The sequence below is a fragment of the Eumetopias jubatus genome, unplaced genomic scaffold (assembly GCF_037043125.1).
Source record: "Eumetopias jubatus isolate StellerSeaLion01/CBP00866 unplaced genomic scaffold, mEumJub1_p1.0 scaffold_17, whole genome shotgun sequence".
Taxonomy (NCBI): Eukaryota; Metazoa; Chordata; class Mammalia; order Carnivora; family Otariidae; genus Eumetopias; species Eumetopias jubatus.
Window position 1 is genome coordinate 42,554,534 of NW_028274823.1, and position 72,089 is coordinate 42,626,622.

Sequence of the window (72,089 nt, forward strand, 5' to 3'; positions counted from 1 at the left end):
CCACAAAACTATCGGCATGTACTTTAGTCACTATTCTACCCTTTCTTTCCTTTTTTTTTTTTTTAGAAAAATATTTCACGTAGGAAATAATTTCCAAATATATTATTGGTACATGTAGCTCTATCTCATTTTTTTATCTCATTATTTTTAAGTATTTCATAGTATAGTTAATTGTATAGATAAAGACCTTTTTTCTTTAAGTAGTCCCCTGTGATGAACATTTAGATTTTTCTAGTGTTTGTTATTTATTAACAGTAATTACCCCTCTTCATATGGCTGTGCGTGTGTATGAGTATTCTTATAACAAGTTACTGGAAACACAACCAGTATTTTGTACTGTCAAATTTTTGGATCTTTGCTTACCTCTTATATGACAAATGATTCCTTGTTGATTTATATTGACACTTATTTGAGAACAAAGGAATAGCTTTCCATATGTTTTTAAGCCTTTTATATTTATTTTTGGTGAACTGTTCTGATTCTTTGCCCAATTTTCTGTTTATTCTTTTTCTTATTGATTAATAATTTTATATAATGAAGAAATTGTCTCTTTTGTATGTGCTATATATGGTAAATTTTCCCCCTTGTTTGTGCTACACAGAAGTGTGCATGCGCACATATACACATTTAGCAAGAAGAAATAGCTAATTTTTAGTGGTCAGATATGACAGTCTATTGGGACTTCAGGGTTTTCTGTATCCCGTAGGTGCCCTTTTCACTCTAGGATCATAATAATTACTTCATGTCTTTTTCTAATATTTCTGTGATTTTTTAAAATGTGTAAGTCTGTGATCCAGCTAGAATTTAAGGTATCTGGTAGGGCTCAGCATTATATAGCTGCCCTGCTGTCCCCAGATCTTCTTGAAATTGTTCTTCAGTGATGTAAAAGGCCACTCTTATTATATACTGAAGTTCTACATAAATTTTAATTTATTCTTGGACTTTTTCCATTGATTTGTTTATTCATGTACTAGTACCAAGCTCTCTTAATTAGCATAGCTTTATGTTATCTTTTACTGTTTGTTAATACTAGTCTTCCCTCAGTTCTCTTCTTTTACAAAATTGTTCTAGTTTTTCCTACAGATATTTTTCCAAATTAATTTTATAATTGGCTTGCATAAAGATAAGAAAGGTAAAAATCTGATCATATTACTCTACTGCTTAAAACCTTCACTAGCTTCTCATTTGCCATGCCAGTAGTTGCTGACACTTATTTAAAGACTGGTGGTGCCAAGTTGGCTACCCAAGAGTTACTGAAGAGCTTTTGAAAAGTACAGATTCTCGGGCTTTATCCACAAATATTCTAATAGACTAGGGCTGGATACATCTCCACTTCTTTTGTATATGAAACAAGGCCTTCCTAAGTAGTTTTAGTTTCCCTCTGGGCTAGATCACGTTCTCTCTGCTCTTGTGACCATACTATTCACTGTTTCCCCAAGAGGAGCTGTATGCCCCCATGCCTTTATTCCTGTCCTTTCCACCTGGAGTGATAACCTGCTCACCTCAGCTCTCCTTTCCTTCCACACACACACACACACTTTCATGTGACTAACTTCTGATGGCAGTCATCAGCACTACCATTGTACTAGCATCTCTGTGACATTGATTACCCCTCGGACTGCTCTGATAGCTCCTCAAGGAGAGGGCCATTTTCAGATTCATCTTTTTATTCCAATGTCTAGAAAAGTACTGAGTATGTATTAAATATTCAGTCATGTTTACTGAATTCACACTTGGTAATGAAATTTTTTTGAAAGGAAGAATTCCTTAATTGGTATCCTGGCTATAATTCATTCATGGGGCAAGGAGTAAATTGTGAGACATTTTTTCTTTTTGGTTTATATATTTATATATTTTTCTTGCTGTTATTTTATTATTTTTGTTTATAAAATGATAGATTAATGAGTAGGTCCTAAGAAGTAAATGTTCTTTATTTTTTTTAATGAAAAAAAATACTGAAGTTCAAGGGAAAAAGTATGTCCAAAGAGATTAGTATTTTCTTTTTTTTTTTAAAGATTTTATTTATTTATTTGTCAGAGAGAGAGATACAGAGAGAGAAAGAGCACAAGCCGGGGGGGGGGGAGCAGCAGGCAGAGGGAGAAGCAGGCTCCCTGCTGAGCAAGGAGCCTGATGCAGGAGCCTGATGTGGGACCTGGTCCCAGGACCCTGGCATCATGACCTGAGCTGAAGGCAGACGCTTAACCGACTGAGCCACCCAGGCATCCCGAGATTAGTATTTTCTTATCAAGCAACTTGTTGATTAACATCTCAAATTTGAGATATTTTATTATTTTTTTCTTTTTTTTAAATTTTATTTTATTATGTTATGTTAGTCACCATACAATACATCATTAGTTTTTGATCCACGATTTTGGATTTTGATCCACGTGGATGTGGTGATCCACGATTCATTGTTTTCATATAACACCCAGTGCTCCATGCAGTACGTGCCCTCCTTCATACCCATCACTGGTCTAATCCATCCCTTACCCCCCTCCCCTCTGAAACCCTCAGTATATAGTGCTTTTTAATGGGATTCTGACTTCAGTTATCATACAACACATTTAACACTAGGCATGCCATATAGAGGTTTAAGGATCATGAACACTAAGCAAGAGCAGATTTTTTTCTTTATCTTTTTATTATAGTAAATACATGACCTATATTTCTTACCTTTTAAAGACTTTAGATTATAAGAACATACCTGATGCATTCAACTCTGGGAATGAACTACGCAACAGAGAAAAAAACAGATATCGGGATATCCTTCCATGTAAGCTAAAAATGGTTTTGATTATTTTCCTGTTTGCATTTGGGAAAAGATAAAAAATGGGTTGTATGGCTTTCAGTACTAGGCATTTTGACCTGTGATCATGATGAAGAGCTCTGATAGCTAGCAGTGGGTAGCCTGGGCATATTCTTGAATATGCTGGAAAGCATGGTGAATTTCAAGTCTTACATTCCAGCAACTATCATAGGGTTATTTATAGAAGTCCCTCAACCTTGTCCTATGCACATGCTACTTCTCAGAGCATGAGCCATCTAAAATATGAAGTCTAGTAGCCTAAGACATTGTCACTTTTGGTAACCCAACCCCTGATCACCTTCCTTGGCTGTTTTGTTTAGACATACAAATGCAATGGGGCTATTTATATCCTTTCTCCTGGACAATAAAACTGCCAATCTACCCTCCCAACAGGAGGCTGCTCTTTGTCTCTAAGGGCCCTCCACGTTGCTTCCCCGCGCTGGGTGAGGCTAGTGCCCCTCTCCTCCCCAGCCACTTACTTACAGGATTTCTCTATCCCAGGCCATCCGAAGAGCAGAAACAAAATACAACACATTTTTAATCTTAGGAAATCTCATTTTATGCCTCACATTCCTTTCAAAGTAAAAAATTTTCCAAGTTACTTTACCATTTTTCCTCCTCCCTCTTGACCTCTCCTCCTTTATTCTCTGTCTTATTTAATGTAACCACCCCATTGTCCAAGCCAGAAAACTTGGAGTCACCAGTGATATTTAAAAGTGGTCATAAAGTCCTTTTGATTTTACTTCCTTAATACCTCCAGAATCCTCCCCCATCTCTCAGTTCCCACTGCTGCTAACTTAGATTGAATCTGCCTGTTTCATCTCTCAGCTGGTCTGTCTTCACTGCCTCCATGCCCATCTACTCACAGTGGCTACTGAAATGATTTTCCTAAAACACAAATCCCTTCAAAACTCTTCTTTGGCTCTCTGTAATTATCATGGTAAAGCTCTTTAGCATCATGGCATAAATTTCACATTTCTTATCTCAGCTCTTTCACAGACTTCTTTTGGTTTCTGGAATTCATTCTCTTTCTCCTGTCTCCAAGCCTTTGAACCTGCAGTTCTTGCAAGAACCATACATCCTCCCTTTTTTGCTGAGGTAATTCTTGTTGTCTTTCAGAGCTAGCTCAGCCAGACCTGTCTTGTTTTCCTCAAAGCTAGGTTTGACTGTTTCTCCAATAGCCTCATACTGTCTTGTGATTGCTCTTCCCAACTTAACAAATTATATTTTAATTATCTATTTATGTTCCTCTTTCTCCCACTAGACTTGAGGTGGTTATGATAGAAATTAGGGTAAGACAGTGACTGCCATAATTGGATCAATACCTTTATGTTTAGTTGGTTCATTCAAATCTAAGACAACTTTATGATTATAAAAGTAATGAGTACCTTCCCAGATAATTAAAATAATTTATTCTACTACCTTCTGTGGGGAGAATGTACCAAAATACATTGATGAATATTTCTGAAATCATGGTAATGAACCACTATTAGACATTTTAAGAGATAATGCCAACAATTTGGTTCTACTCTGAGAGTCAAAGTTCCCAATTATATAATTCCCATCCCTGCATGTGCAATTAGCCCTCAAGAAACTGAATACAAACAAGCCTTTAAAATGAGGCTCCGGGGGTGCACCTGGGTGGCACAGTCAGTTAAGAGTCCGATTCTTGGTTTCAGCTCAGGTCCTGATCTCACTGTTGTGAGATAGAACCCCACATCGGGCTCTACGCTCAGTGTGGAGTCTGCTTGAAATTTTATCTCCTTCTCCCTCTGCCCTTTCTGCTCGTGCTCTCTCTCTCTCTCTAAAAATAAAATAAAAATCATTTAAAAAATGAGGCTCTGGGGATTGTAAGAAGCTTGTTTTAGGATATGGGGTACATTTAACATTTGATCTGGCTTGAACTCTTTACTCTGGGTACAAGGAGAATGATAACTAAACAGAAAAGAGATGCAAAGATATGAACAATAAAGTTCAATGATTAAAACTAGGGAAAATCATGTAAAACTTTTTGCTTTTCTGTTAAGATCAACAGTTATTAAGCCAAGTTCTGTTTTAAAGTCCACTGATTCATCTACCTTATACTACAGTGTAATTTAATCTCAGTAAGCCTACTTAATCATAGAAACAATCATAGAAAGTTTCTTTGATTTCTTTACCACACATTTCTTGAATTAATAGAGAAGTTTCCTAATGAATCACATCAAGAAAGCCAGAGAAATAATTAATTTTTCCCTCTTTTTAAATGCTGAGAAGACTAACTGGAGGATTCACACATCTTAGGACATTGCAAGTAAATGCGGTCCTCACTTTCCATGCTCCGGTATGCAAAAATTTCCATTAGTGTGGTTTAAAGAACACCAGTCCCTCAACAACACAATTAAAATTTCAGTAATCACAAGATATTAACTGAGAGTAATTGCGTAAAGTACAAACGTCACATCTATCTCTTCAGTCTGCAGATTACTATGTAAATAACAGGTGCTCATCATGATCACTGACTAATCATGGCACTTCTTTTTTTCTTTTTTTTTTTACTCCTTTTAAAATATGTCTACAGTTGGTCACTCTGTGTCTGTTATTCAGCTCACGCACAGATAGCAAAGCATGTAGTTGTGTTGCCTCCTTATTTTTCAGTGATAAGCCCACATTACATTTTATAAAAATGGATTATCAAAAGTTGATTGGTCAACAAAGATGAAATTGAAGCGAAGAAAGGAAAAGTAGTAATACTAGGAGTGAGAATCTAATAGAATGTGAATAGTTATAGAATAAATAGCTGTCCTGGAAAAGATTATGGAACAATCATAATTTGTCCTATTGATTATTAAGATCTTTTGTACAGCTTCAACTTGCACGGTCATATTTATGGCCCTATATTATTATGCAAGGCAGGAATGGACCTCATTATGTAGTCCAGGGATTTTTAGATACAAAGACAACATCTTGGATTTCTATAACACTTTACAATTTGCAAAGCATTTTAAAATGCATAATCTTATATAATCTTCATAAAATATCTCTGAAGTAGACCATTGGATACCATAATTCCTACTTCACAGAAGAGGGAATAAGCTCTGGGGTTAAAAGGTGTTTTGAAGGCTAATAAAGGAGTGGGGACGTACCACAGGTCATGTTCTCTGACTTCTGGCCTAATGCTTTTTCTGTTACTTGTCCTTGGGTTAGGATCTACTCAGAACTAACTAATAATGTTAGTGACTTAGATTTCTAGTAGTTTTCCACTTCACAGAGCATGCTTACACATATCTCATTGGGTGCTGTCTACAGTCATTCAAGGAAGGCAGCGTAGATGATAATGTCTGAATTTAAGGATGTAGGCGATGAGGAAAGGAGAATTTCAACAAATGGTTCTGGACAACTGCATAGTCCTATATTAAAAAATGAACCATACCCTTACCTCACACCTTATATAAAAATTAACTCAAAATCGATCATAGGCCTAATTTGAGTTAAAACCATAAAACTTCTGAAGAATACTTGAGAAAAATTTAGTGTCCTTGAGTTTGGAAGAGTTTTTCTTAATAGGACACAAAAAACCCCAAACTATAAAAGAAAAAAACAAATTAGGCTTCTTTGATTTAAAAAATATATATATTGCCCTTCAAAGTACACTGTTAGGAAAATGAAAAGGCAAGCAACAGTCTGGGAGAAAAATACATTCAAAACACTTATCTGACAAAGGACTTGCATTTAGAATATATAAAGAATTTCTACAGCTCAATAAGAGGACAAATAACCCAAAAATAAGTGAGCAAAAGACTTGAATGGCCACTTCAAAGAAGATATATGGGTGACAAATATGTGAAAAGATGTTCAACATCATTAATCATTAGGAAGACCAAAACTATCATAAGATACACTTCACACCTGCTACGATGAAAGAGAGTTTAACAGTTTCTTACAATATTAAGCATATATCTACAACATGAGTCAGCATTTCTACTCCTGTGTATTTACCTAAGAGAAATGGAAGCAGGTATCTGCATATAGACATGTATATGAATGTTCATATCAATTTTCTTTGCAAAAGCAAAAACCTGAAAATAACCCAATATCCATCAACAGGAGAGTGGATAAACAAATTTGATATGCCCATATCATAGTAAACTAATGATATAGGCAGCAACATGGATGAATCTCAAAATAATTATGTGGAATGAAAAAAAGCAATTGAAAGAATATATACTGTCCATTATCTACTGAATTGTGTTCCCTCAAAATTCCTATGTTAAAGTCTTAACACCCAGTACCTCAGAATGTGACTGTTCTTGGAGATAGGGCCTTTAAGGAGGTAATTAAAACAAAACGAGGAGGGCGCCTGGGTGTCTCAGTCGTTAAACACCTGCCTTCAGCTCAGGTCATGATCCCAGGGTCCTGGGATCGAGCCCCATATAGGGCTCCCTGCTCCACAGGAAGCCTGCTTCTCCCTCTCCCACTCCTACTGTTTGTGTTCCCTCTCTCTCCCTCTCTTGCATCTCTCTCTCTGTCAAAAAATAAATAAAATCTTGAAAAAAAAAGATTAAAAAAAAAAATAAGACCGTTCAGATGTTCCCTAATCCAGTCTGACTGGTTTTTTGTAAGAAGAGGAGTTAGGACACTCAGAAGACACCAGGGATGTATGGACACAGAGGAATGTGGGGCCACATGAGAACATGACAAAAGGCAGGCCTGTTCAAGCCAAGGGGAGGCCTTATAAGAAACCAACCCTGCTCATGCCTGGATCTTGGACTTCTAGCCTCTGGCCTCCAGAACTATGAAAATCAATGTCTTTTGTTGAAGCTATCCAGTCTGTGCTATTTTGTTAGGGCAACCTGAGCAGACTAATACACTGTATTACTCCATTTACATAAAATTCTAGAAAATTCAAAGTAATTCATAAAGTTTATCAGTGGTTACCTTGAGGGCAGGAGTGGAGCAAGCAGGATAGATTACCAAAGAGCATGAGAAAATTTTAGCAGTGATGGAGAGGTTCAATTATTTCTCTTGTAGTATTGGTTTCATGGGTGTGCATGTATAACAGTTATACCACAATACACTTTTTTTTTTTTTAAAGATTTTATTTATTTATTTGACAGAGAGAGAGACAGTGAGAGAGGGAACACAAGCAGGGAGAGTAGAGAGGGAGAAGCAGGCTTCCCGTCAAGCAGGGAGCCCGATGCGGGGCTCGATCCCAGGACCCTGGGATCATGACCTGAGCCGAAGGCAGACGCTTAACGACTGAGCCACCCAGGCGCCCCTACCACAATACACTTTTAACAATGGTTTATGAGTGAGTATAAAAGATATATCACACTTTTAATATTTTGTATAGTTTACCATTATAATAGATAGCTGGAAAAACACAGCTCTCTAAGGGAGAGATGTAACAAGCATCCATACGCATACATTAGGTGAGGTCACTATATGTTTGTTTCTTTTTTTTTTTTTTTTAGATTTATTTATTTGAGAGAGAGAGAGCGGGGGAGGGCCAGAGGTAGAGGAAGAGAGAGAGCCTCCAGCAGACTCCCCACAGAACGCAGAGCCCAAGTGGGGCTCAATCCCACGACCCCAAGATCATGACCTGAGCCGAAATCAAGTCAGACATCCAACCGACTGAGCCACCAGGCACACCGGTATATTTGTTTCTATTATTCCCACCACCACTGCCACCAATAGTAGTAGTAGTAGTAGTGATATGTCTGTATGTACTCAGTGCTGATCTAAGTCCTTCATAGGTAGTGACTCATTTAATCCTCACCACAAACCTATGATGTTGGTACTCTTAATATCTTTGCTTTACAAAAAAGTGTAAAATAAATTAATTACCTTCCCCCCTGTCAACACTGCAAATAGGAGGCAGGTCTAGGATTCAAGCCTAGGTTTAACCACTATGCAATAGTGCTTCTCTGTGTTCTTTTTCTAGACTATTAAAAGATTTTCTTGTGCTGTATGTTATTTTCTATTTCAAGAACCATTTTTAGCACTTAATGATAGATTCTCAGTCATTCTTTATATAGATATAAAACTGTATTTTGCAAAGCTTGTTGCTCTCTACTATTTCCCTTTCTTTCCATCTTCCCTTAATTTGAGGTCTCTGTTCTGATTCATTAGTTGTTTGGTTAGAGTTAGGCTATGTAGTTGATATAGTTGCCTCAGACTCTATCTGCAGCTCGCTCTCCCTCCCCGCTCCCAATAAATGAATATCTTTGTTGATTTTAGAATTGTGGGATTCCAGTCCTTTTGTCTTAAGTTTTTCTGCATGTTACTTCATTGTCCCCCAGCTTCCAGTGTTTTAGGTGATAAATACAATGGTAATGTGACCTTATTCTATAAAAAACATATTCTTTCATTGTGAAACCTTGTAACATTTTAATTTTTTCTTGAAGTTTGGGAACATTACCATGTATGTTTCATTTCATTGGTCTTACCTAGAATCCATAGAACCTTTTAATCTGCAGACTCAGTCTTCCTTTAGCTATAGGAAAGCTTCTTCAGTTATTTAGTAATTGCTCTTCCTCTCTCTACTCTGTTTTTCTTCTTCTGGAGCTCCTATGATTTTTAGGGCAGGTCTCTTGGATCTATCTTCTAGGGCTTTCATCTTTTCCCTATTTATTTCATTACTTTTGCCTCTTGGTAGTTTTGCACATGCTTCCCCCCACCCCCGTTTTTATTGTTAACTTTCTTTCACTTGGTCTTCTAGGGAACTAATTTATGTTTCAAGAAAGCCCTTCCTCCTTCAAATCATCCACTAAAATTTTTAGCTTGTGTGATGCTTAGTCCTATGTGTCAACTTGGCTAGGCCATACTACCCAGTTACTTGGTCAAACACTGGTCTAGATGTTGTTGTAAAGGTATTTGTAGATGTAATTAGCATCTAAATCAGTGGACTTTGAGTAATTCAGATTACCCTCTATAATATGGATGAGCTTCATCCAATCAGTTGAAGGCCTTAAGAGAAAAAGATTAAGGTACCCCAAGAAAGAAGCCATTTTGCTCTCAGATTGCCTTTGGATTTAAGACTGCAGCAGTCTTTTCTGGATCTCCAGCCTGACAGCCTGCCCTGAAAATTTCAGACTGGCGAGTCCTCACAGTCATGTGAGCCAATTCCTTAAAATAAATCTCACTCACTGTGTGTGTGTGTGTGTGTGTGTGTGTGTGTGTGTGTACGTACATAGCCTATAGATTCTGTTTCTCTGAGAACACTGACTAATACAAATTTTGATACCAAGAGTGATTCTAGAGGAACAGAATCTTAAGAATGAGTTTTATGAATTGGTTTTGTACTTTGATAAAATTTAAAGGCATTAGTGACTCTATTTCAAGTAATAAAGAGAGCAGTGATAATCCATGGTGCAATAATGGCAGGAGAGATACACAGAATCTCATCACTGGGTATTCCTTCTCAAATACTTATAAGAAGCAAGGTCTGGATGACTGTGTATTCCATACCTTAGAATGTTTTTGTCAAACTAACAAGTGTAATGAGATTGGCTGGTTGCTTCTAATTGTGCTGGGCGAAATAGGGAAAGAAAAGGATGATTTCAGGATGACAGTAGATTATTATAAACATAAGCAGGTGATGACTCCAACTGCAACTGTTGTACCAGATATGATTTCGTTGCTTTAGAAAATTAACACATCCCCTAGTAGCTAGTGTATACCTATTGATCTGGCAAGTGCTTTTTCTCCATACCTCTTGGTAAAGACCACCAGAAGCAGTTTGCTTTCAGCTGGCAAGGCCAGCAGTACACCTCCACTGCCCTATCTCAGGAATAGATCCAGTTTCCTGCCCTTTATGTCATAATTCCCAGGGATCTTGATTACATTTCCCTTACTTAAGACATCACACTGGTCCATTATAGTGATGATATTATGCTGATTGAATTTAGGGAATAAGAAGTAGCAATTAACTACTACAGACTTAGCCATAAGACATTTGTGAGTCACAGTAGGGAAAATGAGTCCAACAAAAATTCTACCTCATTGAAATTTCTAGAAGTCCAGTGGTGTGGGGAATGCTAAAATAATCCCTCCTAAGGAGAAGGATAAGATGTTGCATCTGGTTCCTCCTATAGCCCAAAGAGGTACAATGCCCCCAGTCACTTCTTTGGACTTCGGAGACAACATATTCCTCATTTTGGTGTGCTACCCTGGCTCATTTTACTAAGACTCATTTTGAGTGATGCCCAGAATAAGAGAAAGCTCTACAACAAGTCCAGGCTGTGCAAGTTGCTCTGCCACTTGGGCCATATTGTCTGGTAGTTGCAGTGTCAGTGGCAGCCAGGGATACTGTTTGGAGCTTCTGACAGGCCCCTACAAGTGAATCTCAGCTCATGCCATGGGCTTTTAGAACAAAGCCCTGCCAATCTCTGTGTATAACTACTCTTGTTTTAAGGAACAATTTTTGCCCTGCTATGGGGTATTAGTAGAGACTGGACACTTAACCATAGGCCATCAAACTGGAAAGTAGAGTGTGCACGGCAGCATTCCATCATCAAATGGAAGTGGTATATACAAGGTTGGGTTTGAGCAGGCCTTGAAGGTATGAGTAAGTTAGATGAAGAAAGCAAAATGTCCGAGGTCCCCTTTCCTGCTACATTACCTATTCTCTTCCAGCCTGCATCTGTGGCCTCATAAGCAGTTCCCTATAATTAGTTGACCAAGGAAGAGAAAATTAGGATGTGGTTTACAGATGCTTCTGCACCATATGGAAGCACAACCTGGAAGTAGACCGCAGCAACATTACAGCCTTTTTGGAGGGGACATCCTTGAAGGACAGTGAATAAGGGAAATCTTCCCAGTTGGTAGAACTTCTAGCAGTATACTTGGTTGTCCATTTTGCTTAGAAGGAACAATGGCCAGAGGTATAAATCTGTACCAGTTCAGGGGCTGTGGCCAATGGCTTCACTGGATGGTCAGGGACTTGGAAGGAACATGATTGGAAAGTCGGTTACAAGGAGGTCTGAGGAAGAGGTGTGTGGGTAGACCTCTCTGAATGGGCAAAAAACACAAATGTATTTGTGTCATATGGGAATGTTCACTGAAAGATGACTTAAGGAGAGAATTTTAATAATCAGGTGGATAGAATGACCCATTCTGTGCATACCAGTCAGTCTCTTTCCCAGCCAATCCTGTCATTACCCAGTGGATTCATGAACAAAATGGACATGCTGGTGGGATTAAAAGTTATGAATAAATAAGCTCAGCAACATGAACTTTTAGTCACCAAGGCTGACCTTGTTATGGTCACTGCTGAGTGTTCAGCGTGCCTACTGCAGATCTCAACACTGAAGCCAGCCCCAACATGGCACTGCTTCCCAGGGTGTTCAGCCAATACCTGATGACAGGTTGATTATATTGAACTACTTCTATCATAGAAGAAACAGTTTTTTTTCAGCGCTTCTCCTACAGAATAGACACTATATGGATTTGCCTTCCCTGCATGCAGTACTTCTACCAAATCTGCCATTCATGGACCCATAGAATGCCTTCTCTGACATCATGGTAGTCCACACAGCATTGCTTCTGTCCAAGGAGCTCACCTTAAGGCAAGTGGTTTGTGGCAGTGGGCTCATGCTCAATGAGTTCACTGGTCTTAACATATTCCTCATCCTTCTGAAGCAGCTGGCTTGATAGAGCAGTGAAGTGGCTTTTTACAGTGCCAGCTAGGTGGCAGTACCTCAAAGGGCTGGGGCAGTGTTCTCTCGGAGGTTGTATATGCTCCAAATTAGCATCCAGTGTACGTTGCTATTTCTGCCATAGCCAGGGTTCAGGAATTGAGGACTGGAAATGGGAGTGGTACAACTCACTGAGACCTCTAGTGATCCAGTAGCAAAGTTTTGCTTCCTGTGTCTGTGACCTTATGCTCTGCTAGTCTTGAGGTCTTAGTAGCTGTCTTCAATAATTTTGTCTGGCTTTTGATGTGGTCTTTCCATCTGCAAACTTGGTCTTCCTTGAGGGGCAGCAGATCATGGACTTATTTGTGGACTGTGGCGTCTAGAAGAATTGCTACATAATACGGAACAAATTACTTAGCCACTTTGAGTAAGGGTTTCTCATCTGAAAAGAATGAATAAAGTGCTTCAGTCAAAGGATTGTTTTGAAGTTCAGATGAGGTGATGTATGCAGAGTACATACAGAGTACATACATACAGAGTACATACATTGCCTGGACCTGTGAATGTTTGCACTAAATTCTACAATTGTCTCTTCTCTCAGGGGAACATTTCTCCTGTGATCACTTGAGTTATTCCTTTCCTGCTGTGTATTCCATAGTTTGCTTCTGAAATTCCTTCTATGTATTTTCTTTACATACTCTGTACCCTTTAACATTTTAATATGATCATCATGTTTTTCATCTTTTTTCCTGAGTTCTGGGAAAATTCCTCAAGCTGGTTTTCTAAATCACTGACTTTTTTTTCCCCATTCACTTCTCACTTTAGGGGTTTTAAATGAGTAATTGTGGTTTTTATTTGAAAGCAAGCTTTTATATTTTTAATTGTTTAATTTTCACACATTTATCTCCCTTTTAAAAATAAAAAAATGCTTTTCAGCTATAAAATAGTATATGTTCACTATAAAAATTTTGATAATAAAATAGCCCCTGCTAACATTTTGGTGAATACTTGCCAGGTTTATTATTATTACATGTTTATATATGATGTATTTGTATATATGTGTGTGTATACATATATATATATATATGTACATACATGATGAAAGATCTCACTATAATGCTTTTGTTACCTCCTTTATAATTTAATAATATGTCAGTAACCATAGATGTATGTTATTCTTTTAAATAATGTTCTTTCAGATTTCATTTTAAATAAAAATAGGAGTTTCAAAGTATTCTTCCCTCTTATAGAAAGGAAAACATTTGCTGTGATTTTTAAATATTGTCTCCTTTTGTGAAGAACTGGCTATCTTTATATATCTAGTGATTGTTTTTCCAATTTATTCATATTTCCAAGGGGAAGTTTATGTTTGCTGTGTTGGAATCTGAGAATGGTTCTGTCAGAAACTGTGTAAGGCTCTGTTCAGTTATCTTGGTCATACCCTATTGGCCAGATAAATGGTCCACAGGGCTCTTGAGTAGTAGAGAGGGGCTATTGGTGAGACCGCTGCATGGCAGGGAAGGTCCATCCTTTACTGAGGGCATTTATTGTCTGTGTGGGAGCAGTGGTTCAACCAGAGGTCCAGCTGTCTATGTAAAATGAAGAAAGAGCTCCGGGGCCAGTGAAATTTATGAGTAGGCCAAGTAGCAAGCTTCCTCTTTCATATTTGTTGCAAGAGTCCGTGTTAGGTGAGTTTCATGTTACTTGGACCAAATTCCTTCATAGCATCATTTGCCACAATATCTTTGCTTTGATTAGCATGCTGTTTTACCCAGTGAATGGTGAGGATGGACATAAAAGTTGGCTGGCATGTATTTGGGGCATTGGTTGAATTCCATTAATCCTTGGGTTTGTAACTGATCAACTATCACAGTCAATTTTTTTTTTCCTGGCCCCTACTGCTCTGGGCTTGCAAGTTCTCTGGATTTGTAGGAGAATGGCATTCACTTACTCCCTCAGAGGGTTCCTCCTTTGCTGTGTTCAGTTGCAGACTAGTAGGTAACTCCCTTGGCCTAATCCTACCTGTGCCATATCTAATAGAAATCTCCCAAAGTGTCTGGACACTGATGGCATCCTTCTCTGTTTAATAGAAACAGATGAAAACAAAAAACACTCCTCATTATGTATTTTGTAGGTCATGCCAATAGGTTTGGGGGAGGGAAGAATTTAAATTCATGGACTCATGTGACTCCTCCTACACCATCCTCTCTCCTGGTCAAAGAGAAAAATAGATTTACCAGTGTGAAATACATTCATGAAGCCAGGGTATATTATATCTCCTACTTTTCCTTTATCTACCAGTTATTTCTGTTTTTGTGATAGATGATTCAACACGTGTTCCTCTTGGAGAAAACAAGGACTACATCAATGCTAGCTATATTAGAATAGTCAATTCTGGAGAAGAGTATTTTTACATTGCTTCTCAAGGACCACTGCCAAGTACCACAGATGACTTTTGGCAAATGGTTTTAGAGAATAACTCTAACGTTATTGTCATGATAACCAGAGAGATAGAAGGTGGAATTATCAAATGCCACCATTACTGGCCCATTTCTATGAAGAAACCTTTGGAATTGAAAAACTATCGTATCTTCCTGGAGAACTACCAGATACTTCAATATTTTATCATCCGAATATTTCACGTTGTGAAGAAGTCTGTAAGTTTTAAAAAATCAGTATGAGATATATATTTGCTTAGATAAGCCACATGTCAGGATGAGAAGTTAGGATTAGGATGTGTTACAGACTGGGGATACTTTTTTGAGTAACTTGTTTTTAATTCTCACTGGTACCAGAAACTAAGACACTACTGTATCTGCTTCTGCTTAACCAAACTCTGACTGAAGAGATGAAAAACCTAAACAGGGGAGGTGGGCAGGGAGTGACAGTATTGGAAGTTGCCTAATCCTGGGATGTCCTTTGGCTGCTTCTGCTGAGTGTGACAGAGATGTATTGAGTCTTTAAAGTATATTGCTAACCACTGTGCCAGGCACTATCACCACCTTACTGAGTATTGGAGATTTGGGTATGCTTACTGATACTTCCAGTTACTGTGCTCCATGGTAATATGGGATGCTTTGAGGGCCTGGAAGGGAAGTACGTAGCTTCACGTAGGGCTTAGGGGAAGGTTTGCTGGAGGTGGAAACATCTGGATTGAGAACTACCCAAATGAGAAAGATGGAAAGAAAAAGTAGGTAATCAAGATCTAAAATAGCATGGGGTATATATAGAGAATTGTAGGTAGTTAAGTGTTTCTGGAATGTAAAAGTTTAATGCCAGGGAATAATGAGAGGTGAGATGAAGCTATAGAAAGTAAGCAGGGACCAGTCAGAACATGAAATATCTTGGATGTTGGCTAAGGAGCATGAACTTCATTATGAAGGTAATTGGGAGACACTGAAGAATTTCAATAAGCAGGTGCCACGATCAACCAGGGCAGTTGGCATTGAGATGGAATGCAGAGACTTTGGTGTTTTTTCATATAAAATTGGCAGACTTATATGTGACTTATGACTTGTGACTTACAAGTGACCAGAAGGAGTGGTCAGAATTAAACTATTCAATACAATAGCCACATGTGGCTATTTAAGCTTAAATTTAAATTATTTACTTATATGAAATAACAAATTCAGTGTCTCACTTGCGGTAGCCACATTTCTGGTGTTTAGTTACATGTCACTAATGGTTATCATATTGGGCAGCACAGATGTAGAACATTTGCATCATTGTAGAAAATTCTGTTGGTAAGTGTTGATCTAGAATAACTCTTAGATTTCGTGCTTTAATAGATTCAAAAATAGAAAAGGAATGGTTTACAGGAGAAAAGTGATGAGTTACATTGCTCCAGGTGGATTTGATTAGCAAGTAGGTGATACATGTGTTCAATAGGAATGAAGGGGATGGGTGTTAAACGGGAAGCCTGATGATGAGTCATCACCAAAGAAGTTGATTGGAGTCCAAACAGTAACTAGGAAAAGGGTTGCTGGAAGTGCTGAAGTTGGAACCCATAAATTTTCAATAGTAATAAAATATGTAGCTACAGATTATTTTCTTCCCAGCAGCCTAACTATTGGATTCCTGAACACAGGTTATGGGACTGACCCAGGGTAGGATGTTGTCCACTATGTATGGTAAAATTCAAAGGATGAAAGGTGGTAACAGTTTGGTAAGAAAATGATTCAGATAGTCAGCCATGAAGTCTAAAGTTAGGGGGACAAATGGAACCAGGAACCAGTCAAGTAGGAGTAAGTGGAGGGCGTAAAGGACAGAGGGGCTCCATTTGGTCACATTGTTGTTGGAGTAGAAGTGGGGCACAAATGAGATGGTAGCATATGAACTTCTGGTCAGAAAGTGATGTTGTAATTTAAGAACTGGAAGATTTTTAATACTGGACATTATAGATAATGCTAAGTTCAAGGAGTGACCATCACTGTGAGGACTAGAAGAAACGAGGAGTCTCTTCTGCAAGAGAGAAATACAAATGCTGTGAGGTTAGAGTGTCCATTGGGCTGTTGAGACCCAGGTTTGCCCTGGATGATGTCAGAGTCTGTGGGAGAGGGAAGGTCAGGGTCTTCAGTGAATGTGGCAGATTGACTGGAGACTAAAGCCACTGGGTAGTAGCAATGAGAGGGTGAAGGTATGAAGCTAAGAGGGATGAAACTCAAAAGGGAAAGGATTTTTACACAAGAAGAAATGATGGATTGGAAACAGGAGTGGGCAACAAGGAGTACACAACCTATTCTCTATGCTCTGTGGGACCTGGAGAACAGGAGAATAGGTGGCCTCCATGGGAGGGAGGGGCTGCAGAGAGTGAAGTGCTGTAGAAGGCAAGGAAGGAAACGGAAGAAGCATTTAGGGAAATGATGAGGGTTTTGAAGAGTTTACTATGGGATGGGGCACCTGCATGCAAAGGGAGAAGTTGATGAGATAAAGGAGTAGAGTCAGAGGGAAAGCTGGAATTGAAAAGTATGAGGAGGATAGGCGCATGAGTGGTGACCAGGGAGGCCAAGAATGATGGCTGACACTTGCTAGCTGTGTGCTGGGCCTTGCACTTGGTTGTGCACTTGGTTGTGCACTTGGGGATTTGTCTCAGCCCTCACTCCCCTAATGCTTGTTGATTCCCTCCTATATTAACCAGGTGTTGTGCCAGGTGCTAGAGACAGAACGCATACACATTCTCAGCTCTTAGAGTGCTTATGGTCTAGTGGGAAAGGAAGTTCCAACTGACTTGTGATGCACATGTTATGGCAGAAGAAAGACAGCCTGCTTGGAGAGTATAGGCAGGTGGGAGGCACAGAGGAATGGTCTGTTTGCAGGGACTCAAATGCTGGGGTCCACCTGTGGAGCCTTGGCAAGGGGTTGGTGGACTTGGGGCTGAGGCCCATAAGCTTCAGAACCATGGGGTTCATGTTTGATGAATCTGCATCAGGATTTCTGTCTGAATGGTATTAGGTCAGGAAAGTGGTGAGGTCCACCTTTATGCAGATTCTTAGTGGTCACCAGTGGCAGGAGAGATTTAACCCCTAAAATACATGGTAGGGTTAGAGCTGTCCTCAACTTGGTGCCTTCACAAACTTTGCAAGGGTTGTTGGCATCATTCAATTTCATGTACCAGTGATTCAAACTTGAGTTTTCTTTTTGGGACTTAGGAAAACTTATTTCTGTTTGGATGGGTGCATTAGGGAGAAGCAGGGGAGGAGTAAGAAACCCATCCTGAGTTTTCCCACAAGCATTCCCAATGAAGTAAAATGAGGGCTTCACACTGGGAAAGGCTCCCACTTTGGAAGGGACAATGTGTAAACTCAAAGTGCTTTATCTGTCAACTCTGAGGAGAGTTTCCTGACTGTATTTTCAGGGGGCTCAGCACAAGAGTGGGGGCACAGTCCACTCACTTGGACATCACCTACCCTGTCCTCATCACCAGAAGAGGTTGGGGCCCCATTGGTCAAGCAACTTGGCAGCACCTACCTGTTTTAATTAAAATTTGTATCATAGTATTTAAGCTAAGATAGAATGCTTTTCTTAACGTGTTAACCCATCTTTCATTCTGAGTTTTTTGGGTTCTTGGTTTTTCTGCAGTACCACGGTCCAGAAGAAAGATGATAGATTTGAATTCAGGAGGCCTACATTATAATTCCAGCTCTGAACATGTGAGCCTTCTGACCTAGCATGCATCTCCCAATCACCCTAATCCTTGCTTTTTCATCTGTAAAATGGGGATGAAACAGTATCTACCTCCCAGAGTTGACGTGAGGATTAAATGAAGGAATGCATGTGAAGTTTCTAGCATAGTACCTGGCACATCACGAGGGCTTAAATCACGCTACCTCTTCGTATTGTGATTTTCATTATTGTATGACCATAGAGCCATTATTATTATTAGTAGTAGTAGTACTATATTAGAAATTCAATTTAGATCTTTAATATAAGAATTTGATAAATCTCTCTCTTCCCCTGCTTCCTCCTCCCTCCCTTCCTCTCCTTCCTCTCCTCTCCCTCCCCTTCTCTCTCCACAGACAGGAAGTAGTCACTTTGTAAAACACTTGCAGTTCACCAGCTGGCCAGACCATGGCACTCCTGCCTCGGTAGATGGCTTCATAAAGTACGTGCGTTATGTGAGGAAGAGCCACCTTACAGGACCTATGCTTGTTCACTGCAGTGCTGGCGTGGGCCGGACGGGGGTGTTCCTATGTGTGGATGTTGTGTTCTGTGCCATTGAAAAGAACTTTCCAGTAAGTGTGTGAATTAAACAGATAACTGATGCTGTTAGTAAACACTCTACTTGTAACAGCCTTCTAGGGCCTGGAGACTAAGATTTGGCCTTCAGGAGAACTCAGTAAAGAGAAAGCCCGTGAACTTTGGGGACCTGCTTCTAAATTCAGTGCCGCAGGTTCCTGGAGGTGGCCATGATGCTCACAGCACAGAAAGCACAAGAAGGATATGGGACAGTGTTGGGGACACAGTAGATGCACAGTGGATGCTACTTCATTTCCCTTTCCTTCCCTCTACCCATACATAGAGGTTTTTAAATCTGGTTAAAGAATGTTGATGAAGTATGCCTGTTTTTAATGAACAGAAATGCATGCACATGAGCACGTTGGAAAAAAATGTAGACTTTAGAGTTTTAATGAGAGGTCCCTAGCTTGGACTGCCAGTTTTGCCTCATACTTTAGATTTTGGTGACTTTGTGCGCATCGCTCATCCTCTCTGAAACCCAGTTTTCTCTTGTGTAAAATAAGGATAATAATATTGTTGGGTTTGAGTCCCTCGTTAACAATTCTTTGCTTTCCTTCTAAAATTGGAACCAGCTGAGAGATAGACCCAAGAATTAGACACATATTAATTATACCATTACCTTTACTGTTGATTAAACTGCTTAGGGAACATGACCTGAGATTTGTGGCCAGAAAGGCTGACTCACTGAACTGTTTTTCCTGTGCTGCGGAAGTGCAAAGGGGAAGACATCTGTTTATTAGCAGGCATGAGGGGGCTTGGGGGGGCTGGCTCTTACTACCATGCCATGACCACAAGGAATGCAAAAAACCACACCTCCCCATGAGAAAGCCTGCTATCAGGCATTTGCCTTGCCAGGCAAATTCTGCAGTTAGATTATCGTCACAACAACTAAATCTCTGCTCTCTTGGGCCTTCCCCAGTTAAACCCTAACAGTGGGAGGCTCTCTCCCATGGCAGCAGAATGGCTGTTTTGGTTCCAGAACTCACCATCCTCAGGCCATATTATATGAGAGGGTGGGAAAATGGCTTCTCCCCATAACTCCTTGGAGGACAGAGGAAATTTCTTTTTGTCAGAAACTTGAGCCAGTATCTCCCAGCATTTCAACTCTTTCTGAGTTGTAGCCCCTTTCCTGAACTAATCACTGTAGGAGATGCTGGTCTATTTAGGCCAGTCAGGACTACTCCAGGCCATAAGGCTGAGTGAGAGAGGAATGGTTTTCCAAAGCAAACTCAGAGAATGAATGAATATAAACTGGAGAGTGCCCCCCACCCTCCCAAAAAAGACCAATGTGCTGAAAAGTGCTGAAAATTTAAGTAGTATAAGTCTGATATTACCCATTCCCATAACTAATGTTGTTTGATCCTTTTAGCAGAAATTTGTTAGTATAATTTTCTTTTATATATTCCCCATCATAATTTCTTAACTAATTGGCTTATGTTTGTCCTTATTTTATTTTCCTTGTAGAAACTGTAAAAACTGTAAATATTATACTTCATGATCCTAAGAAGCACTGTTTTCTCCCACATTATACCTTCTTTAAACTCGGAATGTGTTTTATAATGAGTCACGTTTAATTGACAGTGTTTTTCTTAGTGGTACATAAAATAATGATGCATTTTGCAATTAAGGATGCTTAGATTTGAGAGAGTAATTCAAAAATAGAAAACACATCCGTTGTTTCCTTATTGGCTTTTCACAGAACCTTGAACTGTCTAGTGTTCTTACTGATGCCCCTTTCTACTCTTTTCAGAAATTTTGTCCACCAGAGCTACTAAATGTGGTCTTAAACCGGCCCCAATCTGTGGATGTCTGTCATCTACAGTAAGAGAAGTTCCTAGAAATTGAGAGTAAGCATTTAGAAACTTCCAAAGCAGTTTGCTGTATTGCTGTGACATCCAAGAGCATGACCAATGAGTGGGTTGGTCTTGACGAGCATGGTGCGGACCAGTTTGTGTGCTGTGGAGCTAACATGGGGGGGTTGTATGTCAGTGGGCTGCATATGCCAGCCATGTGCGGCTGGACAGTCGTCACCTGCAATGCTCTGAGATTCCTTGATCAATTCTAACTCTAAAGGATATGAAAAGCTGAGGATATGTAACCATTTATTTCTTTTTTAATTGTTATTTTTATAGTCATTTTCATTTTTAATCACTCCTGCTTAAAAACCCGTAAAATGTTGGGAGCAAACTGGCTCTTAACTTGCAGAAGCACTGAGATTGCTCTGTACTTTAGACATTCTCAATCGACCTTTCTCCTCTAACAGTCTTTGGTGCGCAAGAACAGCTGTTCATTATCAGTTAATCATATTATCACATACTAAAGTGAGTAATCCAGAATTTAGCACATTAGCCTTTACATAATTAAAAATTCTTACTACACCACTATGCACACTGTCAAGTTTACCTGGCAGGGTTTTGTTTTTTTTGTTTGTTTTTGTTTTCATCCTTTGTAGTAAGATTCTCTTTTTTTTTAAGATTTTATTTATTCATTTGAGACACAGAGATAGAGAGAGAGCACGAGCAGGGGGAGAGGCAGAGGGAGAGGGAGAAGCAGGCTCCCCACCAAGCCAGGAGCCTGACGTGGGACTCGATCCCAGGATCCCGGGATCATGACCTGAGCCAAAGCTTAACCGACTGAGCCACCCAGGCGCCCCTGTAGTAAGATTGTCTTGATGAAGCAGTGTGATTTATCTTTGGGCACAAATTCCTCAATCTGTGTAATACCTCAGACGGCTTTCTTGTCCTTGCAGCTCTGCTACCAGAACATAATCCTACACAAAGCCCAAGCTCCAAATCACATTTGGTGACAATGTAATACTTTGCATTTCTGCACAGTTTAGAGCTAGTTGTTTGTCAGTAATCAAACAGAAAAAAGGAAGAATTCTTCCTTCTTGTCATATCATGTTCAAATAACACACATGCTGAGTCACTGTTAGCAATATCTCCATATTCATTAAGTTGCAGTGATGAATGCGTTGATACGTTTATTTGCTTCATAAGTTGGTACCACTTCATATCATTAGCCAGTCCCCGAATTTGTCAAGCTGTTGTGTCATTAGAAAATGGTACTTTCCGTGGGCCTCTCCTAGTGAACCTACTATAGGAGCCTGCAGCCCTGAACCATTGCCCAGCCTTCCTGCAGGTGGGCTGTGAGCACTGAAGGGGGCTGTACAGTGTAGGGGGAAAAAAGAAAAGAAAAGAAAACAGTACTTTAACTGTCCTTTCTGCCACATATTTACCCAGATTTTCCAAAACATCTTCAGTAGTCTTTCATCGTTGTCCTGGTAATTGTATATGGGTTTTTATTCTTAGCAATTCAAGTGCTATTTTGTAAGTCTGCAGAACATTAATGTTACATGTGAAAAATAATGAACATCAGCTTCTGTTTTTAAATTTAATATTCTTTTAAATAATTCTTTTGTCTTTGAACTTATTTTTTTTGTAAATGACAAGTAAATTTTCATAGTTCCTTTGCTTTATTAGCCAGTACATCTTTGCAATTAAAACAGGTGTGGTTTTAGCAATTCACAATCAATAATGGCTATAAGATTCAATACATAAGGAATCATGGTTCCAAGTAAAATGAACATGAACTCTTTTTGCCTTCATTTCTTTGCAGTCATTTCCATTATCATCATTGGGTTAACCACTACAGCTACATTCAGAAAGTGTGTTTTTCTTGACAAGACAGTCCACTGAAACTTGTTTTGCCATCATTAAATTAAGATGAAAAATGAATAATACAAAATTCATTTCCATAAGTTGCCTAATCTTAAATTATAAGTGAAAAAACAGGCTTTCAAAGAAGTAACAGTCTTTAAATTCAGTGAGATTTCATTTCATTAATATTTCCTCTTATGGATCATGCTTTTGATTTCAAGTCTAAGAACTCCTTGCCTAGCCTAGGTCCCAAATAATTTTTGGTACATTGTTTTCTAAACATTCTGTGTTTTAAAATGATTTATATTTAAGTCCATAATCCATTTTGAGTTAATTTTTGTATAAGGTGTGAAGTTTAATTCAAGGTTACTTTTCCTTTATTTTTATTTTTTGCCTATAGATGTCTAATTTTCTAGCACCATTTGTTGAAAAGCTATTCTGCCTCCACCAAATTGCTTTGCACCTTTGTCAAAAATCACTGGGCATGTTTGTATGAGCCATTTTCTGGTTCTGTATTCTGTTCCATTGATCGATGTGTCTGTTTTTGTGCCAGTACCATACTGTCTTGATGTTGACAGCTGGAAGTCCGGAATTCAGATGCCGCCAGCTTTGCTTTTCTTTTTCAAGATTCCTCTGGCTATTCGGGTTCTCTTCTGGTTCCATACAAATTTTAGGATTCTTTGTTCCATTTCTTTGAAAAAAGTGGATGATATTTTGATGGGGATTGCATTGAATGTGTAGATTGCTCTAGGTAGCACTGACATCTTCACAATGTTAGTTCTTCCAATCCATGAGCATGGAACATTTTTCCATTTCTTTGTGTCTTCTTCAGTTTCTTTCATGAGTATTTTATAGTTTTCTGAGTACAGATCCTTTACCTCTTTGGTTAAATTTATTCCTAGGTATCTTATGGTTTTGGGTGCCATTGTAAATGGGATCGACTCCTTGATTTGTCTCTCTTCTGTCTTGTTGTTGGTGTATAGGAATGCCACTGATTTCTGTGCATTGATCTTATAGCCTGCTACTTGACTGAATCCCTGTATGAGTTCTAGCAGTTTTGGGGTGGAGTCTTTTGGGTTTTCCACATACAGTATCATATCATCTGCAAAGAGTGAGAGTTTGACTTCCTCTCTGCCGATTTGGATGCCTTTGATTTCTTTTTGTTGTCTGATTGCTGTGGCTAGGACTTCTAATACTATGTTGAATAGCAGTGGTGATAGTGGACATCCCTGCCGCGTTCCTGACCCTAGGGGAAAAGCTCTCAGCTTTTCCCCATTGAGAACAATATTCGCTGTAGGTTTTTCATAGATGGCTTTTATGATATTAAGGTATGTACCCTCTATCCCTATACTCTGAAGAGTTTTGATCAAGAAAGGATGCTGTACTTTGTCAAATGCTTTTCTGCATCTATTGAGAGGATCACATGATTCTTGTTCTTTGTTTTGTTAATGTATTGTATCACGTTGATTGTTTTGCAGATGTTGAACCAAACTTGCAGCCCAGGGATAAATCCCACTTGGTCATGGTGAATAATGCTTTTAATGGACTGTTGGATCCTATTAGCTAGTATTTTGGTGAGAATTTTTGCATCCATGTTCATCAAGGATATTGGTCTGTAATTCTCCTTTTTGATGGGGTCTTTGTCTGGTTTTGGGATCAAGGTAATGCTGGCCTCATAAAATGAGTTTGGAAGTTTTTCTTCCATTTCTGTTTTTTGGAACAGTTTCAGGAGAATAGGTATTAATTCTTGAAATGTCTGATAGAATTCCCCTGGGAAGCCATCTGGCCCTGGGCTTTTGTTTGTTGGGAGATTTTTGATGACTGTTTCAATTTCCTTAGTGGTTATAGGTCTGTTCAGGTTTTCCATTTCTTCCTGGTTCAATTTTGGTAGTTGATACATCTCTAGGAATGCACCCATTTCTTCCAGGTTATCTCATTTGCTGGCATAGAGTTGTTCATAATATGTTCTTATAATTGTTTGTATTTCTTTGGTGTTGGTTATGATCTCTCCTCTTTCATTCGTGATTTTGTTGATTTGGGTCATTTCTCTTTTCTTTTTGATAAGTCTGGCCAGGGGTTTATCCATCTTGTTAATTCTTTCAAAGAACCAGCTCCTAGTTTCGTGGATCTGTTCTACTGTTCTTTCGGTTTCTATTTCATTGATTTCTGCTCTGATCTTTATTATTTCTCTTCTCCTGCTGGGTTTAGGCTTTATTTGCTGTTCTTTCTCCAACTCCTTTAGGTGTAGGGTTAGGTTGTGTATTTGAGACCTTTCTTGTTTCTTGAGAAAGGCTTGTATTGCTCTATACTTTCCTCTCAGGACTGCCTTTGCTGTATCCCAAAGATTTTGAACAGTTGTGTTTTCATTTTCATTGGTTTCCATGATTTTTTTAAATTCGTCTTTAATTTCCTGGTTGACCCATTCATTCTTTAGTAGGATGCTCTTTAGCCTCCATGTCTTTGAGTTCTTTCGATGTTCCTCTTGTGATTGAGTTCTAGTTTCAAAGCATTGTGGTCTGAAAATATGCGGGGAATAATCCCAATCTTTTGGTACCAGTTGAGTCCTGATTTTTGACCTAGGATGTGATCAGTTCTGGAGAATGTTCCATGGGCAGTACAGAAGAATGTGTATTCCGTTGCTTTGGGATGGAATGTTCTGAATATGTCTGTGAAGTCCATTTCGTCCAGTGTGTCATTTAAAGTCTTTATATCCTTGTTGATCTTTTGCTTAGATGATCTGTCCATTTCAGTCAGGGGGGTGTTAACGTCCCCCACTATTATTGTATTGTTGTCAATGTGTTTCTTCGCTTTTGTTATTAGTTGCCGTATAAAAGTGGCTGCTCCCATGTTAGGGGCATAGATATTTGCAATTGTTAGATCTTCTTGTTGGATAGACCCTTGAAGTAGGATATAATGTCCTTCTTCATCTCTTATTACCTTCTTTGGTTTAAAATCTAATTTGTCTGATATAAGGATTGCCACCCCAGCTTTCTTTTGGTGTCCATTAGCATGGTAAATGGTTTTCCACCCCCTGACTTTCAATCTGGGGGTGTCTTTGGGTCTAAAATGAGTCCCTTGCAGACAGCATATTGATGGGTCTTGTTTTTTAATCCAGTCTGATAGCCTGTGTCTTTTGATTGGGGCATTTAGCCCATTTACATTCAGGGTAACTATTGAAAGGTATGAATTTAGTGCCATTGTATTGCCTGTAGGTGACTGTTACTGTGTATTGTCTGTGCTCCTTTCTGATCTATGCTGCTTTTAGGCTCTCTCTTTGCTTAGAGGACCCCTTTCAATATTTCTTGGAGGGCTGGTTTCATGTTTGCAAATTCCTTTAGTTTTTGTTTGTCTTGGAAGCTTTTTATCTCTCCTTCTATTTTCAATGACAGCCTATCTGGATATAGTATTCTTGGCTGCATATTTTTCTCATTTAGTGCTCTGAAGATCTCATGCCAGTCCTTTCTGGCCTGCCAGGTCTTTGTGGATAGGTCCATTGCCAATCTAATATTTCTACCATTGTAGGTTACATATCTCTTCTCCCGAGCTGCTTTCAGGATTTTCTCTTTGTCTCTGAGACTCGTAAGTTTTACTATTAGATGTCCGGGGTGTTGACCTATTATTATTGATTTTGAGAGGGGTTCTCTGTGCCTCCTGGATTTTCATGGCTGTTTCCTTCCTCACATTAGGGAAGTTCTCTACTATTATTTGCTCCAATATACCTTCTGCCCCTCTCTCTCTTTCTTCTTCTTCTGGGATCCCAATTATTCTAATGTTGTTTCATCTTATTGTATCGCTTATCTCTCGAATTCTGCCCTCGTGATCCTGTAGTTGTTTCTCTCTCTTTTTCTCAGCCTCTTTATTTTCCATCAGTTGGTCTTCTATATCGCTGATTCTCTCTTCTGCCTCATTTATCCTAGCAGTTAGTGCCCCCATTTTTTATTGCACCTCATCAATAGCCTTTTTGATTTCGACTTGGTTAGATTTTAGTTCTTTTATTTCTCCAGAAAGGGTTTCTCTAATAACTTCCACGCTTTTTTCAAGCCCAGCTAGTATCTTTAAAGTCATGTCTCTGAACTCTAGGTCCGACATCGTACTAATGTCCGTATTGAGTTGGTCCCTGGCAGACGGTACTACCTCTTGTTCTTTTTGCTGAGGTGATTTTTTTCATCTTGTCATTGTGTCCAGAGGAGAATAAATGAATGAGAGAACAAAATGCTAACAGGTTAACAATGTCCCCAGCAAATATACTCTTAGAAATCAGAAAAGACCTGAAACCAAGGGAAAAGAAGGGGAGAGAAAGAAAAAAGAAAGAGAAAAAAAGAAAAGAAAAACAAAAAAACAAAAACAGAACAGTACAAAAAAAAACAGAATATGATCAAATATGATCAGGGTATTGCATAGATCAGTGCCACACACTATATTTTGGGCGTATTTTGGTTTGTTAGAAAAAAGTGCCTCCTAAAATTTTAAAGGAAGAAAGACTTATATATGTAACAAATAAGGGTTGATACAATGAAGGGATGGAAGATGACTGTAAAGATGAAAATTATAAAAGGTTTTATAAAAGGAATTGATAAGATAAGAAGTTGTTTGAAAAAAGAAAGAAGATTAAAAAAAAAAGAAAAAGGGGAGAGAATGTGATCAGACAGGAGACTAGAACAAAGCCATACACTAGTGATTTAGGGTATATTTTGATCTGTTAGAAGAAACTGTATCTCAAAATTTTAAAGAGAGAACAACTTATATATATATATATATGCCAAAAATAAGGGTAACTACTATGAAGGGATAAAATACGACTCTAAAAATGAAAAATAAAAAATGTTTTTTTAAAAAAAGGATTGATAAAATTTGGTTGAAAAAGGGGAAAAGAAAAATTAAAAAGAAAACAGTTAAAATTAGTTTGAAAAACTAATGAATCATGGTAAAAAAAAGCCATGAATTCTATGTGCAGTATTCCCCTAGCGCTGGAGTTTTCCCGTTCTCCTTGATCGGTAAACTTGCTCTTGGCTTGCTGGCTGTTCGTGCTAATCTTCTGGGGGAGGGGCCTGTTGCCGTGGTTCCCAAATGTCTTTGCCGGAGGTGGTATTGCCCCGCCCTTTTCGGTCCGGCATAAGCAAGCTGCTCCTGTTTGCTCTCAGGAGCTTTTGTTCCCTGCAAGCTCTCGATACAGCTTTGGAGGACCAGGGTGAACATGGTGGCCTCCCAATCTCCACCCAGAGGAGCTGAGAACTCAGGGCCCCGCTCCTCAGTGCGCCCCCAGAGAAAAGTAGTCACTCCCGTCTCCCCGGTCTCCGGCTGCACTCCGTGCTCACCTGGCCTGTGATCGAGCGTTTCTATCTCTGGCACCCGACCTCGTGTGGAGTCTCCAAACCCAGCAGACCCTGCAGTGCGCTCCTGCGCCGCTCCTCCCGGGGAAGGAAGGGGAGTCTCCCCGGCTCTGCTGTTTGTTGGGTCCCTGCTGGAGGAGCAGTGGCCCGACTGTGCCACAGATCACAGTTTATGGCAACCCTGAGCTGAGAGCACATGCCTCGGCTCTGTCTCTGCTGCCGGCTTCCCCGCTCCAATACCTGGGAGCTCTGCTGCACTCAGGCACCCCCGGTCTTTCTGTGACCCCGAGGGTCCTGAGACCACACTGTCCCGCGAGGGTTCCACCCCCCGCCTAGCCACTGGAGCCACGTCCCTCAGCCGAGCCGACTTCTAAAAGTTCCGATTTTGTGCTCCGCGGCTCTATCACTTGCCAGAAGCGGCCGACGGAGGTCCCCCCCCCCCCCGCCGTCTCTCCTCCCGAATATCGCCTCGGATTCACTTCTCCACACGTCCTACCTTCCAGTAAGTGGTCACTTCTCTGTTCAGAGAGTTGTTGCTACTCTCCTCTTTGATCTCCTGTTGAGTTCATAGGTGTTCAGAATGGTTTGATCCCTATTCAGCTGAATTCCTGAGACCAGATGAAATCCAGGTCTCCTACTCCTCCGCCATCTTGCTCCGCCCCCCTCTTATTTGGTTTTCTGGCCTTGTTAAGCTACCTAGAACTTTAAGTTTGGGTTTAATACATGCAGTGAGAGCAAACATTCTTGCCATTACTAATATTAGGGGGAAAGCAAATTAAAATAATTAATTTTGTGAAAGACCCTATTAAGAGAATGAAAAGACAAGCTAAAGACTTGGAGAAACTGCAAATCACATATCCAACAAAGGTCTTACATTTAGAATTATAGAAGGCATCCTCAAAACTTAGTAGTAAAGAATGAAAAACAAAAGGCAGCCCAGTTAGAAAATGGGTCAGAGATATGAACAGACATTTCACCAAAGAGGATAAAAAGATGACAAATTACCACATAAAAAGGTGTTCAGCTTCATTAGCTTTTAGGGAAATGAAATTAAAACTATGATGAAATATCAGTAGACATCTATCAGAAAGACATATAAAAAATAGTGACACCACCAAGTGCTGGTTTAGAGTTGAGGAAACTAGATTAATCAGTTGTTGCTTGTGGGAATGTAAAATGGTATACTCATTCCAGAAAATAGTTTTACAGCTTCTCGTATTTTTTTATAGAGAGAGCACAAGTGCAGGGTGGGGGAGGGGCACAGGGAGAGTGAGAATTTTAACAGGCTCCACAGTCAGTGCAGTCCCCAGCACAGGCCTCGATTTCATAACCCTGAGATCATGACCTAAGCCAAAATCAAGAGTCACATGCTTGACCAACTGAGCAACCCAGGTGCCCCTACAATTTCTTTAAAACAAACAGGAACAAAACTAAACTAAATTTACCATACAACTCCAGCAATAGCACTCTTGGGTGTTTGTCCCAGAGAAATGAAAATGTACATTCACACAAAAGCCTGTATATAAATGTTCATAGTAGATCCCTTCATAATAGCCCAAAACTGGAATCAACCTAGATGTCCTTCTACAAGCTGATGATTCAACAGACTGGTCTATGTCCATGCCATGCAATACTTCTAAGCAATAAAAAGGAATGAACTATTGATTTGCACAATTTGGATAGGTCTCAAAGCAATTATGTTGAATGAAAAAAAAAAGTCAGTCTCAAAAGGTTAGATATTATGTGATTCCATTCATATAATCCTCTTAAAGTAACAAAACGGTCGATATGGAGAACAGATGAGACTGGTTGCCAAGGGTTAGGAACTGGGTTGGATGAGTAGTTCTAATGGATAACATGAGAAAGTCTTGTGGTGGAACAGTTATGTATCTTGATTGTGGTCGCAGTTGCCTGAGTCTTCACGTGTGGTAATATTGCACAAAACTACACAAAACAGATACACACAAACTCACAAATGATTGCCTGAAAAACTGGCAAAATCTGAATAGGCTCCATGGATCATACCAATGTCAATTTCTGAGTTTTGATATTATACTATAATTATACAGGATGGCATAATTGGGGAGATTGGGTGAAGGGTACATAGGATTTCCATGTACATTTTTTTGCAACTTACTGTATATCTATAATTATTCCAGTATAAAATTTTTAATGGCTCAATTAAAATTTAAATTATTATAAAAATGAAAAGTTATAAATATAAAGGACTGGTTACATTTTCTCTGATTTTCATGTATTCTGGGGTTATAGATAACAAACCTTAAAATTTCATGTATCAGTGTGGTTTTGCTGAACATGACTGGTCCTCAGCTTGCACCACTTGTGACTCTCTAGGAAGTTCAGCATCACCTGAGATGGTCTATATCCTGTTCTGCTAGTGATGCTCCTTGATGCTGCTGTCAGATTGCCAGAAGAGTTTCTAAACACTTAACTACCAGTTTCTGGACTTACCTTATTGTGGAATAGCAACAGCTCCTTGCAGACCTGCACCAGCTCAGCAACCACACTGGCTAGGCTGGTCTCCATGCACAGGTGCAGACTCTGGTATCAGGCCAACTGTTGCTCGGGGTCTCTATTTGAGTTGAGAGGGCTCTTTAGATAAGAAACAGCTGTGTTACTATGTGGCCAGAGAAAGTATTCTATGCTTCAGACTTTTCCAGAATTACAGTGCTGCTTTAAGTTTTCCCTTTGGAGAACAGAAGAGTAGACACCGGGGCAAATTTGTTGTTATTTCTTTTGGAGAGCATTTCTTACTATAAATGATTGCTTCCTGCTTTTTCCTGGAAACCTTTTAAACTAAAGTCTTCCTTCTCCATTAGAGTAGGTTAAAAATAGTACATTTTCTTATTGCTGGAAATGAGAACTTTCTGGTTAAATCTTGACATCTCTTTTACTGGAAAGAATTATGGAGTACTCATGTGGCAATCTGTGGGTTTGTGTTTTCCCCCTATGTGAGTAATACAAAAATCACTGTCATCCTGTTGCAGTTCAACATCAAGAATATAGTGACCCAAATGAGAGAACAGCGTTATGGCATGATTCAAACGAAGGTAAGCTCTCACTATATAAATTCTAATAAAAAGAATAATGAATATAAAGATTAACATGTATAGCATGTTACAATTTATAAATCTCTTTTACCTATATGATATCATTGAATTCTCACTGCTTGGGGTAGACATTAATTTTTCTCTGATATTACTGATGAAGTAGTTCACGTTCAGAATAATGAAGTCTGTTCTGTGAGGTCATTCATATAGTACGTGGAGGAGCCAGGTGGGAAATTGAAGTCTCCTGATGCCCAAACACATGCTTTGTCCATCCGTGATGCCATGTTATTTAAGTAACGTATCTAAAGTTATTCATAGGTTTCTGGATAGAAGTTTTGGGATATTTACTTGCCACTAAATTATCGAAGTCATTGGCATGTCATATAAAGATAGTATTGATGTTACAGATTAGTTATTAATCATTGGGAGGGGGAATCAAGAGTATGGATAATGAAAACAAACAAGAACCCCTAAATCCTTAGGTTGACCTGTTTTTAGGCCAATGTTGAATGATAGGAAGCATTTTCTTTGAACTTGGGTTGCCTGAGAGACCTGAGGCTACACTTTAAAAAAAAAAAAAAAAAGTTTAAACGCGATGTATCCAGGGAAATATAAGGAGATTGAGATTGAGGGTCAGTTTCCCCTCTGTTCAGCTAAGACTTGAGTTAACTAATTCTAGACCAAGCACTATATTACTTTTCTTCCTGATATTTAAAAAATATATGTTTTCGTAAAGAAGTTCCTGGCTAAATGTTTGCTCTTTTTAGGAACTTTCCTTTATGGTTGAAAATTACAACTATGTTTTCTGAAAGTGGATATTGGTATTCAACTGCTTAACATTCTGTTGTTTTTCATATATATGTATATAGGAGCAGTATTTCTTTTGTTATAAAGTTGTGCTTGAAGTTCTTCAGAAGATTCTGACTTTAGATTAAGAAAGACTTCTGTTGCCTCACATTTGAAATTACCAAGTGGCTTGGAGCCTCCTCATAAAGAACATGTTCCGGTTGTGCTGAAGGGCTTTGCTTACACGTACCATGTGCTTTCTGGGTGTATCATTTGCCTTTCTTTCTGACAACTCCCTGAAGGCAGCATCATTTGGTTTGGGGTGAACAGTGTTTGTCCATTCATCTTACTTAGAAATAGCAAAATACACTCCCACATTTTCCAGTGAAACAAAAGTTGCATAAAACAACTGCAGCCCATTTGGTTAAAGGGATTACAGAACCCAGTAAAGGACTTGAACTATATTCCTTAAGATGTCATTTGGACAGGCAGCTAAAGGAAGCTGAGGATTTCCAGGACCTTATAAAGCCCTTACCTTATTTTGGAGAACACAGGGCTAGTAAATGCAAGGTCACATTATGAGCTCTTAACAGGCCTTTTCAAGACAGGTAATCATCCATGTTTTTTAGCTAGAGGCTACACTTTTAGCTCGTATTTGAATAACTCAGTTCACTAATTAGGAGAAGTAACTTTCCACACAAATTGGACTCCATTTTCCTATAGTTCCACACTCTCGGGGCCCCAGGGACCACAGAGGACAAGCTGCCCTTCTAGAGCAGCTGCACAGGGACCTGCTGGTTGGGGAAGTATTCGTGGGCGGGCAGAGTTCCTCTGCTCCATCACATGAGCACACTGGTGAATGGTCCAAAACTAAAATAGATGTTTACATAGAAAGTCCAAGAGGAGATTTTTGCCCAGCTTGAGTTCTTTCCTATCGCACCCTAACACTTAATGTATTACTCAGTCTGCTTTGTTAAAAGCACATATTACATTTTACTTGCCTCTTACTCTTTGCCCTTTAGCTAACCAATAAACTTTTATATAAGCATTATTACATAATTCTGTGTATCTCTTACGCCAGATATATTTCTCAAACTAAGATCTATGGTAGTTATTTTTTTCTTCAGAGTTCCATTAAATCATTTCTTTCCATTACTGCCCCACCTCTGCTGTAACATTTAGAAGTTGGCTTTGGGAACTAGGTTTTGGAAAACCAAAGTCATAGTTGTGAAAATGAAAACTTCCATATTCTCTTTTTGAAAAGATGTGGCCATTATTATATCCAGCTTATTATAGGACTTTGCCTCATACAATTACAGTGATATTTTGGTCAAGGAATTTTAGTGACCAGTTATACCTGATTATAAGCTATATAGCAATTACTACATGCCTTTGTACAGTGTAATTCAGTGGAGATCAGAATATTCTATGTATCATATTGAGAAAATTTCTAATATTAATGTAAATCTTGAATTTATAAGAGGCTTATTTTATTCCCTTGGCTGAATGAATATTTGAATTTGTTGAATTAAACTTGATAATTTTCATTTAGAAATAATTATATCCCAGAAATGTATTTTATATTAAATCAAAATGATGATTCTACCTATTTATGTTGTTCATATAAATAATAGTCTATGCTAAACATTAATTTCATTTTGATGATTGGCCTTTAATATTTGTATCCCTAATTTTATTTTCTCTCTGTTATTGTAAAATAATAGATATAATGTACAACAGCATTCCTGAGAAGGTTCTATGCTGTTATTTAAATGAAAAGACTTACTGTGTATTGCCTGAAGTATTTTTATTATCTAGGCCTTGAAATGTTCTTGTAAAGAAAATGCCACAATTTTGATGGTAAACATGTTTCTTCTTTAATGTGTGCCTCATATTTTTATAGCTGGACTAATTTTTAGTTTTTCAGGGAAATTAAATAAGTCAATATGGAAATACTGATTGCACTTGTTTTATTTCATTTTTGGAAAGTGAATTCCAAACTGAAAGCTTTTGACTAAATGAAATACTATGTTTCCTACCAACAATAAATCAATCTTAGGCTAGAATATGAATATGAAACTCCCACTGACACCTTTTTAAGTATATGAATGCTTATTTAGACGAAAGTTTAAACTATTTAGATGAAAGCATATATGCATTTATTAACTTTCTTAAATACCTATTTTTAAAGTTGCATTGTGCTTGATGGACTTACATGTTGGACCAAAGCTTTTCAGAAATAAACATTGTAGGTTTTATTCTCATGTAAGTCTTGGTAATTTATTTTTCCTTGAGCTTTTCACCCCTAATCTATCTAGAACATTATTGAATTTTCAATTAACTTTACATTTACTACTCAAAGGTCATTTCAGTGATTTATTCTTATTGAAAGGTCTTAAATGAAAACGCCTTAAGTAACTCTAAAACAAAACAGTTTCATTTCCTACTTACTTTTTCTTAATCCCTGGGAAGAATTACTTTTCTTATATGTTGTCTTGAGGATTAAGTAATTGAACCAGAAGATTTGGATAGTATTCATTAAGTAGAAACAGGTCAGTGGCACTCAGTGGGGGTGATGTACTGCTCAGTGGAGTACTCCCTTTGTCTACAGCTATAATCAAAAAGCAGGAAGTAACGACCTCCTCATGAAACAATTTGAATTACAAGGGATCTTAAAACATACCTAATGTAACTACCATATCTGAAACTTGAACATGATAAAGAACATTTTTTATAAACTAATAGCAACATCATACTGGGAAGTGAAAAAAGAGAGCCTTCCCATTAGCAAAACAGTAACTCCTGTTAGCACTACAGCATTGCTCTGGAGTTACCTCATCAATGCAGGAAGACTACAAAAGGAATAACTGGTATAAATATATTGGAAAGTTAGAACAAAACGATCTTTTGTTTGTATATTTGCCCACATAGAAATAATAGACGCAACTAAAATATAGTATTAGAAAAATCATTATGAAGCCTGGAGACAAGATAACTGTAAAAATTAATTTTTTTCTATATCAGGGGTCATCAGATTATGGCTCAAAGGTCAAATCTGATGTGTTGCCTGCTTCTGTAAGTAAAGTTTCATGCCCATTTGTTTATATATTGTCCCTTGCTGCTTTTGTGCTATAATGGCAATGGCCAGGTTAGCAGTGGCAGAGATCATAGGGCCCATAGAGCCTAAAAATATTTACCATCTGGCCCTTTAAAGGAAAAGTCTGCCACCCTCTGTTCTATATCTTCAATAGGAAAAATGCCTCTGAGCAACAGGGAGATGTAAAATGTATAAAATACTTAAGATTTAACTTAGCAAGAACTTGACCCATTGATGCTCGCATTCTAAATGAACAGTAAATACATGAAAAGAACCAAGATATTTTTGAAAAAGAAGAGGTTAACTAAATTGAATTTAAATAAAAATTTTAAAAAAAGTAAAGGTAATTGTGGGGAAGAGAGATTGTTTGCCTTAGCAATAATCAAAGTATTATCTAAAGTCACAGTTAATTCAAACAATGTGATTCTGGCTCAGGGATATACAAATGGATCAATGGAACGAAATAGTCAAGAAGGAGACTCAACAGACTCATGTATATTTATGAATTTATTGTATGCTAAATGTAGCATTTCCAATCCAGAGCTTCAAAATTTATGACGCAAAAGCTGATAGAACTGATAAAACTAGAAAGATAGACAAGTCCACAATTGTCTTTGGAGATTTCACCATTCCTGTCTTAGTAATTGATAGATAAGTAGACAGACAAATCAGTAAGAATATAAAAGATTTGAATAACACTGCAAACCATTTTGACCTAATTGACATTTCTAGAGCACTGCACCAAAGTACAGCAGGATACACATTTTTTCAAGTGCATGTGGGACATTCACCAAGAGTGATCATATTTTGGGTCATAAAATAAGCCTCAATATAATTCATAGAAAAGGAACTATACAAGTATGTTTATGGAATTAACTAGAAATCAATAACAAAGATATTTCAAAAATCCCAAAATATTTGGAAATAAAACAGTATACTTCTAAATAACTTATGGTCAAAGGAAAAAAATCACAAGAGAAATTAGAAAATATTTTGAAATAAAATAAAAACATAACACGTGGGATGCAGTGACAAAGTTTTTGGAGAGAGCCATGTGCTTAGTTTGGACTGTGCTGAATTTGTTATGCTTATGGGACCTCCAAGTGGCTCTACAAGCCTGGGCTAAAGACCTAGATCTGGAGGAATGTTTTCCTTGAAGTCAATGCTTGAAAGTATGGGAATGGGTGAGCTCCCCCAAAGAAAGTGAGATGGAGGCCAATGGCAGAGTCCTGGGGAATGTCAACATTCATTCCTACCTTGACTGCCCTTCTTGGCCCAGCCTAAAATCCACCTCTTTCACGAAGCCCTATGAAGCCTCCTAATACTCATCTGTCCTTCCTCTGATTCCTTTATCAGCACTTCTCAAACTCTCTGGTGAAGGACCCATTTTATTTACTAACAGATGGATCCCAAAACAGCCAAAACACCCATCAGATATTTATTGGAAAATGTGGTGGGCTAATTTGAGGACAACAGCTAAAGCTAGAAGATTGTCCACTTAAAAAGTGAATAAGTGCAAGGAGCACTTGGTAAAGCCTAGAGGGGTTGGAACAATCTAGCTTTTATCTACTCTAAAAGCTGATGGCTGAGATTCCTTTCTGGAACCAAGTCCCACACTGAGGAGAAACTGTAGAATCAAAATTGAGCAAAACAGGGATAATTGCGATGAAGAAAAGAGAAGGTCCATATAAAAGTGAACAAGGGGAGCAGAGGCAAACTTCAGAAGGTGAGCTCAGTCAAGTTACCGGAGCTATCTGAGCAAACCCCTTAAAAGTTCAGGAAAATTAAATTCACATAAAAATGAGTAATCAAAAAGTATCATGATTAAATCCCATATAAGTTACTACAAGGGGGAAAAAATGCCAGAGAACTCAATAGCATCCTTACAGACAATGAAGGTACACCAGAAAGACGTGATCAAAAAACAGATCAAAACTATAACCTAGTATTTCAAAATTAGCTTAAAGACATTAGGAAAATCACATAAGATACACAAACTACAAAAATCAGTATGAGAAGAATTCAAAGTTGTTTGACAAATTGAGAATTAGAGACAAAAGTTTTAAAAATGAAGACTAAATTAGAAAGAACACAAGTAAATAAATACAATAATTGATGCCTTGATAAGAAATAAGTTTCAGGGGGCGGAGCAAGATGGCGGAGGAGTAGGAGACCTAGATTTTGTCTGGTCTCAGGAATTCAACTGAATAGGGATCAAACCATTCTGAACATCTACGAACTCAACAGGAGATCGAACAGGAGAGTAGCAACAACTCTCTGAACAGAGAAGCGACCACTTACTGGAAGGTAGGACGTGCGGAGAAGTGAATCCGAGGCGATATTCGGGAGGATAGACGGCGGGGGAGGGGCCTCCGTCGGCCGCTTCTGGCAAGTGCTAGAGCCGCGGAGCACAAAATCGGACCTTTTAAAAGTTGGCTCGGGGGAGGGACGTCGCTGCAGTGCCTAAGCGGGGGGTGGAATCCTCCCGGGACAGTGTGGTCTCAGGACCCTTGGGGTCACAGAGAGACCGGGGGTGCCTGAGTGCGGCAGAGCTCCCAGGTGTCGGGGCGGGGAAGCCGGCTGCAGATACGGAGCAGAGTCGCGGGCTCTCAGCTCGGGGTTGCCATAAACTGTGATCTGCGGCCCAGTCGGGGCACGGCTCCCCCAGCAGGGACCCAACAAGCAGCAGATCCGGGGAGACTCCCCTTCCTTCCCGGGGAGGAGCGGTGCGGGAACGCACTGCAGGGATCTGCTGGGTTTGGAGACTCCGCGCGGGGTCGGGTGCCAGAGATAGCAACGCTCGATCGCAGGCCGGGTGAGCGCGGGGTGCGGCCAGAGACCGGGGACACGGGAGTGACTGCTTTTCTCTGGGGGCGCACTGAGGAGTGGGGCCCCGAGTTCTCGGCTCCTCCGGGCGGAGACTGGGAGGCCGCCATTTTCGCCCTGGTCCTCCAAAGCTGTACCGAGAGCTTGCAGGGAACAAAAGCTCCTGAGAGCAAACTGGAGCAGCTTCCTTAGCCCGGACTGACAAGGGCGGGGCAATTCCGCCTCCGGCAAAGACATTTGGAAACCACAGCAACAGGCCCCTCCCCCAGAAGATCAACACAAACAGCCAGCAAGCCAAGACCAAGTTGATCGATCAAGGAGAATAGGAGAACTCCAGCGCTAGGGGAATACTGCACATAGATTCATGGCTTCTTTTTTTTTTTTTTTTTTTTTACCATGATTCATTATTTCATCAAAGTTAATTTTTGTGGACTTTTTTTTATTTTTCTTTTTCCCTTTTTCAACCAACATCTTATAAATCCCTTTTTTTAAAAAAAAAACATTTTTTATTTTTTTTTCATTTTTAGAGTCATATTTTATCCCTTCATAGTAGTTATCCTTGTTTTTGGCATATATATATAAGTTGTTCTCTCTTTAAAATTTTGAGGTACAGTTTCTTCTAACAGATCAAAATATACCCTAAACCACTAGTGTATGGCTTTGTTCTAGTCTCCTGCCTGATCACATTCTCTCCCTTTTTCCTTTTTTTTTTTTTCTTAAATCTCCTTTCTTTTTTCAAACAACTTATCTTACCAAGTCCTTTTATAAAATCTTTTATAATTTTCATCTTTACAGTCATCTTCCATCCCTTCATTGTATCAACCCTTATTTTGTACATATATGTCTTTCTTCCTTTAAAATTTTAGGAGGCACTTTTTTCTAACAGACCAAAATACGCCCAAAATCTAGTGTGTGGCACTGATCTATGCACTAGCCTGATCATATTTGATCATATTCTGCCTTTTTTGAATTGTTTTGTTTTTGTTTTTATCTTTTTATCTTTTTTTTTTCTTTTTCTCTTTCTTTTTTCTTTCTTTCCCTTTCTTTTCCCCTGGTTTCAGGTCTTTTCTGATTTGTATAGAGTATATTTGCTGGGGACGTGGTAAATCTGTTAGCCTTTTGTTCTCTCATTCATCTATTCTCCTCTGGACAAAATGACAAGACGAAAGAAATCACCTCAGCAAAAAGAACAAGAGGTAGTACCGTCAGCCAGGGACCTACTCAATACGGACATTAGTACGATGTCGGACCTAGAGTTCAGAATCATGACTTTAAAGATACTAGCTGGGCTTGAAAAAAGCGTGGAAGTTATTAGAGAAACCCTTTCTGGAGAAATAAAAGAACTAAAATCTAACCAAATCGAAATCAAAAAGGCTATTGATGAGGTGCAATCAAAAATGGGGGCACTAAATGCTAGGATAAATGAGGCAGAAGAGAGAATCAGCGATATAGAAGACCAAATGATAGAAAATAAAGAGGCTGAGAAAAAGAGAGAGAAACAACTACAGGATCACGAGGGCAGAATTCGAGAGATAAGTGATACGATAAGACGAAACAACATTAGAATAATTGGGATCCCAGAAGAAGAAGAGAGAGAGAGAGGGGCAGAAGGTATATTGGAGCAAATTATAGCAGAGAACTTCCCTAATGTGAGGAAGGAAACAGGCATTAAAATCCAGGAGGCACAGAGAACCCCTCTCAAAATCAATAAAAATAGGTCAACACCCCGACATCTAATAGTAAAACTTACGAGTCTCAGAGACAAAGAGAAAATCCTGAAAGCAGCCCGGGAGAAGAGATATGTAACCTACAATGGTAGAAACATTAGATTGGCAACAGACCTATCCACAGAGACCTGGCAGGCCAGAAAGGACTGGCAAGATATCTTCAGAGCACTAAACGAGAAAAATATGCAGCCAAGAATACTATATCCAGCTAGGCTATCATTGAAAATAGAAGGAGAGATCAAAAGCTTCCAGAACAAACAAAAACTAAAGGAATTTGCAAACACGAAACCAGCCCTCCAAGAAATATTGAGAGGGGTCCTCTAAGCAAAGAGAGAACCTAAAAGCAGCAAAGAGCAGAAACGAACACAGACAACAGACAGTTAACAGTCACCTTACAGGTAATACAATGGCACTAAATTCATACCTTTCAATAGTTACCCTGAATGTAAATGGGCTAAATGCCCCAATCAAAAGACACAGGCTATCAGATTGGATTAAAAAACAAGACCCATCAATATGCTGTCTGCAAGAGACTCATTTTACACCCAAAGACACCCCCAGATTGAAAGTGAGGGGGTGGAAAACCATTTACCATGCTAATGGACACCAAAAGAAAGCTGGGGTGGCAATCCTTATATCAGACAAACTAGATTTTAAACCAAAGACTGTAATAAGAGATGAGGAAGAACACTATATCCTACTTAAAGGGTCTATCCAACAAGAAGATCTAACAATTGTAAATATCTATGCCCCGAACATGGGAGCAGCCAATTATATAAGGCAATTAATAACAAAAGCAAAGAAACACATTGACAACAATACAATAATAGTGGGGGACTTTAACACCCCCCTGACTGAAATGGACAGATCATCTAAGCAAAAGATCAACAAGGAAATAAAGACTTTAAATGACACACTGGACCAAATGGACTTCACAGACATATTCAGAACATTCCATCCCAAAGCAACGGAATACACATTCTTCTCTAGTGCCCATGGAACATTCTCCAGAATTGATCACATCCTAGGTCACAAATCAGGTCTCAATCGGTACCAAAAGATTGGGATCATTCCCTGCATATTTTCAGACCACAATGCTTTGAAACTAGAACTCAACCACAAGAGGAAAGTCGGAAAGAACTCAAATACATGGAGGCTAAAGAGCATCCTACTAAAGAATGAATGGGTCAACCAAGAAATTAAAGAAGAATTAAAAAAATTCATGGAAACCAATGAAAATGAAAACACAACTGTTCAAAATCTTTGGGATACAGCAAAGGCAGTCCTGAGAGGAAAGTATATAGCAATACAAGCCTTTCTCAAGAAACAAGAAAGGTCTCAAATACACACCCTAACCCTACACCTAAAGGAGCTGGAGAAAGAACAGCAAAGAAAGCCTAAACACAGCAGGAGAAGAGAAATCATAAAGATCAGAGCAGAAATCAATGAACTAGAAACCAAAAGAACAGTAGAACAGATCAACGAAACTAGGAGCTGGTTCTTTGAAAGAATTAACAAGATGGATAAACCCCTGGCCAGACTGATCAAAAAGAAAAGAGAAATGACCCAAATCAACAAAATCATGAATGAAAGAGGAGAGATCACAAGCAACACCAAAGAAATACAAACAATTATAAGAACATATTATGAGCAACTCTATGCCAGCAAATTAGATAACCTGGAAGAAATGGGTGCATTCCTAGAGATGTATCAACTACCAAAATTGAACCAGGAAGAAATAGAAAACCTGAACAGACCTATAACCACTAAGGAAATTGAAACAGTCATCAAAAATCTCCCAAGAAACAAAAGCCCAGGGCCAGATGGCTTCCCAGGGGAATTCTATCAGACATTTCAAGAAGAATTAATACCTATTCTCCTGAAACTGTGCCAAAAAATAGAAATGGAAGGGAAACTTCCAAACTCATTTTATGAGGCCAGCATTACCTTGATCCCAAAACCAGACAAAGACCCCATCAAAAAAGAGAATTACAGACCAATATCCTTGATGAACATGGATGCAAAAATTCTCACCAAAATACTAGCCAATAGGATCCAACAGTACATTAAAAGGATTATTCACCACGACCAAGTGGGATTTATCCCTGGGCTGCAAGGCTGGTTCAACATCCGCAAATCAATCAACGTGATACAATACATTAACAAAAGAAAGAACAAGAATCCTATGATCCTCTCAATAGATGCAGAAAAAGCATTTGACAAAGTACAACATCCTTTCTTGATCAAAACTCTTCAGAGTATAGGGATAGAGGGTACATACCTCAATATCATAAAAGCCATCTACGAAAAACCTACAGCGAATATCATTCTCAATGGGGAAAGGCTGAGAGCTTTTCCCCTAAGGTCAGGAACGCGGCAGGGATGTCCACTCTCACCACTGCTGTTCAACATAGTAGTAGAAGTCCTAGCCACAGCAATCAGACAACAAAAAGAAATCCAAGGCATCCAAATTGGCAAAGAGGAAGTCAAACTCTTACTCTTTGCAGATGATATGATACTGTATGTGGAAAACCCAAAAGACTCCACCCCAAAACTGCTAGAACTCATACAGGAATTCAGTAAAGTAGCAGGATATAAAATCAATGCACAGAAATCAGTGGCATTCCTATACACCAACAACAAGACAGAAGAGAGACAAATCAAGGAGTCGATCCCATTTACAATTGCACCCAAAACCATTAGATACCTAGGAATAAATCTAACCAAAGAGGCAAAGGATCTGTACTCAGAAAACTATAAAATACTCAGGAAAGAAATTGAAGAAGACACAAAGAAATGGAAAAACGTTCCATGCTCATGGATTGGGAGAATCAACATTGTGAAGATGTCAATGCTACCTAGAGCAATCTACACATTCAATGCAATCCCCATCAAAATACCATCCACTTTTTTCAAAGAAATGGAACAAATAATCCTAAAATTTGTATGGAACCAGAAGAGACCCAGAATAGCCAGAGGAATACTGAAAAAGAAAAGCAAAGCTGGCGGCATCACAATTCCGGACTTCCAGCTCTATTACAAAGCTGTCATCATGAAGACAGTATGGTACTGGCACAAAAACAGACACATAGATCAATGGAACAGAATCGAGAGCCCAGAAATGGACCCTCAACTCTATGGTCAACTTATTTTTGACAAAGCAGGAAAGAATGTCCAATGGAAAAAAGACAGTCTCTTCAACAAATGGTGTTGGGAAAATTGGACAGGCACATGCAGAAGAATGAAACTGGACCATTTCCTTACACCACACACAAAAATAGACTCCAAATGGTTGAAAGACCTAAACGTGAGACAGGAGTCCATCCAAATCCTAAAGGAGAACACAGGTAGCAACCTTTTCGACCTTAGCCGCAGCAACTTCTTCCTAGAAACATCACCAAAGGCACGGGAAGCCAGGGCAAAAATGAACTATTGGGATTTCATCAAGATAAAAAGCTTCTGCACAGCAAAAGAAACAGTCCACAAAACCAAAAGACAACCGACAGAATGGGAGAAAATATTTGCAAATGACATATCAGATAAAGGGCTAGTATCCAAAATCTATAAAGAACTTATCAAACTCAACACCCAAAGAACAAATAATCCAATCAAGAAATGGGCAGAAGACATGAACAGACATTTCTCCAAAGAAGACATCCAAATGGCCAACAGGCACATGAAAAAGTGCTCAACATCGCTTGGCATCAGGGAAATCCAAATCAAAACCTCAATGAGATACCACCTCACACCCGTCAGAATGGCTAAAATTAACAAGTCAGGGAACGACAGATGTTGGCGGGGATGTGGAGAAAGGGGAACCCTCCTACACTGTTGGTGGGAATGCAAGCTGGTGCAACCCCTCTGGAAAACAGTATGGAGGTTCCTCCAACAGTTGAAATTAGAGCTACCGTTCGATCCAGCAATTGCACTACTGGGTATTTACCACAAAGATACAAATGTAGGGACCCGAAGGGGTACGTGTACCCCAATGTTTATAGCAGCAATGTCCACCATAGCCAAACTGTGGAAAGAGCCAAGATGCCCATCGACAGATGAATGGATAAAGAAGAGGTGGTATATATACACAATGGAATATTATGCAGCCATCAAAAGGAATGAGATCTTGCCATTTGCAACGACGTGGATGGAACTGGAGGGTGTTATGCTGAGTGAAATAAGTCAATCAGAGAAAGACATGTATCACATGACCTCACTGATATGAGGAATTCTTAATCTCAGGAAAGAAACTGAGTGTTACTGGAGTGGTTGGGGGTGGGAGGGATGGGGTGGCTGGGTGATAGATATTGGGGAGGGTATGTGCTACGGTGAGCGCTGTGAATTGTGCAAGACTGTTGAATCACAGATCTGTACTTCTGAAAGAAATAATGCAACATATTTTGAGAAAAAAGAAAAAGAAGAAGATAACAGGAGAGGAAGAAAAGGGGAGTATGTCAGAGGGGGAGACGAACCATGAGAGATGATGGACTCTGAAAAACAAACTGAGGGTTCTAGAGGGGAGGGGGGTAGGGGGATGGGTTAGCCTGGTGATGGGCATTGAGGAGGGCACGTTCTGCATGGAGCACTGGGTGTTATGAACAAACAATGAATCATGGAACACTGCACCAAAAACTAATGATGTAATGTATGGTGATTAACATAACAATAAAAAAATTAAAAAAAAAAAAAGAAATAAGTTTCAGAGGAGAAACATTTTCAAAATAAAATGAAGGAAACATCTCAAGAGCATGACAAATATCAATGATAGGCAAAGAAGACTACCATACAGATAATATGACTTATTTTTTAAAAATATTTATTTATTTGACAGAGAGAGAGACAGCGAGAGAGGGAACACAAGCAGGGGGAGTGCGAGAAGGAGAAGCAGGCTTCCCATGGAGCAGGGAGCTTGATACGGGGCCCAATCCCAGGACCCTGGGATCATGACCTCAGCCGAAGGCAGACGCTTAACGACTGAGCCACCCAGGCACCCCAATAATAGAACTTTTAAAGAAGAAAACCAAAGAAAGGGTACAGAGGAAACACAATATAATTTAAGAAAATATTCCTGAAATTAAAAAAAATATTTAAAATTACATATTGGAATACTACAGTACATACACCTGAGACTATCAGATGAGCTTGACGAATGCCAAGGAATGTTTTAGTAAAATTAGTGAAGTTTGAAGAAAAAAAAATCTTTTGGGCATCTATGCAAAAAGAATAGGAAAATGAAATTAGGTTATTATCAGTCTTTTTGACAGTAACATTTTATGACAGGAAAAATAGAGTAATATATTTAAGATTTTCAAGGAAAAAATATGAGCCAAGGATTTTATATCTAGTAAAACCTTGATGTATAAAGGGTGTAAATTAATGTCAACATGGGAGAAAAAATTGTTCCCAAGTTCCCTTTCTGGAGAACCTACTAAAAAAACACACTTGAAATAACCAAAATACTTAGAGTCATTTACATAATGGCATTATATATATGTATTCTAATTATATATATAATACGAATTATATATGTTTAATGCTAATAAATATATGGACATATGTGTTTTAAAATAAAAGGAAGAAATTATAGTATACAAATGTCTACATTACCTAACAAAGTAGATATAATCTTTTAAAAATGGGAGAGAATAGTATAATATAGGTATAATATAGGCAAAACATGTTTAAGTGTTTTTGGTAATAATTGGTAGAGTAGTACTGAATTGTTATTTTGAGACTATCGTAATGTTGGGTAAAGCAAATGAGTAATTATGGAATATTTGAATTCAATCATCCTATGCATCCTTGTGAATGAGGACTCTCAGTGTAGAAGAAAAAAGATACAGGTGTAATACAGAAGTTTAGTAAAAACCATATAGTTCTCACTTAGAAATGACAATATGAACTAAGAAACTGTTTAGATGATGAATAGATGATTCATTGGTAGGGGATTGGTATGTAGATAGATAGACAGATGATAGAGATGATAGATAGATGCTCTGTCAACTTAAATGGCCTAGAAACAGTGACCAATCAGTGAAAGTGAACATCACTAGTGCCCAGATTTCAGTTTCTAAATCTTGCAGGAGTGAAAGTGATAGAAAGACATTTTCAGACACAACAAAACTAGAGAGTTTGCCTCAAGCAGGAGACCCTAAAGGAAATTCTAAAATGAAAATGGCAGAAAATGATCTCAGATTAATGATGGAATTAAGAGCAGAGAATGGGTTAAATATGTTGTTGAGTTCAAAATACGCATACTGAATTTAAATACATTAGTAACACTAGTATATTGTTCAGGAGTGATGTAGATAAATTTAAAATGTTCTAAGGTCTTTACATTGTTCAAGAGAAGGGTGAATTTACCACTCAGTGTTAGATTTTGATAACTTTAAAATGCTTTTTATAATTTCTATTATAGCTACTAAAAGAATAGGAAAAGAGTATATAATCTCCAAACTAAGAAAAAGTAACAATGGGCAAGACAGAAAAAAAAGAAACAGAAAGAAAGAAAAGAAAAAGAAAGAAAGAGAGAGAGAAAGACACAAAGAAGAAAGAAAAGAAAGAAAGAAAGAAAGAAAGGAAAGAAAGAAAGAAAGAAAGAAAGGAAAGAAAGAAAGAAGAAAGAAAGAAAGAAAAAGAAGAAAGAAAGAAAAGGAAAGGAAAGAAACACAGAGGGTGGTGCAAATAAAAAGCATCTAAGAGAATAGCTTAAAGCCCAAAGAAATCAGTTATTACAGTAAGTGGTAAGTGAATCAAATGCTTAAAGTAAATGATGAAAAACATCAAGAGACAAATCTAAAACACGAGGATATGAAAAGGTTGAAAACAAAACGGTGTAGGGGAGTCTGGGTGGCTCAGTCGTTAAGCATCTGCCTTCAGCTCAGGTCATGGTCTGAGTCCTGGGATGGAGCCCTGCATAGAGCCCCGCATCAGGCTCCCTGCTCTGCTGGAAGCCTCCTTCTCCCTCTCGCACTCCCCCTGCTTGTGTTCCCTCTCTCGCTATGTCTCTCTCTGTCAAATAAATAAATAAATAAATAAATAAATAAATAAATAAATAAATAAATAAATAAATAAATAAAATCTTTAAAGAAAAAAAAACAAAAAAACAAAAGGGTGTAAAAAATGATGCAAACACCAGCCAAAAGAAAGTTGGTGTAGTATATTAGACAGCATGGAATTCAGGCAAAAGGCATTAATCGAGAGTTTCACTGGGAGTATATGACTCTTCTAAATTTGCATACACCTAAGAGCAGGACCTTAAAATATATAAGGCATATATACAAAACAAAGCATATGTATAAATTGAAAATTCTACTTGTAGTCTTGCAGTTTTTGTTCTCTCAGACCTCTGATTGATTTCTTGGGGGTTCAGAATGATTTGATAACTATTTAGCTGTGTTTGAGGGATGAGACAAGCTCAGGGTCCCCCTACTCCTCTGCCATCTTAACTCCTTTCTCTAAAAATTGAAATTCTAAAGAGATAGACAAGTACAAATAATAGATGGAGATTTTAACCCATCTCTCTTAGTAATTAATAGGCCAAGTGAACAAAAATCATTTAAACTACAGAGAGAAAACAGCCCTCTACTAGCCAAAGCCAGAGGCCTCAGAAGAAATTGACCCTACCAGCACCTTGTTCTTGGACCTTTAGCCTCCAGAATTGTGAGAAAATAGATTTCTGTTGTTTAAGCAAAAAAAAAGAAAAAAAAATCAGATTATAGAAGAACATGACATAGCCAACTGACCAAAGAACATATATAGCAGGTGCATACAACTACTGCAGAATATAAATTTTTTCAAGCCCTTGTGACCCATATTATATGGTCACACCAAAAATAATCACACCTTGGAACATAACATAAGTTCCAATTTATTCCAAAACCCATATTGAAATCATATGCATTTTCTGAACTAAATGCAGTTATGCTAGAAATTAAAAACAGAATGATAACTGGAAAAGGCCCATATACTTGAAACCTAAGAAATGTATTTTCAAATAATAGAACAAAAGAATAATCATAGTCAAAATTAAAATAACTTTTAAACTGATAATGAAAATATTACATTGAAAAGCTTTTGTGAGACAGCTAAAGCAGTATGGAGAGGAGAATATATAGCCTTAAATACATATAAAGAAAAGAAAATACATCATTTTTTGTAATAGCCAAGATATGAAAACAACCCAATGGATGAATGGATAAAGAAGATGTGATACACACACATGCACACACATACACACGAATACTATACAGACACAAAAAATGAAATCTTGCTATTTGCGACAACATGGATGGACATTCAGGGCCTTATGCTAAGTGAAATAAGTCAGACAGGGAAAGATTAATACCATATAATCTCATCTGTATGGGTAACTTAAACAAACAAAACGAAACTCATAGATCTAGAAAACAGATTGGTGGCTGTTAGAGGGAGAGTTGGGGGTGGGGTAAATATGTAAAGGGAGTCAAAGGGTACAATGTTTCCATTATAAAGTCTGGGGGATGTAATGTACAGCATAGTGATTGGAGTTAATAATACCATGTTACATATTTGAAAATTGCTAAGAGAGTAGACCTTAAAAGTCCTAATCACAAGAAAAAAAAATTTGTAACTATGTGCGGTGATGGACATTAACTGGACTTCCTGTGATGATCGTTCTGCAGTATATACAAATGCTGAATCATGATATTGTATATCTGAAACGAATATACTATTTTATGTCAGTTATATACCTCACTTTAAAAAACTGAAAAAAAGAAAATAGGAATATTATGAATAAGTTTATGCCAATAAATTTGAAATGGACAGATTCCTGGAAGAGGATTAAAACTAACACAATCAAAATGGAAAACTTGTAATAGGTCTGAAATTTCAAGGAAACAAATTCATAATTAAAAACATTCTACAAGAAAAAGTTCAAGCTTAGGGGGCTTCACTGGCAAGTTCTCCAAAATAATGAAATAGAAATGATTTCAATCTTATACAATTATATGAGAGAAAAAGAATTAGGTTGGCATAACATCCATACCAAAATCCCAAAAGGAAACTGTGAGAACATGACAGGTCAGTTTCACTTATGAATATGTATGCATGTAGCTTAAAGCAGTAGCAAATTGAATCCAGAAATAAAATGTTAGAAGATAATTTTCAAAGAAAGTGTAATTATTACTCTCATAATATTTTTAAAAAGATTTTATGTATTTATTTGACAGAGATTGAGAGATGAGAGCACAAGCAGGGGAAGTGGCAGAGGGAGAGGGGGAAGCAGGCTCCCCGCACAGCAGGGAGCCGACAGGGCCGTGGGATCATGACCTGAGCCAAAGGCAGACGTTTAACTGACTGAGCCACCCAGGAGCCCCTCTCATAATATTAAACATACACAAGTCAAAGATTTTATTTAACTCATCAATTAATGAGGGAACCCATAGCTGTTTCATAGGAAAATTCCAAAGAACCACATATCAATGCTGAAATTTACAAATAGATAATAAACTGACTTTTACCATAGGGGGTAGGAAGAAGGACCAATTGTACCTCCACTGGGCAGAATTAACTTGCATGTCTATAAGTAAGAATCATTTGCATTGCTATTAGTTATGTACAATTTACAGAGTTGTAAAATAGCCCAAAGACTATAAAAAGTATAGTTCCCATAAAATCAGAAAACCTAAAATTAGAAAATTTCCAGTTTACCTTTGAGAACATCAAGTAATCCTTTTGATTCATTTCAGGGCCTTTCACAGTTTTTCCTGGCAATATAAAAAGGGTAATATATCATAATCAAGTTGGGTTTATTCTAGGAATGCCATATTGATTTAACATTGTAAAACCAATGAGTATAATTCATCACACTAATGGATTAAAGAAAATCCTATGGGCAGTTCAATAGATGCAGAAGAAAAATTCTGATGAAATCTGATATCCATTCTTGATTTTGAAAAAGAAAAGAAAATACTTAGCAAGTTAGGAATAGAAGAGAATTGTCTTAATCTGGGAGCAGATTAAGGCAATTCTGGGCAATTGTGGCAATTAAGGCAAATCTGGGAGCAAATTTAGAGCGGACATTCATTTATTTAATAGTAAATACTATTCCCCTCCTATATATCAAGTATTGTGTTGGACTCATCTTCTGAAAAGTATGGGGAGCCGGGAGTGGAACTGGGGAGACTGAGTCCACCACACAACCAGGCTTGGATATTCACCCTAAGGAAGTGACGATATCTTCTTATGCAAAAGATCATGCCTTCCTCATTGGTGATGGTTCTTAAGTTCTTTCTCAGATATGGGGGGAGTGGATTTGGTTCATTGTACCCCATAGAACACCTTTAAAATCCTCTGCCAGTGTCCTTTCTGCTCAGGGTCACCACTAAGTTGTCAGCAACCCAGAGGCAATCCTTTTAAAAACCCAACGTATAAAAGGTACTTCAGGCCAAACAGAAGGGCCTGTGTTAGCAGTATTTTGTTCTCCAGGAAAATACGTGTCCTGAAGAGTACAGCATTCTCGTGTTAAAGTGCTTATTCACAGGGAATTCTGCCTGTACGAAGCAGAAAACAAAGTGGAACACTGAAGCCATTTGCAACAACGGGCCCGGTTGAAGAGGCAGGCGCAGCGCTCCCGAGTCTGAGCGTTCCGGGCCCTACAGAACAAAATGGTGTGTGGCTCTCTTAGTGACGGTCCAAGCTGGATGGCCAGCCAGGGTGGGGGCAGGGTGGGGCCTGCCTAGCATGCCTGGGCTGGCGTGCTTATGGGGGGCCTTTACTTTTTCGAGAGTTCCAAGGACCTCTTGGGGGAGATAAGGCTTGTGCCCACTGGCACTGCCTGCCGCCCCGAGATTGAAGTCATACTCTTCCTGCCAGGGCATTCGGGCACAACAGCCAACCCCTCACTTCTCAGGTCAGGTTCTGTCGGGGAGAGTTGTTGGGGGGAAAGACGCTGCCAAGGCTCTGGACAGAGCCAACGACCATGAGTAAGGGATTTGTTAGGGAGGCCTGCTCCTGAGCAGAGGGCGGGGACTTCTCTTTCCTCTGGCACCAGACCTTCAGGGAAAGGCCCTGGCGGGGCGCGCAGTGAGGAGTAACTCCAGAACAGCTGGATGCTGCTGGGAGGCGGGCAGAGGGGCCCTGGGCTGGGGAGGCTGGTTTGGCTGAGGCCTCTGCTCCCGGGACTGCCTGAAGATAGACTTCGGTGCTCTCCCGTCTGTCTGCTCACGCGCTCCCTGGGTGCCCACCCCCAATACACGGACATTCATGCAGGTGTGCCCCTCCTGGCTCCACACCATGCCGAGCAGGGCAGGAGGGAGCAGCGTCCTATTCCGTCACAGCCTTCTCCTGCCAAATGTGAGGACAGTTAGGAGATACAGGTGCAGGCGCGTGAAGCATCATTACCTGCTTTTGTCCACTTTGGCCCCGGTGCTCACAGTGAGTGTTTGGGCCACGACGGCAGCAAATATCACGTCAGGCAGTTATGGACTGAAGGCTTTCCCAGGAGCTCCTTCCAAGGCTCGCTTGGGCTTTATTCTGTTTTGAAACACGATTACCTAGCACGATGCCTAAATGGAGTAGGTCCTCAGTAAAAGTTAGGTGAATGGAGAGTGAGTGAACAGAGCAGTTGTGATTACTTACCTGTATGTAATGATGTCAGTAGTTTGGAGTATGGTTCACACCATAGACATTGGTTTACACATGAGCATACCTGCCCGAAACCCTAAGGCTGTTCCACAGAAATGTCCCGTGAGAGTCAGTCAGAGAAAGTTTCTTTGATCAAAGAAGTTTGGGAGGGGCGCCTGTGTGGCTCAGTTAGTGAAGTGTCTGCCTTTGGCTCAGGGTCCTGGGATCAAGCCCTGAGTTGGGCTCCCTGCTCAGCAGGGAGTCTGCTTCTCCCTCTCCCTCTCCCCCCTCCCCTCTCAGGTAAATAAAATGTTTTTAAAAAAATAAAAGAAGTTTGGGAAACACTGCATTCCACAGGCCCCTCCTGGAGTTCCATAGAGCACATTAGCACGCTCGCGTCTGATGGGCCTGGAGGGGAGTTTGGATGCAAACATGCCATCTCTCTCTCAGCCTCTGGTATGAGATTGTGGCTGGAGGACAAAGGAGGAGTGAATTAAATATCCGAATGCAGCAACAAACTTGGTGTTGTCCCTTCAGTGGATCGACAGAAATTCCATAGGCCAATGAGAGTTCATCCTCCAATGGTTTTTTTTAAGATGCGCTCATGAGTTCCCCATTCCTGGATTTCTGGTGTATCTGACAATGTTTTTATGCGTGTATGACATTTTGGCTCCGTATAAAATGCACGTGCCTTCTAGTATCTTTGACCAGCGTCCATGGTCATTCCTCTCCCCTTGGAAAGGAAGCCCTTCTCCTTCCAGCTAATGGCGGTGCTGGGGTTGAGTCAGGGCTGAGGGCTGGCTCGGCTGGAAACTGGGACTTTGCTCTGTCGTCTTTAAAGTCTCTAAATGTGTCCTCAGCAATGCTGTCCTCTGCATGTGTCCCTGCTGCTCAGTTCCAAGCGGTGTGTAGTTTTGCATGAGTGAATGAAAGCAAATACCTTATTTTTCACAATGCATTTTCCTCATGTTTTGGTGAAGCAGGCTGCCACCCGTGCTCTTTTGCTCTTTGAGAAACCAAGTGCCACTGCAGGGCCAAGAATAAATAGCTTAAGTTTTGTCACAGAGGGCCCTTAGGACTTTTCCTTTATGGGGTAATGAAAAGGGACACATTGAATTTTCATTCTGCCGTGCCCACTGGAGTTCAGTAGATAACATCTGACAGGCCAAATGGCACCTTAGGCCTTGTTCTCTCCCAGGCCACTTTTCAAGAGAGGCAAGCCAGTAATAATGAAAGTACAATCACCCTCTGGACTCCTGTTGTTTGTATAAGGCATTTGGGGAAACCTCTGTGAAGCTAATCCTTCTGAATGTTGGTGTTCCTGTTTTGCTTAGCAGCTTCGGCTGATAACAGATAAACCAAGGTTACTGGTTAAAAATAAGCTGCAGTGGATGTCGACCCCAGGATTCTGCTCGCCACGTGTGGAGCGGCGCAAACGTTCATACCCCCTTGGCCCGTGTATCTCAGGTGCTTACGATAAAAGACGGGCATGTGATTCAGAGCCCTGTTCATCCTGGAAACTGACCACTGACAACTCACTCACTGAGAACAACCTGGAACAAGAAACCAAAGGAACCAGGGAGGACAGAGAGAGAAAGTGATAATCCTTGAGTCAAAATAGGAGCTCACCAGTGCAGGCGGGCCCTCTTGACAATACTGCTATTGGGTGTGATGTGCTTTCCACCTGTGGCTGGGTCGTGTGGACCCTGGCTTTGCCCTGGCCTTGTACACAGGGCCTCTTCCATGGGTGCGGTTTGTACGTGGGCTCCTCCTGTGGAGGAGGGGATCACAGCGTTCCCTTAAGCAGCAGTGGCTGCTCATCCCTCCACTGACAAGAAGAATCTGAGGTCCCTTTGGGTGATGACTTGCCCTGGGCCAGAAATGTTTCCACCCATGGAGACCCCACACCACGTTCGTGTTCCAGGCTGCTGAGAAGGAAGGCTGTGGGCCGCAGGCCGGGCAGGACCTGTGCGGGGCCCAGCGTTCCTCTGTCTTTCTCGGTCACACGCTAGGTTCCTCCTTACCCCCACTCCCTTTGGGGGGTGGCAGGGAGCCCTGCACGGGGCTGGGTGCAGAGCAGTCCCACCTCTCTGATGACCCAGGTGAATTTCACCTTACAGAAATCCACCCTCCACCCGAGGAAGAAAAAGAGAAACAGACCACGGTTTTGAAAGTTTATGGTTGGGGTGATAATTTCACTACTTCACCTCTGAATTAACCTTGGTCTACCGTATTTCTAATTTTGCCATATTCAGTTTGTATTGTCAGTGTTTGATGTATTTTCTGGCCCCCAGAAACATTAGGGAAATGAACGAATCAAGTAAATAAATGTTATAAGAATGGGCAGCGGGGTGATTTCCGTCCTTACTCAATATAAGTTGAATGCTGATTCTTTATGTGACCCTCAGGGAGAGTGGCGCCAGCCTCCATGGAGTGTGAGGTCTGTGCTTCCCTGCAGAACAAGGATCATGGCACAGAGATGCCACCCGTCACCTCATCTGAAGCTCGGCTCACAGTGACTCCTGAGAGAGACAGAGACAGAGAGACATGGAGAGGGGGTGGGAGAGAGAGGGGCAGAGAGGAAGGAGGGAGACAGAGATAGAGACAGGAGATGGGGAGAGAGACAGAGACAGAGGGAGAGACAGAGACAGAGAAGGAGCGAGAGACAGGGAGGAAGAGGGAGGTTCGTTGGTTCTTGTTTGGAGGTGAGGACTCCCGCTCAGCTGGCTGCTCCCTCCCTCCTCCTGGTGCTCAGCGCTGGCTCCCCTGGAGGGGCTGAGTGCTCCCCTGTGGAACTGGGCTGAGAGAAGAGGAGGGCAACGTGGGTGTGTGTGTGTGTGTGTGTGTGTGTATGAGAATTAAAATTCTCTTGCTGGAGCCATTCCCTGCTTGTCCTTGGAACTGAAAGTGAGCCTTGCATTGGGCAGAAACACTGGACTCTGGCGCTTCCCACGCACCTGTCACATTACCTGCCTGGAGCCCACAGGGCCCGGAGGCTGGCGCCTGTCCTTTGCTTCAGGTGGCTTCTATGGCCCCGGCACAGGCAGTGGGACTGGGCCCCAGTTCGCACCGTGCAGGCCCCTCCTGCCTGTCTCCAGTCGGGACTGACCCAGAGCTGTTGGCAGCTGCCAGGGGAAGGGGGGCCTGCAGGGGAGCTCTGAGAGAGCGGAACAGGCTCTACCAAAGACGGAAGGAGGGAGGCCATCGGATCAGGCCTCATGAGACCCTTTCTAACCACCTCTAAATGGTCTTCCTGCTGCTAAGCCCTGTCCCACCTCCGTCATGCTCCACTGCATCCCATCCACATGTCCACACACAGCAGTCATTGTGCCGGCAAGTCGTCTCTAGAGGACACCTCTGATAAGGTTACTCGGCTCAAAAGCCGGGCATGGCTCCCCACTAGGTCACCAGTAAGCTGAAACCGGGAAGCCGAGAAGTCTTCTCCACCGGCATAGCCTTCTGCCTCCTGAGGAAGGAAGCCAGAGGAGAGCCGCCCTCACAGCTAGGTCTGGAAGAGGGCCGTCCTCACGACTAGGGGAGCTGGCAAACAAAGTGTCCTTTGAGGGCACTGGGTTGGCCTCCAGCACAGACAGGCTCTGCTTGCCCTGGGCCCAGGCCCCGAGTTGGGGCGAGGCTGCCAAGTCTTGGGCCAGGAACAGCTGCCCACAGGCCTTCCGGCTCAGGAGGCCATCACTCAAGCCAAAGAATCTCCAGGAACCAAGACCTGAGCTCTCCTAATGGATTGTTACCCCCTTGCTGCAACTGCAACAGCAGGCCAATAGCTCAAAGGGCTTGGAGAAAATTCCAGCACGTGGGGAGTCCTGAACCCACGGGGGAGGCCCCTCAACCCGGAGGGTCTCGATGGAGGTTGTACCTGCGGTTTGGGGTGCAGGGTGGGACTCCCCCTCCCAGGCCCCCTTGTGGAGCCGAGCACGCTGCTGACACTCAGCAGATCATAAATCAGCATCTGCCAGTGCCTTCAGCTGGGATAACTCCACAGCTGGAAGAATTTTCTTTCTTTCCCCAAAACTTAACACATCATAAAACACAGCCTTTTGGGGAATGAGAACAACCGGGAGGCGTTTTCGCCTCTGAGGCTGTATTCTGGGAAAGCTTGGAAGGTGAGGTTTGGAGTCTGATACATCTCCACACCCGACCAGCCACACCAGCAAGCACCGAGCACGGCCATTTTCTCAGGTCCCCAAGCCTCTCCTGGACTGGTGGCCCGGTTGCTGTGGCCCAGTGCTAGCTGGACTGAGTCAGACCGATGTTGGAAAAGGCCATGGTTCCCTCCCCGGGGCTATCTTGGATTTGTGGCATGTGGGCTTATAGTGAGCAAGTGTTAGTTTGTCCTAGGAGTCAGCACTGAATCTTCTCATCCCTTTCTGAGTCCGTCAGCACCTGCATCTATCTGGGCCAGGTATGTCGAATTCACATCTTGTCCAAGACCCCACCGGTGTCCCTAGCCCGAGTGAGCGGAACACCTACCAGCAGCTCCTTCCCAAGGCAGAACCTCCAGGTTCAGGGTGGACAGTAAGTGGTCTCCAAAGACAGTCACCTTTAATCCTCCCCTCCCTACAAAGTGCTCTATAATGAGAGTACTATCAATCCCTGGCACCTTGACTTGGGGCCAGATCTTTTACTAGCCTTGACCAGCAAGACACGGACAAAGTGATCATTTTAAGCCAGTTCTGAGTCTGGTCCTTAAGAAGACTGGCAGCTTCTGCTTCTTCTGGGGAGGCCTGCACCCCGCTATAAACAAGCTGGAGCTAGACTAATTGCTGACAGGCCATGTGAAGAGAGGGACCACACGCAGGAGCACCCAGTTAAGCACTCTAGTTAAGGAGGATGCTGTCAGGATGGGGTGAGTTCACATGGATAGAGTGCTTAACATAGAGCCAGGCACCTGGTAGCTCCTAGACCAGTGTTCACTCCCCTCCTCTGCTCTCCAGTTCCCTTGCCCATCTGATTCTAGAGGTGCCATCTCTGATTCCAGTAGCCTGAGGGCCAAGAGGATAAATATGGACCAATCACACTTTGTTGCTGTGGGAAATGTTGCCCTGGCATGATGAACCACACAGTGTTGGCTCAGGCAGAGTGCCTCGGTGGGCACACATAACATGGTGACAATCACCTTCTGGCTCTTCAGCAAAAGCCCTTCCTCAGATATCCGAGTGGTCGGCATGTCCATGATGATGACCCAGAATGCTTGAGTAAGACTTGTCCAAGTCAGCTGAGTGAAACCCAGACTGGGGTCTCTATATGCACATGTATGGCCCGTGAAAGAGAAATTGCACCAGACATTTGTTAAAAGCAAGACAGATTTCATTTGAATGCCTGTAGTAGGGATGAGAGACTTCACTGCAGACCCGAGCCCAACTCCAGACAGAGCAGAGAAAGCGAGGGATGTATCTATCACCAAAGGGCACAGTGAGAGGTCATGAGAGGTCAGTGGATGGGAAATTTCTGAGAGGAACTGATTAGACATCAAGAGTTGGGGTGGTGGGAGTCTCGGTACACTGGACCCAGCACACCCAAATCTGCTCAGGGAGGGTGTTTGCCAAACCACAACTTCTGTTCTCCAATATTGGTGTCATAAACTTGGCTTTCACTCACACATTCGTCCATTCACTTACTCTTTTTTTCCTTTCTATCCTTCATTGAGTAAGTGTTGTCGAGCATTTCCTAAGGGTCAGGGACAACCGCATAAGCAGAAGTAGATATAGTGCTGTTCACATGGTGCTTTGAGACTCGTCTGGAAGATTAAAAGGTACACGTTTACAAAATCTCACAGTGACTGTTGAAGAGAGAAGCATGAAAGGGACAGTGTCGGCAGGACAGAGGGCAGAGGAACCTGCCTGGGCTCGGGGTTCAGGGCAGGTGCGGTGGCCCCGCTGACATTGGGCTGGACTGCAGTACCGGCGAGGGCTCCTTTGCCGGGCGCGGGGGATGGGGGGGCGGCCGGCGATACGCAGGAGCCCAACAGGGGAGGCGGCGCCCCCTGCAGGCAGCCCGGGGCACGGAGCAGGCCCGCAGGACTGAAGGAAGCCCCAGAGAATTCGCCCAGGAAGTGGGGCAGGGTCACCACCTGGGGCCAGGGGGTGCAGGCAACGGGAGATTTCAGGAAGACAGAAGTTAGAAGCGGTCGTTTTGGAGGGCAGGAGTGCAAGCTGAGAAGAAACACACGGTAGGTGTGACAGGTAAGACATTGGAGATGTTGCAAAACGGATCCGTTGCCAAATGCACCTGACTTGTGTTCACTTTGTCCACTTTGGCTCTTTCTCCCTTGTAGGTATATACACCTATGCATATAACACCTAATACATATGCATCTCAAACCCGTGGATATACGGTTTATGTTGTCTGTGTGAGGCTTTGCATGGACTGGGAGAGGCACTTGTCTGTGATTTTCGGCCGCAGTCAGTAGTGTGGCAACCGGCACAGAGGCCGCAAGCCGCGTGGTGCGCTCCGGAAACTGCAAGCTCAGTCGCTCGGCTGGAGCCAGGGCGAGGGGAAAGAGCCGGCTTGGCCTCTGTCCCTGCGGGAGACCAAGGAGAAGGAGCAGATGGGACATATTAGGTGTGCTGGACAAAGGTCACCTTAATTGGGGCCCGGGGATGATTGCACACCAGTGAAACAGGTGACAGTCCAGCTGATGTGACCTGTGGGGGACCCATCTGTGCACGCATGGCCCCAAGCCTCCTGAGAGCCTCTCGCTGACTAAAGCGGTGCTTTTTCAAAACCACCAGTCCCATGAGCCGGAGAGAAAAAGCCAAGTAAGTTGAAAAATTAAAAAGCTGCAAACTCCCCTTCCCCCCGCTCCCTTGGGAGGATTGCTTTTATTAAAGGCTCCTTGGTATGGAAAGCGGTGAGAAGTGTCGCAGTTCAGCCAAACTGTAGCTCTGCTTCACCGGGAGTCCAACTTGCTTGTTCTGCATAATGCGCGGTGCCGCCGGGGAAGCTCAGGTTCCCTGGAGCAAAGTAGGAGAAACACTGGCTAAAGAGACCGGTTCCCAGAGGCTTCTGCTCTCATTTAAATGTTGCCAGGGAGTGATCCATTGGCACATCAACACGGACACATTCCTCCGGAGGAACGCAACAGAATTCAGTCTCAGAGCACCTGTGCTCAGCAGAGAGACCACCCCCCCCACCCCTGCTCCGGCGCACATGACCCGGGAGGAGGCTCACGCACCGTCCGGGCGGGGTAGAACTCCAGTTCAGGGGTACAGGAGGTACAGAGAGCCTAGGGACACAGGTTTGGAATGGAGGTGTGAGGTGTGTCAAGTCAGCCTAAGCGGCGGGGGTGGGGTGGCGGCGGATAAAGCAGAGGTTCTGGCATTTTCTTTTCTCACACACCCAGGGTGGTGGTGGCACACGCATCCGCGACGGGGCGCACTGAGGCAGTCATTCCTACCTGGGCCTCTAGGAAGAGGGTGAGAGTGGGAGTGTTTGTACTTCTTGGAAAAATCTCTTCAGGGACTCTGGTAGACCACCGTATTCATCACGCCTTTTGTTTTCGGTGTTCTAATGCTTTGACATCTGGGGCCCCTGCTACCCCTCCTAGGACTAGCCCAAATTTCCTAGGGTACTCAACCACTCACCGAAGAGTGGGCTTTTCAAATGCAAACCTACCCATCCAGAGCCTACTCCCCAGCCCCAGATAAGATATCTGCACCCCCATGTTCATCCTTCATTGGCTCTCACACTCTGGGTCACTGTCCACCTGCCCCCATCACCCCAGGGCCAGGTACCACACAACTCGGACACCCCGTGCCCCAGAACCTGCTGAAATGATGCACGCTAGCCAACCCTTAGCCTGCCCACCTTGCCTTATCTGATCTTTCCATGGAAAGCACAATAAAGCCTCCTGCCCCTGTTTTCCCTCTCCATCTGCCTCCTTCTGACCCTGGTCCTTTCTCATGTGGTCCTGCCTGGTGGTCTCTGCCTCTGTTGTGGGGCATCTGTGAGGGGAACAAACTTCTTCCTTCATGACAATCGTTTCTGGGTCTGCATGTCTTCGATCATTTTCATGTCTACACGTCTGATTAAAACAAATCCCGACTACCCTTACAACAGCCCCTGTGGGTAGGGTGAGCCGTGGGTAGGGTGACCAGGACCTTCCTGCTCGACACCTGTTGTCCCACATAATTATTAATGGCGCTCTTTCACTCTCAAAAATGCCCTGGTTTGGATGATAAATTTTAAAGGGCTGTACCTCCCGGTTGAGAATCACAGGTGAAACGTAGCAAGAGAAGTGGGTCAAAGGCAGAATTCCAGATGTTCCCAGGAAGAAGACTAAGGATTGACGCGAGGGAGGAGGAGAGCCCATGCTTGTCACATCAGAGAAACTGCAATGGGAAGCTCACAAGTCACATGGGGAAGGCAGAGGGAAGGAGAAGCAGGATGGTGCCATGCCGCCCGGTCTACGGTGGGTGTGGGCGGCTGAGACCCTGCCTGCGGCTGAGACCCTGCCTGCGGCTGAGACCCTGCCTGCGGCCAAGGGTGAAGGGAGAGCAAGGTGGAAAGTGGTGATCAGTGGTGATTGCACGGTGAGTCATTCAGTTGTATGTCATGCAGGGAAGCAGGGAAGGAGATGGGACGGGAATCTGAAAGGCAACAAGGCTGAGGAAGTATTTTCAGTGAATAAACTGAGTTTTCGTGAGTTATGTGGAGAAGAGACAAGACAGAACACTCAGTGGGGAAAGGACAGTCTCTTTAACAAATGGTGCTGGGAAAACTGGACAGAAGAGTGAAACCGGACTCCTACCTTACCCCATACACAAAAATCAACTCAAAATGGAATAAAGACTTGAATGTAGACCTGAAACTCCTCAAAGAGAACATGGGGGTGGTGGGGGGGAACTTCTTCACATTGTTCCTGGCAATGACTTACTGGATTTGACACCAGAAGTACAGGCAACAAAACCAAAAACAGACAAGTGGAACTATATCAAATTAAAAAGGAAGAGAAAGAGCAAACAAAAAATCGAGTGAAAGGCATCCTTTGGAGTGGGAGAAAATATTTGCAAACCATCTATCTGCTATGGGGTTAATATCCAAAACATTAAAAAATACAAGATCTACAAGACAATAGCAAAAAAAACAAAACCCAAAAGCCCAATGAGAAAATGGGCAAAGGACTTAAATAGACATTTTCCCAAAGACGATAAACACATGGCCACCAGGTATATGAAACGGTGCTCAACATCACTAATTATCAGGGAAATGAAAATGTAAATCACAGTGAGATATCACCTCACACCTGTTAGGATGGCTATTCTAAAGAAAACAAAGGAAAATACGTGTTGGCAAGGATGTGGAGAGATGGGAACTCTTATACACTGTTGGTGGGACTATAGAATGGACAGCTACTATAAAACACAGCACGGACGTTCCTCAAAAAATTAAAAATGGGACAACCACATGATCTGGCAATTCTACTTCTGAATATGTATTCAAAAGGGTTGAAACCAGGATCTCGAAGAGATATCTGCACCGCCATGTTCATTATAGCACTATTTACAACAGCCAAGGTATGGAAACAATCCAAATGTCCTTCAACAGGTGCGTGGATAAAGAAATGTGATATATATACGCAATGGAATATTATTCAGCCTTACAGAAGAAATCCTGCCATTTTTTGACTACATGGATGGACTTAGAGGACATTATGCTAAGTGAAAAAAGCCAGTCACAGGACAAATACTGTATGATCCCACTCATATGAGCTATCTAAGATAGTCAAACTCATAGAAATAGAGAATAGGGGCGCCTGGGTGGCTCAGTCGGTTAAACATCTGCCTTCAGCTCAGGTCATGATCCTGGGGTCCTGGGATCGAGCTCTGCATCGGGCTCCCTGCTCCGAGGGGTGCCTGCTTCTCCCTCTCCCTCTGCCTGAAGCTCCCCTTGTCTGTGCTCTCTCTCTCTCTCTCTCTGTCAAATAAATAAATAAAATCTTTAAAAACAAGCAGAGAATAGAATGGTTGTTGCCAGGGGCTAGGGGGAGGGGAAAATGGGGAGTTGTTTTTCAATGGGTACAGTGTCCGCTATGCAAGATGAATAAGTTCTAGAAATTTGTTATACAACAAAGTACCTACAAGTTAACAGTCTGGTATTGTACTCTTTGAAATACGTTGAGAGGATAGATCTCATGTTAAGTGTTCTTACGAAAAAGTAAAAATGAAAAAATAACACAAGGAAAATGTCTTGGAAGTGATGCATATTTTTAATGCCTTGCTGACTTGATTGTGGTTATGGTATCCCAGATGTGTGCCTATGTCCAAACGCATCAAGATATTTAAATTAAATGTGTGCATGATTTATCAATTATTTCTCAACAGAGCTACAAAAAAAAATTAAAAGGAAGCTCTAAGACAGAAAAATGGAAAGAGGTCAGGAAGGAATCAGGAAGGCAAGGGTTCCAGAATCCAGCAGGAAAAGTTTGTCTTGAAAAGAGGAAGGATATTTCTCAATAAAGACCCCCTGGGGGAAGAGAGAGACCCTCTGAGGAAAGGGGGAGAGAAGGTGAGAACATCATTATCGGATGAAATTCTCAATAAATGATGAAGTACATTCATCTGGTATGAGTTCAGGAAATGGGGGTGGGTCTGTGGACTTGGGGATAGGAGGAAGATTGGGAACAGCTGCTGGGAGAATCTGCTGGAACACCAGCGAGCAATGCAGAACTGGGTTGTACAGAAGCCTGGAAGGGCCAGTGGAGGTTAGCAAGGACCGGCTTGTCAAGAAGCCACGGCACACAGCTACACGGCGTCCCCTCCAGGCTGCATGGGCCTGGAGGGGAGAGAGGAAGCCAGGTGGTGGCTTATCACAGTGCTGGTGCCTGACAAGGCAGCGATGGAAAACCATAGGCGGGCCAGGGATTTGGAGCTGTACGGGAGGATAGAGTTCAAAATGATTTCGGGAGGCACTTGCAGGATGAAAAAAATGGGTAATCTTTATGCAAATAAAAAGCAGGTATACAAGAACTGGGGAAAGGTTGAAGGGCAGGCAGATTGTGTCACTTGAGAGGGCATGGCCTTGGAGCTGGGGCTGGAGTGATTCTTAAGGGAGAAGAGACCTAAGGTGAGGACATGTCTGTGTGTCACTGAAAAGAGTGGAATCAAAGTCCACCAGAGGCCTGGGAAGTAGAGTTCCAGAAGAGTCATCTGCATGGAGGTTGATGTCCTATCTTCAACCTAGCCTAGACACTGATGGCAGGGGTCAGAGTCAAGAGGAGCACCTAGGGCTCCCATCCTCTTAGAGGACAGGGAGCTTCAGGAGAGCTGTGGATGGCAGGAAGACAGGTGGGGAGATGGTGCTGTCAGGGGGGCCATTATTCTCCAATGATACGGTGAAAATACCACTATGGGGTGGACACCATGGGGGGGGGCGCCTATAGCAAGGGAGAGGGTTTCTAAAGTGGAAGGTTAACTCTGTTTTCTTTATGAGCTTTCCAAGCCTTGGTGCCAAGATGTCACAGAACAATGTGTGTGATGGGATAAGGTAAATATGAGTAATGGGGTCAGTTATTAATAAAGCTATTGGTATTCCTGAGGTGGAGAGATGGGAAGGTGGTTGGATTTGAGAATGTTAAGTTCCAACATGATGGGAAAAAGATTTTTTGCGTTCAGGTTGGATAGAGAAGTCTCAAGAATCATGTCTGGAGGAGAGGTGAGAAGGAGAACAGAGAAATAGGGATTCTGGTTGAAAGACGAAGGGCAAGGTGTTGCTGGATGACTGTGCAGGTATCACCCAAGTGGGGATGCGGAGGGGTCAGGGATGGGTCTGGAGCTTGGGGGGAGGTCAGGGCTACATCTATAAATGTAACCACTCTTGACATCAAGGAGATAGGAAGAGCCATGAGACTACATATGGAATAGAGTAGACAGAAAAAACAGGAGTTAAAAACCAAAGCCTTAAAACATAACAGTTCGGGAGATGAGAAAGCTCCAGCAAAGAAGACAAATGTGGGGCTGCCCTTGAGGTGGCAGGGAAACCGGATGTCATCAGGGGAATGTGCTTCGGGAGCGAGGGAGAGGACAGTGGTGCCAGATGCTTCTGAGCAATAGAGGAAGGTGAAGGCTGGAATAGAAAATAGATCGAAAAGAAATACGAAGCCCACAGTGTCCGGAAAATGGAGGACCATGTCAAAGACCTAACATTTGTCCCATCAGAGTCCCAGAAGAGGAAAAGAAGGTGGGGCTGAGAAAGTATTCCAAGAAAGAGTGGCTGAAAAATGTCCAAATGTGGAAAGTGACACAAACGTTTAGATTAAGAAGCCAAACAAACCCCCAATAGGGTAAAACTGAAAAAAATCCCTGAGAAGACACATCACAGTAAAAACTCTGATAACCAACAAGAAAGAAAACCCCTTGGAAGCAGCAGGAAATGGCACAGTGCATGTAGGGGAGAAGCAGTCAGAGTGGCAGCAGTTTGCTCACCTCAAACTCCAGAGGCCGGAAGAAGTGGAGCACCATGGTTTTGGGGCTGACAGAAAGGAACCCAGAGGCCTATGTCCAGTGGAGATATCCTTCAGAAATGCAGGGGAAGTCAAACATTAAAGTCAAACATAAGCCACAAGTCTGATAGAGGACTCCTCTCTAGAATATACAAAGAACTTTCACAACTCCACTGTTAAAAATAAGCTAGTCCGAAAATGGGTAAAAGACATGAAGAAAGAGTTCACTGAAGAGGATAGATGCATGGCAAGTCGTCACTGGGAAGATGTCCAACACCACCAGCCTCCAGCCACTTGGGCAATGTCACTTCAGACCCCGGTGAGCAGTGCCTGAGTGAAAGAAGCCAATATCAAGGTTACAGACTGTGTGACATCATGTATAAAACATCGTATAAACTAGTATGTTCTAGGGATGGCGAACCGATGAATGGCTGCTCGGAGTTAGTGATGGGGGTGTGTGGGTGGGAGCATACAGGGTGGAACCGGGGAGATCTCTGTGGTGGAGGAACAGCTCTGTGGCTGGGTTGTGGTGGTGGTTATGCGGATCCACGCAAGTGTTAAAATGGCATCCAGCCATTGCACACACATTGTGTGAGTGTCAGATCCCAGGTTTGATGTTGTACTGTGGGTCGGTAAGATGAAATCATCGAGGAGACAGGGCAAAGGCTATGTGGGAGCTCTCTGTCCTGTTTCCTGCTGCCGGCAGTTGGGTAGCTATTTCCAAGTAAAAAGCAGGGGCGCCAGGGTGGCTCAGTCGGTTAAGCATCTGCCTTCGGCTCAGGTCATGATCCCAGGGTCCTGGGGTTGAGCTCCATGTCAGGCTCCCTGCTCAGCGGGGAGCCTGCTTCTCCCTCTTTCTCTGCCACTCCCCCTGCTTGTGCTCTCTCTCTTTCTCTCAAATAAATAAATAAAATCCTTTAAAAAAAAAAAGGAAAGAGTAAAACCAATCAATCAAGTAAGAGCAAAGTATAAGAGAGAAAAAGTTACTTTCAAAGGAATGACTGAATGACAATAGACTTTCCACCAGCAGCAAGACATGCCAGGAGTAAATGGAGTAACACTTTCAAAACGCTGGTGGAAAATAATGATGATTTGATCTTCATTATCAGGCTACAAAAACGAAGTAAGAATATAAGGATATACAAAGTCTCCAAAAGTTACATCCATCAGAGGATCCAGAAAAGAGCTATTACAGAGCTATTGTTTTGCACAGCAGTTGAGACTAGAGAGATACCCAAGCAGCTGAAACAATGAGAAGCCGTCTTCATAACCAGTGGGCCAAATCACAATTGTTCAGTGACCTTTAAAAACTTTTGTCATGCCATTAAATAATACTCCTGTACTGCTTGACATAAATATATCGGAAAAGGAAAAACATAGTAGAACTAATACACATTTACTACACTCTAATTGAAAATATTAGAAACATGGGGAATTAAAGTGGTTTTACTTCCTTATAGAACACTTGCAAAGAGTAGCCTGAACAATGCTTGCCTGTTCAAAGTCCACTTAGTGTATTATCACATTTTGTTTCTTTGTTGCATTTTATTTTTTATTTATTTATTTTTTTTTGCCAAAATACTACCTTGTGATGATCAGGCTTTTTGTCTGTTTGATTTTTGTTTTTGTTTTTGTTTGTTTGTTTTACAGTAACTTTCTTGAACTCCTTTTCTTAAATCCATTTTTGAAAAATGTCCCTGGGCCACAAGGCGACAGTACAACTGTATGGTTTGCTGTCTGGACAGGAACTGAGTAACAGCCCTGCGGGATGGATTGTTGACAGACCTTGAAAGATGTCCTGTGACGGGTCACGGATCACAGTCGGTAGACTGAAGGGCTAGCCGCAAAGTCTGTAGTTTTTGCAAATACAGTTAACATATTGTGGTAACTTAAGTTTGGACCATGTTATTGGGGCACTGGTGCGATTTCGCCCTGAAGAAGTCCACAAGAAGACACAGCATAGTCAGAGGTCTGAAAACTGAAGACCAAGGAGAAATCTTGGGAGCAGGGTGGCTGCTATTCATGCGCATCAGAACTGTGCAAAGTGAGGATCCCGTGCGCATTCCCGGGACGAAGCCAGCCTGAGAGGAGCCGTTGGGAATGGGCGTGGAACCCCTGACCTATGGCAGCAACCATAATTCACTTTGAATTATACAAATTATAAGTCACATTTTATATGTGAAGATAAGAGGTACAACCGAGGCCAGACACAGGTAACAAATGGAGGACCAGGGTGCAGTGGGGGTTGTTAAGTCTGGCAAGGTCCTTGTTATATCTGTGATGGGGACGATGCATAATGCAGACTTGCTCAGAGAAAAAGGTAGTTAGGTATGTAGGCTGGGAAGTTAAGGGTAACAAGGACAGAAAAAGAGTAACTTCAAATCCATAAAAGAAGTGAAAAGTGGGGGTGCCTGGGTGGCTCAGTTGGTTAGGTGTCCTACTCTTGATTTCGGCTCAGGTCATAATCTCAGGGTCCTGAGATTGAGCCCCGCGTAGGGCTCCATGCTCAGCGGGAGTCTGCTTGGGCTTCTCTCTCTCCCTCTCTCTGCCCCTCCCCCACCCTGCTCTCACTCTTTCTCTCTCTCTAAAATAAATAAATAAATCTTAAAAACAAAGGAGTGAAAATTGACTATTTAGGAAAAATGGAAATAAAAAGAGAAGTAATGGCAAACAGAGACTATAGAAGAACAGAACTAAGTTCAGCTATCTCAGCAATCACAGAATGGTGGGCAGATTAACTTGCCTAATTAAATGGTAGACATCATCGGATTGGAAATATAAAAATGCATCTATATGCTGCTTATACATGATACAACTCAACAAAACCACGCAGAAAAACCAAGGGATAGAAAAAATGAACTATACCAGGCACGCACAAACCTAAATAAAGACAGGGAGGTGGTATTAACAGCAGATAAAACAGAATTGACAGCACATGGCATTTGGGGGATAATGTGGGACAAGGCATTATCCTAAAAGAAACAGTCTGCAATGACACGCTGTGTGCACTTAACATAGCCCGGGGCTATCAAAACAATACTGCCTCAACATGCATAAAGCAAAGCCCAACAGAACCATAAGAGACTGCAAAGCCATCATCCTAACTGGAGACTTGAATTTACTTGTATTTTAACTGAAAGACAAGCACAGTTAAGGCAAACCGAAAGGAAATGGAGAATCCAATTCTCCTGCTTGATCTGATAAGTGAATACACAACCTTGCAATCACGGGGCAGTGTTCTTTTTTTTTTTTTAATTTAATTTATTTATTTGACAGAGAGAGACACAGCGAGAGAGGGAACATAAGCAGGGGAAGTGGGAGAGGGAGAAGCAGGCTTCCCTCGGAGCAGGGAGCTCGATGTGGGGCTCAATCCCAGGACCCTGGGACCATGACCTGAGCCAAAGGCAGACGCTTAACAACTGAGTCACCCAGGCGCCCTGAAAAGGGCAGTGTTCTTAATCATCTGCCGTACGCTCAGGCTGGTGCTTCTTCGGGTGAAGACAGCTTCAGTGGTAAGAGAAGACAAAGATCACTGTTCTTAAAAATCGAAGCAGCAATTGCAATGACGTCAAGTAGAACCCCCCCTTCCCAAGGAGGCATCCTAAGTGACACATGCTGCGTAAGTGTTCTGAGCCTCAGGATTCCCATCTGGAAGATGGGCATGGGGACTGCTGTGGGGTCGGCTTCCCAGGAGTACGGTGTGGGTAGGGCGAGGAGGTAGAGGGCTTTTGAGCACATTAAGCACCATCTATGCCCCAGCGTGAGGGTCTGCTCTTCTGACTGTGTCCTTGTGGATTCGGACCAGAATGCTGATGGGCTCAGAGAGAGACGAGTGAAGGCCGTGCTTAGAGAGCAGATTAAGGCAGATGCGTGAGGAGTTTGGGACAGGTCCTTCGGGAGGAAAGTCTGTCTGAACAGGGAACTATTATTGTCCTAAAATGAGGGAATCGGGAGTGTCCAGGTCACCAGAGTCCAGCTAAGTAAGGCTGGTCTTAGTCACCCTAACGGGAAGTCTGGGAGCCTGGTTGCTGGAGGCCATCAGGCTTGATGCTACCATCCCCTCGATCCTGAGCCCTGGGGACCCAGCCTGCCCACGATGGCTCTGTGAGGCCACCGAGGTTTGGCTGGTGACACGCAGGGGTCTCATCCTAGGCCCATACTCGGGCCTGCGGATGGATGGAACCACTTACTCCCCAGGGGCCCTGGTCCATGCTGTAGAACCCCCTCCCCACACACTGCTTGAAGGCCTACCTATCACCACATCTGCAATGAAGAAAGGAAGAATATTTCCAGGGAAGGAGGAGTCTGGAAGGAAAAGAGCTGGGGTTGGATAAATGTTCCATTGCTGTATAATGAGTTAGAGATTGAGCAACTTGAAGCAACACCCAGTGATCAGCTCATAGTTCTGTAGGTCACATGTGTAGGTGGGCTCCTCTAGGCTCTCTGCCTAGGAGCTCACAAGACTGAAATGAAGGGGCCAGAATCTTAGCTGGAGGCTCTGGGAGGTAAATCTGCCTTCAAGCTCCCTCAGGTGGTGCGCAGAATTCAGGTTTTTGTGGTTCAGGGGCTGAGGTCCCCACTTTCTTGCTGGCTGATATCTGGGGACTGCTTCAGTGCCTAATGACCACCCTCAGGTCCTGGCCCCTGCCCCTCCATCTCAGCAAAGGATACCCCCCCTTCTTGCCCAAGCTCCCTCACACTTCAGATCTCTCTGACTACCTCATCTCCCACCAGCCAGAGCAAACTGCTATTAAAGGTCTCATGTGATGAGGCTGGGCCTATCAGAAAAGTCTCCCTTAGTAGCCTATCTTAAAGTCACCTGATTAGTAGCCTTAATGCTGTCTGCCAGGTCCCTCTGCAGTATGAGTAACCTCGTGCTGGGGGTGACTTGGTATTCACAAGTCTTACCCACACCCAGACAGAGGGACGAGGGATGGAGACTGCACAGGACAAGGGTCTGTAGGGGCCCATCTTAGCCTACAGGTGGTCATCTTGGTGAAATGCAGTGAGAATATGCCTGAAGGGAATTTCCTGGCCCTGGGGAGATGGGAGTGTGATTTGGGGGTATCTTCAAGGCTGGCACTTGTGAGCTCCCCAGCAATGAGAGGGTCAGGAGCCCATCACGTTGGGTATTAGGAGAATGGACTTGGAAGTCAGCTGAACTGAACTCACCACTTCTTGCTGTATCAGTTATTTCAAGTCACCTCCAAAGCTACTGGCTTAAAGCCCAATGCTTATTTAGCTCAGGAAACTGTGGGGAGTGGGCTGGGGTAGGGCCTGGCAGGGAAGACTTGTGGGCTGCACCACTAGGGGCTGGGGGTCGGCTTCTGACATGCCTCACTTGGTGGCTGGCGAGCTGGCGCTGGCTGGTGGCAGGGAGCTTGGCTGGAGCGGAGGGCCAGGGCCTGGGGTCCTCTCCATGGGAGCCCCCCACACAGGCCTCCTCTTAGAAGGAGGAGTGATGCTGATATGAGGAATTTTTAACCTCAGGAAACAAACTGAGGGTTGCTGGAGCGGTGGGGGTGGGAGGGATGGGGTGGCTGTGTGATAGACATTGGGGAGGGTATGTGCTATGGTGAGCATTGTGAATTGTGCAAGACTGATGAATCACGGATCTGTACTTCTGAAACAAATAATGCAATATACGTTAAGAAAAAAAAAGAAGAAGAAGATAGCAGGAGGGGAAGAATGAAGGGGAGTAAGTCGGAGGGGGAGATGAACCATGTGAGACGATGGACTCTGAAAAACAAACTGAGGGTTCTAGAGGGGAGGGGGGTGAGGGGATGGGTTAGCCTGGTGATGGGTATTAAAGAGGGCACGTTCTGCGTGGAGCACTGGGTGTTATGCACAAACAATGAATCATGGAACACTACATCAAAAACTAATGATGTATGGTGATTAACATAACAATAAAAAATTAAAAAACAAAGAAGGAGGAGTGAGTTCCAAGAGCAAAGTCCCGAGAGACAGGAAGTGGATGCTGCCAGTTGCCCCCAGCCTGCCCCCAAACTGCACTTTGCTCTTGGCCAACAGTTCTGGATCCACACACACACACAGAGGGCACAAACCCTACCTCTCAGTGGAAAAAGTGTCGAAGAATTTCGGGATCCAAGAATGTTCAAGAACTGCCATATGACCTTGCCAAAAACTCTGAACCTTGGGGTTTGACTTTCTAGAAAGGACAACAAACAGCGCTTTGGCCCCCAGATTTCTGTGGGGGAGGATAAAACAGGAAGAAGCCTAGTCTCGGGGCCTGGCCTGTGCAGGGGTCTCAGAGCTGAGTCCTCTGTGTTTTACAGGGTCAGGGCCAGGGCACCTGACCCAAGGGATGGCAGAAGAAGAGGGACTTGGACAGCATCACCCAGATGTGACCCAGCAGCCCACCCTGGATGCTGTTTCCAGGGCTCATCGCAGGATCCTCCCACTGAGACTGCAGATCTGCATGCCGGTGGCCTGGCCTGGGAGGCAGCAGGGGACAAAACTGTGGGGGCTGCCTCCACTCTTCAGCCAGGAGGACAGAAAGTGACTTGGGGCAGCAGGAGCTGGGCAGGTGCGCCTCCCCACAGCTATGGGTGGTGGCTGGGTTATGATAAAGGCAGAATCCAGTTGCCACGGGACTGTCCGCGCCTGGTCCAGAGAACACCCACAGGGCACCTGAATGATAGAGCCCTGGCCCCGTCCTGGTCCTGGAGAGGTTCCTGTTCCCTCCACAGAGGGCAGAGGTCAAAGAGCTTCTGTGGCTGGGGATGATCACCCTCCCTTCACCCCGAAATGGAGGGAGGCCCAAGCTGATGCAGTCAAATGTGCTTCCCAGCCCGGTGCTGGGTCCTGATGCTCCAGAGGCAGCCATGTGCCAGTGACAGGCTGGGAAGAGGGGCCTCTCGTCAGCCTCTAGCCTCAAAACAGAGCTTAACTTAGGGTTTCCCATTACACCACGCTGTTTGGGAGAGTAACGTGCCCAGTCTGCCTTTCAGGGTGGAAAGGAGAAAGGAATTATTTGTCAAGTCTCTCTTGCATGCCAGGCACTGTGGTAAGCATGCCCTCAGGAAAACCGGGCCCCAAAAAGGCAAAGAAAAGGCTACATAACAGTTTCCTCTAAATTTGGTGGCTTAAAACAACATTTATCAAAAATTAAAAAAAGAAAACCAAACCATTTATCACCTCACAGGCTCTGTGGGGCGGGAATCTGGGCATGGCTTAGCTGGGTCCCCTGGCTCAGGCTGTAGCCAGGCGCTGGCTGGAGCCGTCCGTGGTCTCATCTCAAGCCTCGACTGGGGAGGGTTCACTTCCCAGCTCATGCAGTGCTGGTTGGTGTCACTCCGCTATTTGCTACTTGTTTCTGGAAGCCTAGCTCATGAGGTTCCTTGACATGGCGGCCTTTCCACAAGGCGGCTCACAGCCTGGCAGCTGGCTTCCAGCAGGACAAGTGACACAGGACCCAGAGTCATCTTTGTAACCTCATTTTAAAGGAGACATCACATCACTTTTGCCACATTTCATTCATAAGAAGCCAGTCACTAGCGGCAGCCCACATTCAAGGTGTGGGCTTACATCAGAGCATGAACACTGGGTGGTGACGTCACACCCAGGATACCAGGGGGCAAGACTGGGATTTGATCCCACCTCTCTGACTGCAGCATCTGTGCCGCAAACCCCAACTACCACGCACACACACACGCACACACATGCACCCTCACATACATACCCCACACACATGCACATGCGCACATATACACTCATACACAAACCACACACATACACGTACACATGCATTCATATGCGCACAGCCCATCCACACAGCACATACACACGTATGCCACACACCATGCAGACCCTACACACACAACGGACATGCCCTTGCGCACACGCACATGCACACACGCACACACACACACACACACACACACACACACACCCCATTGCTGGGAGGAGGCTGAGGACAGTGTAGGTAAGACAATGATTACTGGGAATCAGGGTTCTGGTGTCACTTAGAAAATCATCTTGGGACCACAAATAGAATTATGGGCCAAGTTGGTTCTGTTTCAAGTGAAATCCTAGTTGGAGGATCCACAGCAACCATTTTTAAAATGGGAAGAATCTGTGGAGTTTGGAGGAACGGAGGCATCTGTGGTGCAGCCTGGGGTTCAGAGTCGCTTGCTGGCTGGGTGGCATTGGGTAAGTTACCCTTTCTGTGTGACAGTGATGCCTACCTCATGGCTGGAAGGCTGGCATGTACTAGGCCTTCAGCAAATGTGACCTCACCCCATTTCCTTTTCAGACGATTTGGCTGTCCCCAAATCAGCTTTCGGGAAGAGAAAGGGAGCATTGCTTTATGGCTGCTGAGGGCCAGCTCCAAGATGGGATGCCGCCGGGG

The 72,089-nt window shown here is 42.1% G+C and overlaps 1 protein-coding gene and 1 non-coding gene across 3 annotated transcripts; both read left to right on the forward strand.

The window, feature by feature from the left end:
- The first annotated feature begins 14,885 nt into the window (after positions 1-14,885).
- PTPN20 (protein tyrosine phosphatase non-receptor type 20) lies at positions 14,886-32,153 on the forward strand. Of its 2 annotated transcripts, XM_088020227.1 has the most exons (4): positions 14,886-15,080; positions 18,939-19,154; positions 31,156-31,218; positions 32,088-32,153. In XM_088020227.1, exons 1-4 carry the CDS (start codon positions 14,886-14,888, stop codon positions 32,151-32,153), a joined length of 540 nt encoding a protein of 179 aa, XP_087876353.1. The 2 variants fall into 2 exon arrangements, with proteins under 2 accessions (XP_087876353.1, XP_027954632.1); XM_028098831.2 differs by lacking the exon at positions 18,939-19,154.
- On the forward strand, positions 22,204-22,333 carry LOC114205522 (small nucleolar RNA SNORA42/SNORA80 family). The gene has a single exon (XR_003608414.1). It is a non-coding gene; the product is annotated as a small nucleolar RNA SNORA42/SNORA80 family (small nucleolar RNA).
- Positions 32,154-72,089: the final 39,936 nt, after the last annotated feature.

What these genes read in the sequence shown, in the direction of transcription:
- PTPN20 (XM_088020227.1), top strand. Translation starts at nt 14,886, where the DNA reads ATGGTTTTAGAGAATAACTCTAACGTTATTGTCATGATAACCAGAGAG. An exon ending in TTCACGTTGTGAAGAAGTCT is followed by an intron (nt 15,081 to 18,938) that starts GTAAGTTTTAAA and finishes CTCTCTCCACAG; the next exon opens with ACAGGAAGTAGTCACTTTGT. An exon ending in CCATTGAAAAGAACTTTCCA is followed by an intron (nt 19,155 to 31,155) that starts GTAAGTGTGTGA and finishes ATCCTGTTGCAG; the next exon opens with TTCAACATCAAGAATATAGT.